Source organism: Amblyomma mixtum, chromosome 7 (genome assembly GCF_055824585.1).
Source record: "Amblyomma mixtum isolate Tamu chromosome 7, ASM5582458v1, whole genome shotgun sequence".
In the NCBI taxonomy this organism is placed as follows: Eukaryota; Metazoa; Arthropoda; class Arachnida; order Ixodida; family Ixodidae; genus Amblyomma; species Amblyomma mixtum.
Window position 1 is genome coordinate 17,349,964 of NC_143018.1, and position 72,089 is coordinate 17,422,052.

Genomic DNA, 72,089 nt, shown 5'->3' on the forward strand with positions numbered 1-72,089 from the left:
ACGCCGTATAAGCGGGGGGCGACTTCGGGTCGCTGCTCTATATCCGCTGGAAATAAAGTTCCACCACCACCACCACCACCAAGTAACCTAGAGAACGGTTAGCATTACTGGTCACACAGATAATCTGGCGATCCGAAGAAAGGTTAGAAAACATACAGAAGCCTACGCAGTTATACGATGTTAATATAGTGGCCCGTGTACTGTGCGATGTCAGTGGACGTTAAAGAACCCCAGGTTGGCGAAATTTCCGGAGCCCTTCTCTACGGCGTCCCTCATAGCCTGAGCCGCTTTGGAGCATTTAACGCCCACAATCCAAATCTTTCACTCCCACCTACCTCCCTTCCCTCACGGCGTAGTTGGGGTGTCCACCTAGAAATGAGACAATAGTGTAAAATTTCCTTTCCTCCAAAGCCACTTATTTAGATGTATATATGAAAGGCACAGTGACTAAAATCGCATGTTTCCAGTTCATCAGCAACAGATGTAAGAATTGACCGACTTTAGGCAATTCTTGCTAGAAGATGAAATGCAATGGTGAAATCCCGACCATCCACGCCACATTTTCATCATCGCGGCCAGGTTGGTGGTTTGTTGGTTTATTGGGGTTTAACGTCCCAAAGCAACTCAGACTATGAGGGACGCTGTAGTGAAGGGGTCGAGAAATTTCGACCACCTGGGGTCTTTAACGTGCGCTGACATCGCACAGTACACGGGCCTCTAGAATTTCGCCTCCATCGAAATTCGGCCACCGCGGTTTCGATCCCAGCCGCGCCTTCCGGGCTGCTGATCCGAAAGACGCGGGTTCAACAGAAGGGTTGTTGCTCACGATATGAATCCATGACACCGATACTATACACCTGCTAGACGATAAGGCGGCAACCAAACACGTGCGAAACGAAAGAAAAAAAGCTCTGCAGGATTTAAGCAATATATATTTCACGTCTCTTTTTAGGGCCGCCAGATATTCAGTCTCTATCAATGCGACTGGCATGACCGATCAACTAAAGGAAATTCTCGATTGGAAAGCGTTAACCACGTATCTCGCGGCGTCAAGAAGATAATTCGCTCTGAAACAAGCCCGTAATGGCAGGACAGCCTCTTGACCACTTACGCGCACTTTATAACGACTTTTAGCGCTTTTAATCTTGGTGACAGCAACAGTACATGTTTTTTTTCGAACATTCATTCATTTGAGTGTCATAGAATGACAAAAGTATTCCAAAATCTAACGGAAATAGTCACCCGTCGACGCACTATGTCCGCTCACGCCGCGAATACAGATTACCATATCGCTGCTTCAAAAAATAGCCTTATGACGCCGCCACCCTCGCAGGAATAACCGGGCCTTGTTTCTTACAGAAGCAGGTGTCTCTGCAGGATGTGGACGGTGCGGCTAAACGGTGTTCCAGAGCATGTCACCCACAGGGCTGTACTCATCAACGGCAAGGTCTACTCGTTCGTCAGTTACCACGGGGCATGCAACTTGCTCCACGTCTTCATCTTCGACCCCGCGTCGCACCGGTGGGATATGGTTCAGACGCAGCTTCCCTACGGCGGGCTGATTAACATTTCCTTCCAGACAGTTGTAGCGTACGGCCACTGCGCGTATCTGTGGGGCGGCCCGCCCAGCTGGCAATCCCCGACTGTCCTTTACCGCTTCGACACAAGAACCATGACATGCAGCCGCCCTGAGGTGGCCGGTGAGGTGCCGTCATCGATTTACGGCAGCACAGCTTGTGTTGTGGGTCACCGCAAGTATATCTTAAGCGACTGGGATCCTTCACCGTATATGCGGGTCCTTGACTTGGATACCCTAGAGTGGCATCGTGTCCCCACCAGCGGAGAGGCTCCGGTTCTACCTGCCTGCCACACTGCGTCTGCCATCGGGACCCGCATGTATGTGTTCGGCGGCAGCCCAGCAGACCCTTCCCTCATCCTATACTATTTTGAAACGACCACCTCTTCATGGGTATGCCCACAGGTACAAGGAGTTCCCCCTGTGTGTCGGCGAGGTCCTTCAGCTTTCGTGTATAACGAAGAACTGTACATTTTCGGAGGGTACAGCGAATTGCTGCAGACCTATTTGGTAGATATACACAAGTACGACCCCGTGACGTCGCGTTGGACCGAAGTGAAGCCATGTGGCTCACCACCATCTCCCAGGTACTGGCATGGCTGCTCAGTGATGGGTGAAAGAGTGTTTATCTTCGGCGGCTTTGGGCCGGCACCCAACCAGGATGAGGGGCAAGTTGCTGAGGAGCGAAGGGCGCTGACCGATCTCCACGTGTTGCACTTGGCACCGACACTGAAGAACCTGTGCTTACTTGCAGTGATTGATGCGCGGCTGGATCTAAGCCCCTTACCACCATTCATTAGAGAAATGGTCTACGCTATCACTTCTCACCCATCGCAGTCGATGACAGATGCTGCATCTCAAGCAAACTGAGTGCCTTTGGCCAAGCCAGCTTGGCGATACGGTGATAATGCAACTTCGGCGCCGCTACTTGACGCATTAATAAACTCTTCTTTTATACGCAAAGAACGCCTTCCTTCTGTGCTCGATTTTCTCGCAAGCAAGAAAGTCGCTAGTATTTTGTTTCTGTTCATGTCGCCTAGGGCCGCCATTTTTTCTTAAATAACAAAGGTAACAAATTTTCTGAACTAAGAATTATTCACTGAAATCGATTCAACTCAAGCCTGGTGGTTTCTTCACGTCACTTCGGAATGAGGCTCGTGGTGATTTTGTTTTCCGCGCAGCCCCTGCTGGTCATACTTTTAAAAGCAGGTGGTAGATAGAGATATGTGGCGGTAGGCGTCGATTTCAGCTCTTATCCGGAAACAACTTGCGTCTTTTGCGATGACTTCAGAAAGCCAAACAGTTATCACTTATTTCCGCATGTCTGCCCTCACTTTGACGCTGCTTTAAAGGTTCACTGATTTTATAGCCTGCTAGTTTTGGTCTTGTTTTCGCTATATACATTCTAGTTTCAATCTGGAAGCATCCGATCGGTGTCTATGTTGTGAACGTGAGCCGAGAAAATTCGTCAAAGCTTGTATAAGTGACTGTATCAGGCTCAGATCATATCAAAGGCAATCTACAGCATGCTGGACTGTATTTGAAGCTTCCCGACAGCTTATTTACACTGATGCGAGAGCGCTCTTTTGAACTGCGCATGCCAGATACATTCTCGACAAGCCATCCCACGATGGCTGGTGTCAATTGCTCGGAAGATGTGTCCGTGACACCAACTTGAATAGACAAAGCAACTTTGTGCCATGGCGCTCTTTAGCTACAGATTATCTAGCGCCGTAAAAATTCATCAGAGTCGACAGGGGGTGTGCCACTGACTGAGCTGCACCTCGACGACGAGCCCCTTATCTTCTTCGTTCACTACGTTGTCGCCTACGGCTACTGCGTCTACATGTGGGGTAGCTTTTCGGACATAAAGTCGCGGATTGGCGGTTTGTACTGGTTCGGTACCCGCGCTATGATATCGAGCCGCTCGGAAATATGCGGCCAAGTTGCGATACTGAGCATCTTCTCTGCTTGCGTGCTGGCCGGGTCAACAGATGTACAACTTTGGTTTTTTAGACCCGGAATCCTCACACCGTATATATTATCTTGAGCATGAGAGTGGAGAGGAACCGCCTAGCCGCTGCTTCCACACGGCGTCCGCAGTCGGAACCCGCCTGTATGCTTGTGGTGGCCAGGCGTTGAACATAGAGGTCAACGACCGGTAAGATAATTCCTTGTATTATCTGGAAACAACAACATTGATATGGGTGCGCCGAAAAGTGGAAGATGCGCGCCCCAATGGCCGCAAACTTCACTTTGCCTTCGTGTACAACGAACAGCCGTATATCTTCGGTGGCCGCACCAGTCAGCTGGGCGCTTACTTTTCAGACATGCATAAGTATGACATAGAGAAGTCGTGTTGGATCGAAGTGACAATACATGGGTTACGCCCGTCTGCTAAGCGCTCGGCCGTTTGCAGCGTGATGGTAGAAAGGGGTGTTTGTTTTTGGTGACTTGCGGTATGCCCCAGACCTTGAGGAAAGAGAGCCCATCGATGTTTCTAAAGAGGAAAAGGCGATAACTGACCTGCACGTGTTGCACTCAGCATCTACGCTGCAGAACTTGCGTCTTGTAGCTGCCATCGGCGCAGGTCTCGACGTAGGTGGATTACCGGTAGCTATTAGAAACGAGATCAACGCTATCTCTTCTGGCTCATCACAGACAGCGGACTCGTGCTGCACTTCAAACGAATGGTGTGCCTTCAACGGAGCCACAGATGGTGGTGAGGTGGCCACAATAGTGATATCAGTGCCTCTACTTAGGTACGTAATAATGTCTTTTTTTTTTTCTTAAAAACACCTTAGAAAGTGAGCTTCCGCGCCGGGCAGGTATTGGCCCCCTATCACCTAGGAGCGCCGTGCTCTGCTTTTAGCGCTCCGCCCTCGGTAGCCTGTATAACCGAAATCGTGGTCCGCAGCTTTTGTGCCTATACAGTGAGACCATCGAAAGCTTTGCAGATCACAGATGTGTCATTCGCGTGCAGTTGTTGGCGGGTCGGTGCGGCGCCGAGGGAAACCAACTGTATGACAAACTCGCCACCGCGCTCACTAGCTGTCTCATAACGACACCTTGTACGAGGTTGGGGACCAATGTGCGGTGATTCGCGATCAGCTCTTAACTGCCAGATCCTCGCTTCGCACAGTGAGAGCGCGGTTTCATCGCCAGCGCACGCATTTTGAGTTGGAGCCCGCATCTTTCAGGTGTGACCTGTGGAAAGGCAGCTGCCCCAAGGACTTCTATACGAGCTACGCGGGCCTCGATTATGGTTAGGTTGTGGGATTGAAGCCATTGTTCCTTCGCTGTGCCGCTTTTGTGCAGCCGCGTCACTGGGTGCTGGAGACCTATACAGCGCTGGAACTCATTGCGTTAATGCTGACGACGCTTGTGTGGCTGTGAGGCTGCGTGCACGCCTGCGATTGAACAATTGTGAGCATGTGTGCATCGAGCGGACTCTGTGCTCTGTGCATCGAGCGGACACGCCTGAAGTCCCGTTTGTGCTTCTCCAGGTAGCCTCGCAGCATTAGGACGCTCAGCTTGTGCTATCTATGGAGGGGGGCAGCCGAGCCCCCGACCCCAGTCTATTGGTGGTGAGTGTGCCTCGTGTGCGACACCCCGTGAGAAGACACGGCGCACGCGCCTTCTATATACATTATGAACACCCATGACTATAAAATGCAGGGAAAAAATGTGGCAGAGTACTAACGTGTCTGAACCGAGTATTCGTGCGAAATCATTTGTTTAGCCTGGTTGACTCGTGCTTTTGTTTTGCTGGGTGGTCGGCACGCCTGGTTACAATAAACTTAGGTTAAGTGATTGTCGACGTGAAGCTGATGTATCTGCTCGCGCCGCAGGTGAAAATTGAAGACGACATTGTGCAATGCACAGCGCGAGATTGTGTTGGACTTTAACACGAGGTGTGATCGCCTACGATGATAGCATATTGTGACCTCGTGCAGCGGCCAGTGAAGCTGATCTGTTCGCGCTACCGAGGGTTCGAAACCCGGTAGCGGCAATATTTATTTTATTTCTGCAGGGGCTGATCTATGCTAGGTTTTGCTAAGGTCACTTTCAAGGCCAAGCTTAACACATACTCGGTGAGCTAGTTATACCTCGTTAAGCAATGCTTTCACAACGCTGACGCGAAGAAAATATGAGACAACGCATTTTTGCGGTAATATTGTAGTCATGTCAAATGAGCTAGCCCATCTTCATGCGCTGATGAAACGTATGACCTCAGGTCACATTTTCTCGGGAGTGGTGATGATACAAGTTTTAACCCGATTAATTCCTGCCGCGAAATCTTGCAGGTTTGATGTGATTGCATAGTAACCTTTTTTTCTCTCAAAAATTCTGTACTCGTCGCCGCCGCTGTGTTTGCTGCTGCTTAAACGTTCTTACTGCTTAACTCAGTCAAGCGCTACATTTGTGCTTTGCTTCCTGCAATGTCGAATTTCGACCTGTATTTGCTTTGTAATTAGATATTTCCTGAAATAGGACCATTTGGTCGTTGTCGATACGCCAATACGTCAATATTAAATGTTTGTTCAAGAGAACGGTGGGTTTCAAAGGAGAAACCTATTGAAGAACACCAATCGCGTATTTAATGAATTTCCTAGTGTTATCAGAGGCGGAACGATAGGCTAACGCAATCAGTGTCCCGTCGCATATGACCGCTGATACATAGTGGTAGCAAGCATAATGATGAGTAAAATCCTTGCTAGCCACCAGGGGAATGCCTGTGCTATCAGTTTCAAAATACTTCTCAGATATCAAAGATCCTGTGAATATCCCAACTAAAGCTACAGGGTGTGAATGAAGACATTTAGTTTGAAGGACCTGGTTTTGGAGTCTTGTCTTACAACCCGGGTACGTTTGCGTTCACGTTATACCACTTTCATTCCTGAAATATGCTTGCCAATGACCAGGGGACTTTGATAGTTCGTAGAATTATCTCGAATATGACTTTTTTTCAGTTCATGATCATGGATACCGAATGAGTAAGATTATCTCACGTTCAGAATCGCTTGGGACTGGGCCATTTGGAATACATTATTCATCTGTTGTTCCACTCAGAAGTACGAAACTCGGGCGAGAATAAGGGGAAACTGACTGTTAGTGAAACGAGCACCTAATGATAGGTCTCCTGTAGGTAGCTGACTCTCTTCTCACTCTCAAAGGGAAGTTCATCGGCTTCAAGTACGGTGGTACCGTAGACGTTAATCGCTACTCAATCTGAGTAGGTCGAAAAGCCGAGAGGACAGCGATCACGCAGCTCTCGGAGTTGCAGTATCTGATGACTTCTCCGACGCAGCGGAGGTGACAACGAAGGTGAAGGTAAGGTCTCCTAAAATGGAGGATCGGCATGAGCAGGAGACAACCTTTGTGCATGGTCCGCTTTAGAAACTCTCAGCTTGATCTGAGTGGGGCGCTGAACAATTGTTTTCGTGCGCAGAAAGATTGTCAAGCGACCCGTGGCATTGAAAACGCTTTTGGTAGAGTCAGGTTATTGAAAACAACCATGAGATGGCGAAAATATTTGCTTTGAAATACAAGCGTTCGACCACACTGTACCTCGCATTTCCGTCCGTAGAGCGGAACAGGTCTTGCACAAACATTTTTTTTTTACGGGAACAACTGCCCTGAGGACCAAGCAGCCCTTGCGCAGGGAAAAACTTCCTCAGATGCATCCGGTACACCATGAGGGTAGGCGAAAGGACAGAGCGAAAGCTCTGCAGAAAAAATTAGCCAATAGACAGGACGTGGTTTACACGGACGCGGCGGAATATGAAGGCAGGACGGGTTTCGTAGCCCTAGCGACCAGCGAGGGCGGAGACCGAGTCTCGTGCAGCAGCACCCAACAGAGAGATGCAACAGCGGCTGAGGAGGTAGCCATTGCGCTGGCTTTAACTCAACGGAATGTCAGGGTGATTATAACAGATTCCAAATCGGCTATCCGCAACTACAAAGCAGGCAGGGTATCTGTCGAAGCAGTCAAAATTCTGACTGCCGGCCCGACACCGGCAGAACTAATTAACCTTGTTTGGACTCCGGCCCACGAGGGCCTCCGGGGAAACGAGACAGCGCACACATTGGCCCGAGGACTTACACACCGGGACCCCAATGCGGTCTCGTCGAGCAGAGAGCCCCTTCAGAGGGACGAGGAGCTGAACACGTACCAAGATATTCTTAGCCATTACAGATTAGGAAGACAGACACTACCTGGAGGATGCAAGGGCCTCAGCAAAAAGCAAGAGGTCATATGGAGAAAGTTACAGGCGGGAGTTTTTCCGAACCCACTCGCACTAAGCAGATGGCATCCGGCGATCCAAGACCCGAGGTGTAAACAGTGTAATGAAATAGCAGACATGATTCACATGGTGTGGACAAGCCCTAGCCACAACGAACCAGACAGGAATATAGAGTCCTCGGAGGCTTTCATGGCCAGCCAAAAAGAAGAACAAAAAGAAGTCATCCGTCTGGCCCTGGACACCGCTGAATCCCAAGGGATCCCAGCCTGCTGAAAGGGGAGGAAGATGACGGCGGTCAAGACTCGTCTTTTTCGCCCTCTGATTCCTTGACGGGTGCAAATAAAGTTATTTCATCATCATCAGCGTCTGACACTCGCTCTGATCCACTGGCTCACAGCAGGAGAATCAGCAGCAGTAAAAACTGGAGGTGCTTTTTTATATGCGGATGATCCTGCTGTGTGCCAGTGGATCAAAGCGTGAGTTCTGCGCTCTGTGGACAGAACTGCAGGCGTCAGTGTGTAAGCACAAAGGGAGTTTTCCCACCGGAAGGGCTGCTTTCCTCACATATGAGGAAAGGCCGTTGCGCTTGTCTACTGGCATTCGAACTGCGTTTGGCCGAAGGGCACCACCTTTAGCAAGGAGCGAGTGCGTTCGAAACTGGGCTCGGCCTGCGGGGGCCGCAGCGGGGTTTACACGAGCATCTCCCAAACGTACAAGAATCTCCGCAGTCCGGCCGCCCCCGGAGCCAAGTGGGCAGCCCCGCGGATATAGGTGCCGGGCTTTCAGCGCGGTACCGCACGAGGTGCCTTGCAAGGCGGCACTGTTCGGAGCCGCAGGATCGCGGCCGCCGTCGTCGCAATTTTACGCCTCGTTCCGACGACTGGCACCGCTACGCTGATAAGCACAGAAGATGCGGTGAATAAATGTTACTATCGTACGCAACAAAGTTGGTACAGGCACGTGATTTACACATAGCTACGCACTTTTGATTTTGAAGTGCTGAAATACGTTCTAAGGATTCCAAGTTAGCAAAGCTTTTTGCAGACCCAGTTTTGCGTCTGCCGTGCAGCTCGCCTGGATGAGGCAGTGCACATTTCATATCATCTCGCACTACAAGAGAGGGAATTTCTAATATTAGATAGCCTTGTGTGAGATGAACCGTGCGAATAATGTGGCTGTGAATAATGTGTGCGAACATGCGGCTGTTGGAAAAGGAGATCAACGCGCTAGGAAAGCCGAACTCAAATGCGCCACACGACAAGATCGCTTGCATCCCGAGGTCCAAAATGCTTGCGCCCCCAAAATCTGGTCAGAATGACGTAGACGCGAGCCCTCAGCTCTGCGGGCGAGCCATTCTGTCGCTGCAATTCCCGTTACTAGTGGTGACTGTTCCGCCAGTTTTAGTCCAGGATTGCGATTTCGGCGTGATTAAGGATTCTTACTTGACAGGAAAAAACTTCGAGAAACTTATCTTCACCTTAAGAGTATGTAACGATAAACGGTCCCTACGGTCTCTAGGGTGTCTCCTGGCGCACCGCTTTGCAGACATCGACACACTTGGTGAAATCATAAACTGTTTTATTGCACATCATCGTCCATATTATTCAGGTACGATAATTAGTAACTCTAATTAGCTATGTGGTTCTTTCATGTAATTTGCCTGCTGTGCGGTGGGAGGTACTCGTACAAGGCCTCTATTTATCGCACTTATCGCAGGTTGCTCAGTGGCGGTTTCGATTCCGACAGACCACATTTGCTTTTTAATATAAGCAAAATAGCTTTCCTAGTCCACTACCTTGTCGATCAATCAGGATTTTCCAGCGTCAACGATGCTAACGCTGGGCTTCCGGCCGAACGGGACCTTTAATGCGGTGGCGCAAAAAAAAAAAATAAAATTGGAGGGGACACTTAAGCTCCGCCTTAGGAGTACGACGCGATAGCATGATGGGTTAATTCCTACGTATGGAGAAGGCCGCTCTCTATTTCACACTAATAGATTCCTGGGAGTCCTCATAAGCCTCCTGTCGCACTAGAAGAGTGGTTAAGCGATGGGCCTTGTGGAACCCAGGTTGCTCTTCCCGAGCTACCAATCATTTGTTTAACTGCCACAGTGTGCAGTTTGATCACTATCTGGTGGGTAGGTTGGGATGACGCAACAAGGACACGTGACCTAGTTGGCCCATCCGCCTCCTAGGCTGCTCTCTGGGAACCACCTGGCAGAGCCATGCCCGTGATTTCTCGTTCACAACGCCGACGAGGACACCGGGGCCTTCAACGCTGTCGCGTTAAAACAGCGACATCAAGTCGATAGAAGGCAGTCAGACACAGTGTTAACGTCCTCCTTTCTGCTGCTCAATAACTAAGGAAATCATGCCCGGTAGTTCAAAAAAGAGAGGCGAGCGGTGTTTGCAAATGAAGGGTCTATTCCATTGTCAATACACGCAGTACCGGAAGGGTGAAACCAACGTAATTTATCAGGCTCCGTTACTGCGCATGAGTTCAAAAGATTATTATTGCCACGACGACGTTTTAAACCCGCGCCGGAGCAAACAGGTCAGCTTCGCTGCCCACTGCACGAGGGCGCGATGCTATCGCCGCAACCGATCACGTCTCGTGTTAAACTGTAACAAACTTTCGCGCTGTGCGTTGCAAATCGCCTCTTCAACAACTTCCACCCGCGGCGCTCCGCTCGTAACGCGTTTCCCAACACCGGTAGATACCCGCCGCGGTGGCTCAGAGGTTAGAGTCCTCGGATACTCAGCAGGAGTAACCGGGTTCAAACCGAGGCGCGGCGGCCTGCACTTCGATGAAGAGAAAACAGAAAAGGAGCCCATGTGCTGTGCGATGTAAATGCACGTTAAAGGCCCTCGGGTGGTCGAAATTAGTCCGGAGCCCCCCACTACGGCTCTTCGTTCTCTGTTTCTTCTTTCACTCCCGCCTTCCTCCCTTCGCTCACGGTGCGGTTGGGGCTTCCACCGAGATATGTGAGTCAGATACGGCACCACTTCCTTTACTCAAAACCACGTATTTAGAGGTATATATAGAAGGCACAGTGACCAAATCACAATTTTCTTTCACCAGAAACAGCTGCAGGTAGTCAGCCCCCTTAGGCACTTCTCTCCAGAGCAGGAAATCCAAATGTGAAATACCAACGATTCACACCACATTTTCACCATCGCGGCAAGGTTGAACAAAGTGGTTGTTGCTCGCGATGTGAATAGACCAGAGCTGCATGACACCTATATCAAGCACCTGCTAGACGATATGGCGGCAACAAGACGTGCGCGAAACGAAAGAAAAAAGTACCGCGGTATTTAAGGAATATATATTTCACGTTTTTTTTAAGGCCGCCAGATATTCAATCCCTATCAAGGGCCCTCCTGACCACTTATGCGCACTTTATAACGGCTTTTAGCGATTTTAATCTTGGTAGCTGCAAGAGTACATGTCCTTTTTCGAACATTCATTCGTGTGAGTCTCATAAAATGACAAACATATTGAAAAATCTAACGGAAATAGTCACCCTTCGACGCACTACGTCCGCTCACGCCGAAATACCGATCACACTATCGCTGCTTCAGAAAAAAGCCGCATGATGCCGCCACCAACGCTGGAATGACCGGCCCTTGATTCTTATTGTAGCAGGTGCCTCTGCAGGACGTGGACGATGCGGCTAAGCGGCGTTCCAGAGCATGTCACCCGCACGGCTGTACGCATTAACGGCAAGGTTTACTCGTTCGACAGTTGCCACACGGCATGGAACTTGGTCCACGTGTTCATCTTCGACCCCGCATCGCAGCGGTAGGATGTGGTGCTGACGCTACTTCCTGACGCCGGGCCGATTACCATTTCCTTCCCCACAGTTGTAGCGTACGGCCACTGCGCGTATCTGTGGGGCGGCCCGCCGTGCTGGCCATTTCCAAGTGTTCTTTATCGCTTCGACCCAAACACGATGACATGCAACCGTCTGGTGGTGTCCGGTGAGGTACCCTCATCGATGTACGGCAGCACAGCTTGTGTTGTGGGTCACCGCAAATATATCTTCAGTGACTGGGATCCTTCGCCATATATGCGGGTCCTTGACTTGGATACCCTAGTGTGGCATCGTATCCCCACCAGCGGAGATGCTCCGGTTCTACGTCCCTGCCACTCTGCGTCTGCCATCGGGACCCACATGTATGTGTTTGGCGGCAGCCCAGCAGACCGTTCCCTCACCCTATACTATTTTGAAACGAGCACCTCTTCTTGGTTGCGCCCAGAGGTTCAAGGCGTTCCCCCTGTGTATCGGCGAGGACAATCAGCCTTCGCGTTCAACGAAGAGCTGTACATTTTCGGAGGGTACAGCGATGTGCTGAAGACCTTCTTAGCAGATACGAGGGGGTACCCAAAAGAAACCGGACTTATTTTTGTTTGAACTTATTTGTTCACATTTTCAGCACAGACCTTTATTATCCTTCAAAGTACTCTCCACTTACAATAATATGTTTGTCGAATCTTTCATTCCATTTTTCAAAACATTTTTTAAATTTATCTTTTGTGATGCTTGACAGTCCCTCCGTCGTTTTTTTCTTCACCTCAGCAACATCAGCGAAACGCTTTCCATTTACCTGTCTTTTCATTTTACCAAACAAAGAAAGTAGCACGTGACAAGGTCGGGTGAGTATGAGGGTTGAGAAACAGAGGACATGCCATTTTTGGTCCGAATTTGTCGTAGAGACAGGGCTGTGTGAGCAGGGGCATTGCCATGATGGAAAAACCAGTCACCCGACCGCCACAAATCAGGCCGCTTCCACCGAACACTGTTGCCCAATCTTTTCAAAACATCCAAGCAGAAAGCCTGGTTAACTGTCTGACCCTGCGGAAAAAATTCTGAATGGACGACTCCACTCACTTCGAAAAAACAAATCAGCATTGTTTCGAGGTTTGGTTTCACCTGACGAGCTTTCTTGAGGCGAGATGAATTTGAAGTTTTCCATTGGCATGACTGTTGCTTTGATTCAGGATTTAATTCAGGAACACTTGAGTTGTCCCCATAGCATCGTCCTTGAACGTCTTTCTGAATATTTAATGAGTTTCCGTTCCACTGTTTCCGAGAAAAAATCAAAATTTCACCAGCGCATGCTGTTCACGAACATCAGCCATTGCAAAAACGACACTCACACTAAACAGTCGTCACTCTAAAACTCTGCCTAAACTAGTCTGACCTCCTTCAGCGACGGCACTCGGCTTACTGACTCAGAAATGTTCGTTCTATGCGCTCCTAGCGACAAAACGCGGTACCACAGAAGCTGTGCCGATTCAAAAAATTAGTCCGGTTTCTTTTGGGTACCCCCTCGTATGCACAAGTACGCCCCCGTGACGTCGCGTTGGAACGAAGTGAAGCCATGTGGCTCACCACCGTCTGCCAGGTCCTGGCATGGCTGCTCAGTGATGGGTGAAAGAGTGTTTATCTTCGGTGGCTTTGGGCCGGCACCCAACCAGGATGAGAGGCAGGTTCCTGAGGAGCGAAGGGCGCTGACGGATCTCCAAGTGTTGCACTTGGCACCGACACTGCAGAACCTGTGCTTACTTGCAGTGATTGATGCACGGCTGGATATACACCCCTTACCACCTTTCATTAGAGAAATGGTCCACGCTATCACTTCTCACCCATCGTAGTCGATGGCAGATGCCTCATCTCAAGCAAATTGAGTGCATTCGGCGAAGCCAGCTTGGTGGTAAGGTGATGATGCAACTTCGGCGCAGCTGCTTGACACAGAAATAAGCACTTCTTTTATACGCAAAGAACGGCTTCCTTCAGTGCTACTTGACGCAGTAATAAACTCTTCTTATATACGCACACGATGCCTTCCTTCTGTGCTCGCTTTTCGCGCAAGCAAGAAAGTCGCTAGTGTTTTGTTTATATTCATGTCGCTCGGGCCCGCCACGTTTTCGTAATAATAAAGGGAACAAATTTTCTGAACGAAGAGTTATTCACTGAAATCGATTCACCTCCAGCCCGGTGGTTTCTTCAAGCAAGTCGCATTAACACCACTTCGGTATGAAGCCCGTGTTAAATTCTAGTTAGCCGCGTAGCCACTGCTGGTCATCCTTTTCAAAGCAGATGGTGGATAGAGATATGTGTCGTTAGGCGTCGATACCCGCTCTTTCAATCAGACAGCGAAATCTTGATGCGAAAGGCAGAGACTCGCGTGTGCTGCGTGTTATCTGTGACATTTATTTCGTTCAGCTAGTCCAGCCAAGTGCACGAGTACATTTATGGCAACAGTCTTTTGACTTGGCAGAACATTCTTGCGGGCTATTAGATTCATTTTGGAGATAAATAGAGAGAATGCTGCGTCCTTGCTGTCGCATTCTTTTCGCAACCTCCTGTCCTCTTCCTTTTGAGCAGTTCCTAGCCTTCCTCTCTACAACATGAAAAAAAAATAAGAAAGAAACAAAAGGACGGAAAGGCAGGGAGGTTAACCAGGCGATGCCTAGTTGGCTACCCTACACTTGGGGAGGGGAACAAAGAGAAAAAAAGGAAAAAGAGCAGCAATGCAATGAGTTTTCTAAGTGTCCAGTGACCACTATGTCAGGGGGACAGAAGGCGCGCACTGAAAACTTAAAGATTATAGACGGGAATACAACCCCGAGTCCCTTAAAAATCTCAGGAGCGCTTTCACCGCTTTCCTTTGTGAGGAAGGTTGTGTCCAAGGCTCCAGAACCTTGGACTCTGTTAAAGGACACGAGTCCAAGCGGTAGAGAGTAGCAATTAGGAAACCGCGCTCTCGCTTAAAACGACGGCGGTCACAGAGGAGGTGTCCGATCGTTTCATCACAACCGCACTGGTCACACGCTGGAGAGTCTGCCATTGCGATGAGATGGGAATAGGCGTTTGTGAACGCCACTCCCAGCCACAGGCGGCACAAGAGCGTAGTTCTCAGTCGCGGCGGTTGAATTTCTTTGGAGGAGAAATTCTAGAGGCCCGTGTACTGTGCGATGTCAGTACACGTTAAAGAACCCCAGGTGGTCGAAATTTCCGGAGCCCTCCACTACGGCGTCTCTCATAGCCTTAGTCGGTTTGGGACGTTAAACCCCATAAACCAACCAAACCAACCGTAGTATCACCGCGGGGGAGGCCGAATGGTATATGATGTTGAAGCAAGAGGTTGAAGTGGTGCGAGCGGGGTGTCCAACCTCCAGGGGCAGACCACGACGTTACAGTCAGGTTTCGGACGAGGAGTTGAAGGTGCCTTGCTGCGTCAGCTCTTGTCAATGGGTACCAGGCCATAGCGGCATTGTTGGTAACGCCTTAGCTGACAATGCTGCTCGATCGGCTTAGAATACAACCAACACTGTCCGCATACCACTGGCAACAAAAACCTGGATAAAGTAAGGTGAGTTCCCCTGCATTCCTGCCTGCACAACCACGCCATTACCAAAAGACAGCGCCCCTCCAGGTTGCCGCGCCACTCTTATTTAAATTCGTAAAGAGCTCAGTGATTCCGCACCAAAGTTCTGAAAGCACAGAAGCCGTTTTTATTCAGCTTAAGACAGAGCTCATAGTAGGCGTAGTAATCGCCTGCCAAACTCGTGTACGAGCCATTTCATGTCCCATATCAAAATTATTTTGGTGCCTGTTATGTCTTGAAGGACCTACTAGTAATAGGCGGTCACTTCATTAATGATCTGAAAGGCAAGACGGTCACGGTTATATAATTTTGTTCGAATCCTTCCTTATCAAAAACGTCATTATCAATGCACCTGTTGGATTAGCTTATCAGTCAGTAACAATGACATTTTGTCTAGCCTTGATATGAACGCCTGCGCCCATGCTGGTAAGATGAACACTACTGACTATTGTTGAACTTTTCTGTTCTTACTACAAACAAGAGGGCTCATAAGTAGATGGGTAGATTCTCACAACTTTTCCAGTATTACATATCGGTCATACTAAGCAAATGCTGGATATTTACTTGAAAATATGGACTGTGCAAGATTGTATGATGACGTCGTTGATGCAGAATTTTCAGTTTCGTCCGCACTATTACGCAAGTAATTAGGAGGTGAAAGCTAGGGTATTCATGGCACAACAATCAGCGTGTCATTTATTCACCGCCTGCCCGTGCAGCCGTTGAACCAGCGTAGCCAATCGCTCTGGTACCACGTGAACTTGAGTCACGGTTTCTTTTTGCCGTCTGCGGGCGCGGCTCCGGCATAGGCGGAAGCAGCGCGGGTAAATCTGTTTGTCGTCTGCTTGAGCTTTGAAAGCTATTATAGTAGATGAAGTGATGTAACATTACAGCCCCGATCAAAAGCTGGCAGCTGAGACCTGATTTCTTGGCAGTTTTCATGGTAATGCACCACTATATAGTAGGCGAATAAAAAACAGTAAAGTAAGTTCAAAACGAGGGCAGCACAGGAACCAATTTGGCATGGCATTATTTGCGTTCATATACGTCCTTTAAAGAGTTTTTTTTTGTATGACTGTAAATTGTGGCGTTTATCGTCCCGGAGAGACTCACTGGCTCTGAGAGACGCCGTAACAGTGGCTACGGATGCATTTAGACACCCTGGGATTAATTACGGGCGCAGACATCGCTCAGAAAACAGGCGATTTTTTACTTCACCTACATCGATGTACGGTCAATGCGTCCTCGATGGAACCCGTGACCAGTCAACAGCAGAACGCCAAACCCAATCGGCCACAACGGAGTGCCACTTCTCAGGCGTTCCTCGAGTTTCTTTACCTGGTCTTCTCCAATAAGGCTCCTCACCGCAGCCACCATTAGCGTGAAAAAACGATTGTATTGTCTCAAGATGTATTAATATCTTCTTGTGGAATAGTTGGTAATTCATCGAGAAACAGTAAGCAGCCCTAAAAAAGAGCGACGAAGAAATAGAAGATAGGAGCAGTGCTGACAATGATGTCTGGTTTATTGCAGCGAACTGACCGGAATCTGTACAAGGTAAGAACATCACTTGACAAAACGCGGGAACGCAAAATCCGACCGCGCATCCACCAACAGTATGAAAAATGACGTGGTCAAAGGAAACCACGTGATACGCACGCGCACTTGCCAGAATATCAGACACACAGGAAGCCGAGGCCGAACCGCCGCAGTCGGGATATATTTGCTCAAGAAAGATATCAAAAGCAGAGTCAAACGCTCGTAGCAAAAGCTGTGTCAGGACTAAAACGTAACCTTAAAAACACACTAAAACACAAGAGCAAAACCATCATCAAGAGGAAAAAAGATGCAGTCACATTGGTTAGAATGATAAAATAAACGGGCCCAATTTATAAAAGCATACACAAAAGGCTATTTCCTTCTATGATAGCGTAATTGAAGGCGAGCTGATGCACTGGTAACCGGCCTTGGAAGCGAGAACGCCTTCAAAGCCTCGAAATACTCGGAATACAAAAGAGAAATATCATAAAGGCGGAGAGAACAACTCTAGAAAGCCACTGGGCACACCAACACTCTGATGAAGAGACAGAACAGAAGCGATATTTTACAGTGAAATGAAAACTCGTGACGAAGTCCTCAAGCCGTAATGATAGGCCATAATTACGATTTATGTGTACATAAAACAGAATAAAAAGACGCTAGCAGGTGAAACAACTCGCGCGCTCTCTGTCTGGAGTAGTTCTTGCAGAATACTTTGCCTCTATTTGCTTTTCTTCCAGCATGTAGCGACGGCTGAAAATGTTTAGGGGCAGGACTGTTGATACATTCGTCGCCAGCTGACCCTCGCACGTGGCATATTCGTAAGTTACGCACAAGCACATGCACAAGCACGCGTAAATAACTCTATAATCCCGACGTAACACAAATATTTGTAAACATATACGGTTACACGTTGTTCAAGACATCGATTGTGGATATAGTGCTAACGAGGTCATAGGTGTTAAGTGTCCACCACGAAGACATCGAAGCTGATCTCGCTCTCACTGGTAAAGCCATTCGATTCGAGGTGTCACCAACTGTGGAAGAATTCTTGCTGCCATCCCTCAGCAAGCAGCTCTCGAACGTCTACCTCTTCCAAGAAACAAACACTCTTATTTCGGTCTTTATTCCAGATTTTCACGCCCTCCACTTGTGACGCCAAACGAGACATATCGAGGGTACCTTCAAAGCTAAAACGGAGGACTAACAATTCATCACACGCCCCCACAGCGACTCTGAGGTAAACGTCTTTCCAGTGCCACTTGTTCACTGTGAGGAGCGTTTTAAACTCAGGTGTCTGGGTGTAAAGGCCGCGAGCATTTTTAACTTTCAAGGAGTAAATGACGCGCCTATTCTCTCCACGACTTCTCTCAAAAGAGTAGACATGTAAGACTTCGTCGATATCGCTACAGCACGAATCAGGAACGTCTTCCCACCAAGCAACAGGCCGCTTCACATGCTGCACAGCTGTCTGGTACCCGTCTTCGAGGTAAGCGAGTGATTGGCTGGCCAACACTTCCAGTCTTCGCAGGATGTGCCTCTTCTCAAAGCTCCACTCCAAAGGTGCTTCGCCCTCTGCGCGCTCTTCTTCGTTAGATCCGACACTCAGTTCAGGGGTGAGGTCTTCGGGCTGCGACTGTACCTGTTCCCGTACTGCCACTGAAGGTCCTTCAGAAGGTTGTGTGCGCCCGTAGTTAAAACTACCATTCGTACTTCTGAGTGTTTCCACGATTTCCCGCATGAGGACAGCGTGGTTTGCCATGTCCTCTGAGAGTCGGTTAACCTGGCTCTCCATTGCGGGCAGCTGGTTCTGGAACGGTTCCATAAGGAACGCCTTGAATTCCTCCAGGGAGGCGATGACGTCATTTGTTCTCAAGACGCGGTCGCCTCTTGAGTGCAGATTGTCGGTTGTGGAAATAGCGCGGGCGGCGTCACTGCATCCGTTCACGTAGTGCGTCGCTAAGGCCACATGCACAACACTGTTTCCACAGCGCGGGCACTCGACTGCATGGAAGGCGCATTCGTCCTCGTAGTGTCGGAGCACACTTGGCAGGGAACCCACGTACTGGCAGCCATGGACGTCGTTCCAGCAATAAACCTGGAGGTGAAACAAAGGCAGTGAGAAACAAAAGCACGCCTCAAAACTACTACAAACAAAAATGCGGTTGCTAGACGAGACCACCAAAAACGTAAGAAAAAATTGGGTAGTGGTTTGACGTAGTCAAACCGAGTTGGCATGCGAAAACGCATGTTCAATCTTGAATTGGACGTCACAACTACTGAGCCTTTACAAAAATAAATTTATTTATTTCTTATCTTCTTTATTATTTCGTAACGCTTGTTATAAGCTAGTGCTTTAAGTGGAGGGAAGAAGAGTTCTGCGATTTTTATTTAGCCTTGTCACTTGCAGATTACTTGTTACTGGCTGTGCTGAGACAGCGTTGTGACATAAACGAATGACATACGCAAGTTTATTTATTTATTTATTTCATAATACTGAAGGCCAGTGCTTGGCCCAAGCAGGGGTGAACTTAGATTGTTACGTAACGAATAGAATAAAATTATTCAATATTAGCTGCACAAGGATACCAAAAGAATAAAACCAAAAGAATAAACTTATAGAATGTTGGGAGCGCACGGATACTAAAAGAAAAAAACTAAAAGAATAAAGTTATACAATATTAGCAGCACACGGGTACAAAACATACATATAAGCAATATTAGCAGGTAAGTAGACGATTTAACGCATCAGAAAAAATTTGCGAGGAAAAAACAGATTCCGGTAACGAATTCCAATCTTGCACTGTTCTAGGGAAACAGTCAGAACAGCGCAGCTTTATGTAGGTCAGGGAATGCGATATTCTGAATTGATTTGCTTCAAGTACACCTCCATAACTCCGGGCTTAGGAGCCAACGTACGAATTACCCCTTGCAGAGGGTTACGCTGCTGTGACTGCAGTTCATGTTTTTAATCATCGTAATTCTGGATTTGTCAACTTCCTCGGCATACACGCAGGTACCACCAAATCTGGCGACGTTGCCGATTCGCAGGCATATTTCTGAGGTTCAACCTCTGATTTTGTGGGAGCGGTAATGCGGCCTTTCGCTGCACTTCAATAAGTATCACTATTTCTGAGTTAATTACTGGGAAAGCAACCGCTAACACAAAGAAAAAACAAACCCTCATTAGTGTTGACCGCGCAGGGATAAAACCTATGCGCTGAAGGATGGCAGTAATTCATCCGCCAAAAATAATATTAACCAAAAAAAAGAACCAAAATCGGGCTCAAAATTAAGCACCGAAAATGACCTGACGATGTTTTAAAACTGTAGAAACAGAGAAGTCCTGCCCAAGTACCTTTCATTGTCTTTCTATGGCTCACTGTCGCGCACACATTAGATACCCGGAATTTGCACAAGAAACAAAATAGGTGAATGAATCGATCAATAGATGAATCCCACAGGACATTACGCGCACCACTATGCTGAACCAAGCGCAATTGCCACAAAGTGCATAGGAGTAGCAGTTGTTAAGCGAATAAAACTTGCGCGCAGACTTTCACAGTGGACCTGTTCGCCAACATTGCGGCCGCTATAACGTGGGTTCAAGCCACCAGTATGTCGCAAAAGCGCTGTTTAACGAAGCTCGAACCTCGAGCAGTGCCTAATTATCCGACGTGACAGGCGAAAAATTAAGAAAAGGCTTCGGAGGTACTCTACGCTACGGCTGCAGGCATCGTACACATTAGGGTAAAAGAATTTACGCCGCGCACAAACACACCTTCAGACTCATGCTCGTATGAATACATGCTTCGTAAATGAAACGTTTAATCATAAGGAAAGAAATTATTAGGCGCAGCAGACTCACCTTCAGGTTCTGGACTTCATTCGGCGGCAGAGGAATGTTCGGGCACACATTTTCGTCGAAGCGTTCCTGGTCCAGAGGACAGACACCGCCGACGCCATCTTGGACACTACCCTTCTTGCAGGTTTCGCAAAGAGAGTGGCAGCAAGGTAGTAGCACGGTGCTTTCGGGAATCAGACCGCACAAGGAGCACGCGTAAGGATGCAATGTTTGCTTGGTTGATCGGGTTAGCCGCCATTTGAAGCCGATGAAATCTCCGGCACTCACCCGCAGCAGCGTTCCTGTTTTAGCGTCCGACATGGTGCAGTGCATGGCAGAGTGAAGGGTTGGGTATCGGTAACTGCCCGCGTGGTCGCTGTCACTGTTGCAAGGTCTGACAGTGTAAAGCGTTGAATGCCAAAAAAGAAAAAAAAACACACCAGAATTTCACGAAGCAGTCAGACAGCGAAATCTTGATGCGAAAGACGGAACACTCGCGTGTGCTGCGTGTTATCAGTGACGTTGATTTCGCTCAGCTAATCCAGAATCACGGCTTTCTTCAGTAGAAGGAGTCAACGCCCAGTGGCAGGAAAGCGATAACCCTTCCGTTTTCATTGCAATATCTAATCTATAAATGAAAATTTAAACGACATTAGTGCACGTGTACATTCCATTTAGAAGAACATTCTTGCTGCTAGCTGATTCATTTTCGACGAAGAGAGAAACAGAAACAATGCTGCGCCCATGGTGTCGTATTCGTTTCTTTACCTCCTGTCCTCTTTCTTTCTGGCAGCTTCTAGCCTTCCTCTCTACAATATGATCTTACTGCTGTAATGGAGACCTGGATAAAGTAAGGTGAGTTCCCCTGCATACCTGGCTACACTACAGTACCATTACCAAAGGATAGCGCCCCTTAGGTTGCTGCGCCACTCTTATTGAAAGCAGCGTAAGTCATAAAGAGCTCAGTGATTCCGCACCAATATTCTGGAAGCAGGGAAGCCGTTTTTATTCAACTCAAGCAGAGCTCATAGCAGGCGTAGTAATCGCCCTCCAGACTTATGTGCGAATTAATGTCCCATGAAAGCTATTTTGGCGCCTCTTATGCACTTCATTATTGATCTGAAAGGCAAGACGGTCACGGTTAAATAATTTTGTTCGAATCCTTCTTTATCAAAAACATCATTATCAGTGCACCTGGTGGATTAGCTTATCAGTCAGGAAGAATGACGTTTTGTCTAGCCTTGATATGAACGCCTGCGTCGATGCTGGTAAGATGAACACTACAGACCGTTGTCGTAGTTTTCTGTTCTTACCACGATCAAGACGGCTCATAACTAGACGGCTAGATTCTGATAACTTTTCCAATATTATATATTGGGTGATATTTACTTGAAAATATGGACTGTGAAAGTTTGTATGATGAGGTCGTTGATACAGATTTTTCAGTTTCGTCCGCACTATTGTGGAAGTAATTACCAGGTGAAAGCTAGGGTATTCACGGCAAGACAATCATCATGCCATCTATTCACCGGCTGCCCGTGCAGCCGTTGATCCATCTTAGCTAATCACTCTGGTGTCACGCGACCATGAGCCACGGGTTCTTTTTGCCGTCTGCTTTCGCGGTGGCGGCGTAGGTGGAAGCAGCAGGAATGATCTGTTTGTCGTCTGCTTGGGCTTTGAAAGCTATTATCGTACATGAAGTGATGTAACCTTACAGCCTCGATCAAAAGCTGGCAGCTTTAATCTGATTTCAGGGCAGTTTTCATGGTCGTGCACCAATATATAGGTGAATAAATGACTAAAAAACAGTAAACAAGCAAGCAAGGGAAGGAGGGGCTCGTTATAAATATAGCAGAAGCCACCAGCCACAGAAACCAAGGGGCACAGGAGATTTTTTTTAATTGATATATTTATTTTGTGGTGTTGATCAATTTAGAATATTACTGAATAGGTTATCGCTTAAAGCTAATTGATAGAAAAGCAGAAGAAAAAACAACCACATGCCGCCGGTGGGATCCGAACCCACGACCTCCGAATTAAGCGTCCGGTGCTCTACCTCTGAGCTACGGCGACGGCTGTCAAACCTTCTGCTTTCGCGGGTATTTATGTTTACAAGTAACCTAACCTTGAGAGTGTTCATGAACGTGGGTGGCGCTGATGAACACTCTCAAGGTTAGGTTGCTTGTAAACATAACTACCCCCGAAAGCAGAAGGTCTGACAGCCGTCGCCGTAGCTCAGAGGTAGAGCACCGGACGCGTAATTCGGAGGTCGTGGGTTCAGATCCCACCGGCGGCATGTGATTGTTTTTTCTTCTGCTTTTCTAATCAATTAGCTTTAAGCGATAGTATATTCAGTAATATTCTAAATTGATCAACACCACAAAATAAATATATGAATTAAAAAAAAAATCTCCTGTACCCCTTGGTTTCAGTGGCTGTTGGCTGCTGCTAAAAAACAGTAAAGTAAGTTGAAAATGAGGGCAGCACAGGAGGCAATTTGGCATGGCAGGATTTGCCTTCATCGTCGTGCTTTTAAAGCGTGGTTTCTTTGTATGGTAGTAAATTGTGGCGTTTATCGTCCCGGAGAGACTCATTGGCTTTGAGAGTCGCCGTAGCAGTGGCTCCGGATACATTTAGACCCCCCTGGGATTAATTACGTGCGCAGACATCGCTCAGAAAACAGGCGCTTTTTTAGTTCACCTCCATCGATGTACGGTCGATGCGTGCTCGATGGAGCCCGTGACCAGTCAACAGCAGAGCGCCGAACCCCCTCAGCCACAACGGAGCGCTCTCAGGCGTTCCGCGAGTTTCTTTTCCTGGTCCTCGCGAATAAGGCTCCTCACCGCAGCCACCATTAGCGTGAAAGAACAATTGTATTATCTCAAGCTGTATTAATATCTTCTTGTGGGCTAGTTGTAACTCATCCAGAAAAATAAGCAGCCCTAAAAAAGAGCGACGAAGAAACAGAAGATATGAGCAGCACTGACAATGATGTCTGCTTTATTGCATGCAGCAAACAGACCGGAATCTGTACAAGGTAAGAACATCACTTGACGAAACGCGGGAACGCAAAATCCGACCGCGCATCCACCAACAGTATGGAAAATGACGTGGTCAAAGGAAACCACGTGATACGTACGCGCACATGCCAGTATATCAGAGACACAAGAAGCCGAGGCCGAACCGCCACAGTCGGGATGCATTTGCTCAAGAAAGATCATATCGAAAGCAGAGTCAAACGCTCGTAGCAAAAGCAGTGTCAGGACTAAAACGTAACCTTAAACACACACTAAAACACAAGAGCAAAAACCATCATCAAGAGGAAAAAAGATGCAGTCACATTGGTCAGAATAATTAAATAAACGGGCACAATTTATAAAAGCATACACAAAAGGCTATTTCCTTCTATGATAGCGTAATTCAAGGCGAGCTGATGCACCGGTAACCAGCCTTGGAAGCGAGAACGCCTTCAAAGCCTCGAAATACTCGAAATACAAAAGAGAAATATCATAAAGGCGGAGAGAACACAACACTAGAAAGCCTCTGGGCACACCAACACACTGATGAAGAGAAAGAACAGAAGCGATATTTTACAGTGAAATGAAAACTCGTGAATAAGTCCTCAAGCCGTAATGATAGACCATAATTACGATTTATTTGTACATTAAACAATAAAAAGACGCTAGCCGGTGAAATGACTTGCGCGCTCTCTGTCTCTAGTAGTTCTTGCAGAATACTTTGCCTTTATTTGCTTTTCTTCCAGCATGCAGCGATGGCTGAAGATATTTAGGGGCAGGACCCTTGATACATTCGTCACCCGCTGACCCTCGCACGTGACAAATTCGTAACATGCACAATCACGCGTAAATAACTCTATAATCCCGACGTAACACAAATATTTGTAAACATATACGGTTCCAAGTTGTTCAAGGTATCGATAGTGGATATAGTGCTAACGAGGTCATAGGTGTTAAGTGTCCACCACAAAGACATCGAAGATGATCTCGCTCTCACTGGTGAAGCCATTCGATTCGAGGTGTGACCAACTGCGGAAGAATTCTTGCTGCCATCCCTCAGCAAGCAGCTCTGAAACGTCTATCTCTTCCAAGAAACAAACACTCTTACTTCTTTCTTTATTCCAGATTTTCACGCCCTCCACATGTGACGCCAAACGAGAAATATCGAGGGCACCTTCAAAGCTAAAACGGAGGTCCAAGAATTCAACACACGCCCCCACAGCGACTCTGAGGTAAACGTCTTTCCAGTGCCACTTGTTCACTGTCAGGACCGTTTTAAACTCAGGAGTCTGGGTGTAAAGGCCGCGAGCATTTTTAACTTTCAAGGAGTAAAGGACGCGCCTATTCTCTCCACGACTTCTCTCAAAAGAGTAGACATGTAAGACTTCGTCAATATCGCTACAGCACGAATCAGGAACGTCTTCCCACCAAGCAACAGGCCGCTTCACATGCTGCAGAGCTGTCTGGTACCCGTCTTCGAGGTAAGCGAGTGATTGGCCGGTCAACACTTCCAGTCTTCGCAGGATGTGCCTCTTCTCCAAACTCCACTCCAAAGGTGCTTCGCCCTCTGCGCGCTCTTCTTCGTTAGATCCGACACTCAGTTGAGGGGTGAGGTCTTCGGGCTGCGACTGTACCTGTTCCCTCACTGCCACTGAAGGTCCTTCGGCAGGTTGTGTGCGCCCGTAGTTCAAACTACCATTCGTACTTCTGAGTGTTTCCACGATTTCCCGCATGAGGACAGCGTGGTTTGCCATGTCCTCTGAGAGTCGGTTAACCTGGCTCTCCATTGCGGGCAGCTGGTTCTGGAACGGTTCCCTAAGGAGCGCCTTGAATTCCTCCAGGGTGGCGATGACATCATTTGTTCGAAAGACGCGGTCGCCTCTTGAGTCCGGATTGTCGGTTGTGGAAACAGCGCGGTCGGCGTCGCTGCATCCGTTCACGTAGTGCGTCGCTAAGGCCACATGCGCAACACTGTTGCCACAGCGCGGGCACTCGACTGCATGGAAGGCGCATTCGTCCTCGTAGTGTCGGAGCACACTTGGCAGGGAACCCACGTACTGGCAGCCATGGACGTCGTTCCAGCAATAAACCTGGAGGTGAAACAAAGGCAGGGTGAAACAAAAGCACGCCTCAAAACTACTACTACAAAAAAAATGCGGTTACTAGACCAGACCACCAAAAACGTAAGAAAAAATTGGGTGGTGGTTGGACGTATGTTATACCGAGTTGGCGTGCGAAAACACAAGTTCAATCTTGAATTGGACGTAACAATTACTCAGCCTTTAAAAAATAAATTTATTTACTAATTATCTTTATTTTTTTGTAACGCTTGTTATAAGCTAGTGCTTTAAGTGCAGGGAAGAAGCGTTCTGCGATTTTTATTTAGCCTTGTCGCCGCCGCGACGGCTCAGTGGTTATGGTGCTCGGCTGCTGACCGAAAAGACGCGGGTTCAATCCCGGCGGCGGTGGTTGAATTTCTTTGGAGGAGAAATTCGAGAGACCCGTGTACTGTGCGATGTCAGTGCGCGTTAAAGAACCCCAGGTGGTCGAAATTTCCGGAGCCCTCCACTACGGCGTCTCTCATAGCCTTAGTCGCTTTGGGACGTTAAACCCCATAAACCAAACTATTTAGCCTTGGCACTTGCAGATTACTTGTTACTGGCTGTGCTGAGACAGCGTTGTGACATGGTGAGTGAGGGTTATAAATATGTCCATTTTCATCGAGTACACAGCTGGTAGTGTACACTTGAGTTGCCTTTTTCTTTCTTGTGTTGTCGTCGCGCTTCGCCGCAGTATTTTCAGACAAACAGTACTCTCCGTTTTCCTGCCATAAAAAGTAAGATGGGCTCTCCCTATCTTAAATATCTACTCTCAATTATTTGTAGTTTCACTCCTGCGCACGCTACGATAAGCGCCACTGATGCGATCATTTTTAGCAAACACTTCGCATTACACCGTGCCGCTTCCGCCTAATTGCATCTGCTTCCTCCGATGTCACAAATTGTTGATTTTTTTTTCACTTTATTTAGAAAATCTTTCGGCGACCATTTGGATTAATGAAAACAGCTCAAATATTTTTGAGGACAGCGCACGGCGATGACTGCTGCCGGCTGCCTAGCTTCCGCGTAAGCTCTGAAGACAGGGCTACATCGGCACTTCTCCAGTATTGTACGCGCATCCTGCGATGTAAGCAATCGTCGGTTCGAGGTTACTGTAGCCAGAACTACGCTGGATGGCCATTTGCATGCGCCAAGGCTTGTGAAATCGTTCTTCGCAATCGCCGAAATCGCACGCACATATTCTACGTACTCGCTATCGGGCCCTTCACAGTACGCCGGCAGTACGCCGCCGACTGATATTTAAGAATCTGGCAAAAGTTAATCGCCGATTACTGTTAAAGTGTGAAGATATGAAACGCAGCGGCTCGTTTCGCTTTTTGTAGCGTAAGCTACACTTCGCGGGATGGAAGGAGCTTCGCGTGCCCTCTGCGCCGACCATACCGCGCAGACGCGGCAGCCGCGTGACGTCACGAGAGGCTCAACGTCCCCCTCGCCGCCGCCCCTTACAAAAATGCTTCTTGAGACAGTGTTGAAGTTCTCATGCGCAGACTCAACACGCCATGTTGAATTTTTGTTGTGACCAGGATGGGCTAGTGTTAGTGAATTGTTGAGGCCGAGTTGAAACTCATTGGAAAAGTGGCCACTGTGCTAGAGTTGAGCATTCTCAATGAAATTTCTGCTTTGCGTTCATGTTGAATTCATGTTGGAATTACGGGAGTGAATCAACACGCCATTCTGAATCTTGGCTGGGGTAAAAAAGCAAAAAAATCCTGGGAATACATTCGTATTGCGCCAGATGGACCGACTACCAATGCAATTTTCGGCGGTATATTCATATTTATTGCTGCAATTTCTCGTTAACGTGAAGCCGTCATCCCCTGTGACGTAGTGCTCCACACATACGCACAAACACGTATGCATATCAATATATATATATATATATATATATATATATATATATATACATACATACACCTTAGCCCTACACATCCATCAGATAAAGAGCATGGGACAGTACTGCACATGAGGCTATAGAAAGAACTGACAGAGTTCATCTTACGATCTTAAGTGCAACCTCGGCTTCGAACTTATATAGTCCTACTCAGGGGTGTCCGGACCTGCGCAGGTTGTAGACTGCCGATCAGCAAAGTTATGCCAGTTACTACTATTCATATTTATTTATTTTATGTGTAGTAGAAGTAATGAAGTTCATATGCAACGGTCTATTATTTGACGACCTTGATTCATTTATAAACAACTTAAATAACGCATAAATAAGCGCCCTTTTTTATGAGAGCTCATACGAATCATCCAAAGTAGGTATGCCTGAATGAGCATATTGCACTTTTTTCTATGCAAGAAAATGACTTTGAGCGGTTTATGAGAGTTTTAACGGGTGCTGCGTGCGTTCTTAATATGTGTAATGTGATCAGGTTCTGTTTACAAGATGCATGTCGAAATTATTTCATTTAGTTAGGCTTAGAAACGGCTGTCTTGAGATGATTCAACTTAAGCTCAACAGAAATTGCTCAACAGTAAATCTCTTGACTACGCTCAACAAAAATTCCGTGTAGCAGGTGTTGAGTAGGCTCAACATACATTGAGTTCATGTGGGCTTCCAGTTGATTCAACAGGAGCTCAACAAGGCGTCAACTGAAGCTCAAAAGTCATTTTTGTAAGGGGCCGCCGTCGCCGCCGCCGGTGCGCGCGCTCCTCTCCGACGCTCCGCCGGTCGACGCTTTCCAGAAGCGTGACGTCATCGTATCAGCAGACGCGCTGGAGCTGCGTGCGCCCGCCACTGTTTACGACTGCCGCTGTGCCCGCTACTGCGCATGCGCGGTAAGGGCGCACCTTGAGTTTATAACGCGCGGGGCATATGGTTGATGCAATGGGCTCTTCATGGAAGTTGAAGAGTGTCGAGCCTCTGCCAGTCGGCGGAGAAGACTGGAAAACCTCAGTTCCTAAGACCCCGAGGTTGTCGCTTGGCAGTTAGCCGCTCACATTACGTATATCGTGGCATAGCACAGCTAAGCCACTGCCATTTTTTTTTCTACAGGCATAAGGTAGGCACCAGCGCAGTTTCTTAGGCCGTTGCCTCACCGGGAGTGATGCCTTCGCTCGGCCGCGGGCCTAGCGACGGCGGCAAGCGACGAGCAGCGCCTTCGGGCTGTGTTTTGCCCGTGTCGCTTGCCTCGCCGTTTGTTTCCATGCGCCGGCACCCGATGAAAGCACATCTTCGCTGGTGCTCGTACGTCTCGTGTGTAGCCTTGGCTAGCATGTGGTCGTGGTTTCCGGTTAAGTTTTAAAATATTTAACTGTACAGAATGTCATGCCAACTAGTCCCTCATCGCACGCTCTTTGGTCCGGTTACGGACACCTTTTACAGCGTTACGGGGTAGTTGGTCATGCTGACGTCGTCGTCGGACCAGTTTGACAGACCGGTGCGTCAGCGTCAGCATCTATCTGCGTACCGAACAGCCCACCGAGGGTAGATCGGCGTTGCATCTGCCTGGCGGGACCGGACCCTAGCTATCCCGACGGAAATCTAAGTTACTGTTGTCGATATTGCGACACGAGGCACTCATATGAGGGTTTGGTTTGGTTTGGTTTATTGGGGTTTAACGTCCCAAAGCGACTCAAGCTTTGAGGGACGCCGTAGTAAACGGCTCCGGAAATTTCGACCACCTGGGGTTCTTTAACGTGCCCTGACATCGCACAGCAACGACTGCTATTTCGATCGCACACACAAGTAGGACCTCGTTGCGCGCATTGCAAAAACGACAGCAGACGACACTGCTCTGTGTACGCCCTTGTGACGGCACGCGAGTATTCAGTATGGCGGTCACTGCCGGTGAGAGGAGTTTCCCGGTATCAATTTCGGTCGCTTTTATTTTGTTGGGGGGGGGGGGGATATATACAGCGTGTCCAGGACACTCAAATTTTTCAAATTGAAAACTTTTCTCAGCTTGTACGTAGAACTTACTGTAGCGCACTAATCGGTAGTGCTACATGGGGCTAGAAACCGCTTACAGTCAATTGAATCTCAGGCTCTTGTATTATTTACTGAAAAGTATAAAACTTTAGTCTGAAGAACAACCATGTCATGGCCCTTTTAGGGTTCAATAAACGACCATGATGAACTGAAGTTAACGCTAGTTATGAAGCAAGATAAAACCTTCCAATTTGAACATAGAGCTTACCGTTATAAGCACCAATCAGTAGTGCCGCATGTGGCTAGAAACAGATTACAGTCGAGTTCGGTATGCAGCACGTTGGATGTACACCTAGAAATGCAAATTTGCCTTTTAAAGGGGGGGAGGGGGAGGAGGGGGGATATAAATTGCGCACTACGCAGCATTATATTTTTTCGTTATTACTCAGAATAGCACAAAACGTTCTAGCACAAAAAGTGATAGCACAAAAAGTGATAGCACAAAAAGTGATAGCACAAAAAGTGATAGCACAAAAAGTGATAGCACAAAAAGTGATAGCACAAAAAGTGATAGCACAAAACGTGCAACTGTTTTATCTACCGGATGCAGGCAATCAAGTAAACAGTTTTTGTTTTTCAGTCAGAATTGATGCCTACTGTCTGTACACCGCGTGCGAACTGTGGACCGGAAATTGCAGTAAATTAATGAACCGATGCACATATGGACTGCACTAGACGTCACGTTTGCAATGATGCTGAAGCACGCTGAGCTTCAAACACTGAAGCCTGCAGCGATAAACGAACCAGGTAAGCGCGCTGCCTTTCACTGTAGTCCTATTCGCTAGATGGCGGCTCGAATAACGTGGGTGCAAAGCCACCCACTTGTAGGAACACTGCTACAACCCAAAGCTTGCAGGCAACCGACTTGCAATGAAAAAAACGAAAGCCGATGCTGAGACGGCGATAGAATATCGAGTGTAAAAACACGTAACATAGGCAGCCGGTTCGAATCCCTGCCACGAGCTAGTCTAACTTGTAAGTTTATGCTGCACGAAACACGAAATCGTATGCCACGACCCTGAACATTCTGCGGCAAACGGTTGAGCTGCAATGTTCATATGAAGATTCGTAAAGACGTGGAATTAGGGGGACATAAGTCACCGGTTCGAATCTTGCCGCAAGCTATGCTCTAAATTATCTAGTAAATTTACGCTGGACGAAAAGCTGAATTGTGTGACACCATTCGGAACATACAGCGACAAACTGTTGGCCCACAAATTTTACACGAATGTCGGGACTAAGTGGCCCGACTTTGGCGCCTGCCAGACACGGATATATATATACTGGATCGACACGACGAACTTTCTAGAGGCCCGTGTACTGTGCGATGTCAGTGCACGTTAAAGAACCCCAGCTGGTCGAAATTTCCAGAGCCCTCCACTACGGCGTCTATCATAGCCTAAGTCGCTTTGGGACGTTAAACCCCATAAACCGAACCAAACAATGAACTTTCAAGTTGCCGTGCTCGAGCCTTAAGCTGCCGCCTGTTATTTTATTCCATGATATAAGCACCTCGGCAACCATGGAAACCAGTAGATTATGACTTGCGTGATAACTTACAACGCATAACGCTGATACCCGGAACCAGAGAAGTAGAGCTTAACGCTCTAATACAATGTCGCTGTTATGCAGGCCGCCATCACGAATTCTATCCGTGGAATCAGCATAACTCGGAGGCTCGAAACACGACCAGAAGAGCTAACGCTCTGAAATTAATAAGATAGTGTTTCTTATGCATCTTGCGTTATGGTTACAAGCTTCGTGCATATAACAGTAAAAGAATGTGGGCATCCGCACGCCAACGCTTCTCTGCTGTCATGACAGCTTTGGTAAATGAACAGTTAAATTATAAGTAAACTGCCAATCAGGCACTGCGCACTTACTTGAAGACTGCCGATTTTCTTCTCGGGGAAAGGAATCTTCGTGCACTCTTCATAGTCGAAGGCTTCCCGGTCCAGAGGACAAAGGCCTCCGGCGTCAACTTGGCAGATGCCGGTCTTGCAGGCCATGCAAAGCGCGTGCGTGCAAGGCAGCAGCAGTGTGCTTCTGGAAACCACCCCACAGAGGGAACACGCGTAGCGATGAATGGTGTTCTCTACAAACCGGGTCTGCCTCCATTTGACACCGCCAACGCCCCCAGCGCTCAGCCGCAGCAGCCTTCCGTTTGCTGGGTCGGGCATAGTACACATCGAGCCGACCAGTTGGTGGCGCCGGTAGTGAAGGCCGCGACAGGCAAACGCGGTCGCTATCGCCGCAAAGAGAATCGAATTCGATGGCAGACGCGGTGTGCTCTCTGCAGGGTGCTGGCGAAGACTAAAGCGCTCACACAGCCCTGCGATTATTTCTTTCCCTTCAGGATGAATGGATGGATAAGGCTGAACCAATGGGGCGGCGACTAACTCCACCTAGCCATGACTCGCGAAATTTCGCTCTTTTCTTGGTTTTAGCCGCCAGTCAGGTAGCTTTCTCTTTCTTATTTCTACTCGCTTGAAATCCATTTTTCCTTCACTGTCCATAAATCCCAATGCTTTGCAGGGTGAAGCCCTTTACAGAAAATCCTCCGGATGATTTCCCGAGCCCTTCACTACGACGTCCCTCATTAATGGAGTCGCTTTGGAACGTTAAAGCCCCATAAACCCCGACACAATTTTTTAATGTTTATTTGAGATAAAAATGAACATTAACATTAAATCGGCCCTTCTTTCTCCAACGTCATGTTTGTGCTCCTTTTAGTCTAGTATAAATCTTTACATTCTGCATTCAAACGGACAGCACGGTTACCACCTGTAACGGGAACTGCCGCGACAAAATTCGCGGCAAGTATTGCTTAAGGCTCGTGTTTTTTCTAAGATAGCGGCGATACGCGCCCTTGAATCACGTGATATGAGCGACCTTGGTGCGCTGCGCGTTGGTACCATATTTTCGAATGCATTTTACAAGATACTTCACGGTTGCACCTATGGAAGCCTAGCTTTGATTTTCGCATTTTGTTCTGGCCTAAGTTTCGTTTATTGGTTACGTGGGTTAACGTCCCAAAGCAACTCATGCTATGAGGGACGCCGTAGTGTGAAGGCCTCCGGTCATTTCGGCCACCTGGGGTTCTTTAACATGTACTGACATCGCACAGCACATGGGCTTCTGCCCTAAGTTGCAGGTCGAGCTATTGGTCATAGCGGACTCTGCTCTCTTCCGTTCGAAATATCCTGCCCGCCTGAAATATTGCACGTGCACAGGGCCCGATAGCTGTTATATGCAAATCAATCAGACAAGACGTTCATTAGTCAAATGGCTAAATATTTCTCACGCGTCACGTCATCACACCGAACGATGCGCTCAATAGAGGTGGACAGGAATACGATAAGCGTCGCCTTCGCACGCGCATGCGCATGCACCGCCCGCAGTGCAGAGCGTTTCCCCTCGCCTGGCACTCTCCCGGAGACAGCCTTCCATCACGTCTTCCTCCTCTCTTTTTCCCGTGCAGATATGAACACAGCCGACCACACCGTGATTCCGGCAGACGGCGCCCAGCTGACTCTGTGAAACTAAGACCTGAAGAAAAACGAACAACGCCTACAAGGTTTGATTTCAGCGTGCGCCCGATAGCTGTGAAGAAAGGAGTCCCGGTTCATCTTTCGTAAGAACTGGTTGCCATCGAACGATGTGGACGGCGAGGCTCAACTGTATTCCAGGACTCCTCAACGAAACGTCGGTCACCATCGAAGGGAAGGTTTACTCGTTCGACTGTTGCGACATCTGCTACCCGGACAGTGATGAAATCTCAGGCTACCTCATCGACGTGTATACCTTCGACCCCGTCTCGTACCATTGGGATAGGATACAGACTCGGTCACTTCACGAAGATGAGCCGATTAACATTATGGGCCGCAACTTTGTAGCCTACGGCCACTGCGCCTACCTGTGGGGCGGATGGCACATCAGCCCAGTAAATAATGGTCTATGGCGCTTCGATACCCAAGCCATGACATGGAGCCGTTCGGACGTCAGCGGCGAAATGCCGGATTTGGACAGCAACCACTCCGCGTGTGTGCTGGGTCACCGGATGTACACATTTGGTGGCACGGACAGGGATTCATCGAACTCTGTACATTTTCTGGACCTCGAGACCCAAGAGTGGCATCGTGTCCCGACAAGCGGAGAGGCCCCCCTCGGGCGCTACTGGCACACGGCCACCGCCATTGGATCCCGCATGTACGTTTGGGGTGGCAGCCTACTAGGCTCGCGACCCGGCGACCGTTATGACAATTGCTTATACTATCTGGAAACGACCACTGCGACGTGGGTACGCCCACAAGTGCAAGGCGTGGCCCCGGAGGGACGCGAGTGCCACTCTGCGTTCGTGTACGATAGAGAGCTGTATATCTTCGGTGGCTACAACGGAATGCTGAACACATGCTTTGCAGATATGCACAAGTATGACGCTGAACAGTCGTGCTGGACTAAAGTGACGCCAGTTGGATCAGGCCCGTCTGCGAGGTACTCGGCCGGCTGCTGTGTGCTTGGAGAGAGGGTGTTGGTCTTCGCTGGATTCGGGCCTCCACCCAGCCGTGAGGACGAAGAGCATCTCGAGGACATTTCTGAGGAGGAAGAGGAGCTGACGGACCTGCACGTGTTGCACTTAGCACCGACGCTGCAGAACTTGTGTATGCTTGCAGTCATCGATGCAGGTCTGGATGTGGGCGAATTACCAGAACTGATTAGAAACGAGATGAACACCATCAAATCAGGACAATCTTAATCGCCGGGTTGGTGTTGCACGCCGACCTAACTGAGCACCTCGGACGGAGCCTCGATTCGCGGTGCGGTGGCTAATATGAAGACTTTAATGTCTCTATTTACGCCGGCAGTAAGTATATTTTTTTCCACCTGGGGAGGCGCACGTTGCAACCGCCCAGATGTGAACCTCCATTGCGTCGCTCGGGGCGACCTCAGCAGCCTAGAGAGCAGTGAACGTGGTTTCCAGCTATTGTGCGCGATCTGCGAGCGCATTGACCGCCTCGCGCAACACTGATGTTTTGTTCGCTCGAAGGGGGTGCCCGGTCACTGCTGTGTCGCGGACAACGAACGGGCCTGCGAATTCACCTCTGCGGCAGATCACCTGCCCCCAAGGGACCTCCACTTGGATTGCAGGAAGTGCGTGCACTAATCCCTCTAGATCCTCGGTCGGCTCCTGAACATGGACATCGCACACAAAGTGTTTTCGTCGTCGGAGCGCCCTCCCTGACGCGCCGCGATAGTGCGGTGAGTGCCGGTTTCCAAGAGCGCATTGGTTGTGTGTAGCCCAGAGAAGGGCAGTTCCGTTACGGACTTGAGACAAGCGGAACATCCCGTGCTTGCTTGAACTATGTATTAGCCCTTTTAGATTGACACGTACGATCTGCCGCTTTTTTTTTTCTTTGCGTGCATTGCGTAGCATTGATTGTGCATGTGTTCATGATTGACGCGGCTTCTGCCTAGGATAATCAGTTGCATTCACAGAGATTACGTTAACGCGATAGCGGTTCAGGCACCGCTGTCCAGAAAGTCGGCGTTGTGAGCGAAAAATTCGGTGGCGTAGGGTGGCCCAGGTGGCCGCCCGCCGGAGAAACATCCTAGGGGGGGTCACCCAGGTCACGTGAGCCAGTGGCGTGGCGTCGTCACAACCAGCCCACCAGCCGCTGCGGTGGCTCAGCGTTTATGGTACTCGGCTGCTGCCCCGGAAGACGAGGATTCGATCCCGGCGACGGCGGTCGCTTTTCGGTGGAGGTGAAATGCTAGAGGCTCGTGTACTGTACGATGTCAGTGTACGTTGAAGAACCCAAGGTGGTCGAACATGGCCTTTGCCCTGGAGTGGGCGTAGTCAGGATGGTGATTAGGATGATAACGATTCCAAGGTACATCGTGCACGCATTAAGCGGCGAGCACTTACGGTGCACAGACTGAACCTTCTTTATTGGGTGAATATTATGTGGGAATGACCGCACATGTATTGCGTGAATGATGCATGAAATGATGTACAGAAATGTCAGCGGCGCTGTTAGAGATAAACTTAACGCCCGTGGTGCGCCCACGCGTATTATTTGTATTTTACGGAATGCTGTAACATAGGCATGCAGATTAGTACGAGAAACATATCTTTTTTTATTTAAAGTGAATGTAACGGGAAGGATATGTGTGTCAATAAAACCATGAAAAATGTGTTCTTCGTTCTCCGTACATTCGCCCAGCACTGCGATTACCGTTGTTGACCAGCGGCGCAGCAAATTGAAATGTGCCGCAAACAGCAAAAAAAAAAAAAAAATAAACTGTGCGAAAACCGAAGCAAAGCGTGGAGAGCAGCCGCGCGCAGCAGGCAGACAAGGATACATCCGCCCACCATCTCCTAGCGGGCCCGATTTTGCACCAGTCTAGGGGCGTGAAGCAGATGGCATGCGTACACGCGAACACCCCCCACCCTCCCCTATACGTTTCGGTCGTCCGTTGTCATGGAGATAACTCGTACAGCATTCGCTGTGAACGTAACAGAAGGAAGAATTGGCGCTACCGTCTGTAATTCGTGGCCGCTGGGAGGTGCAGGAAGTTTCACCACCCTGGTACTGGTTCATCGCTTAAAAGCTGCACCACTGCGCCAGGGCTCCCAGTGATATGTTAATGTAGAGTAGACAATGACCCATTCCGCATATATAGGCTTTTATCCATTTCCCTTAAGGCGGTGCGTGTGTGCAACCTCCAGTTGTTTATTCCCAAACAGTTAATCTATCCCTTCTTTTCTGCGCAGCCCTCGATTTAAAGTGAGCGACAAACTGTCAGTTTCTCATGCAAGTTGTGCGTATATTACAAACCTGCCGACAGGTCCAATGCGAAACCCGTTTCCAGGAAACTTGGGAACTTTTATTCACGAAGAAAAGACAGCGCATGACTGCAAAAGCGGAATCGCTTGTTTCGTTGTCACTGCCCTATGTATAGAGTGCCGATCGAAACCGCGTACGCCTCCGCTGCCCAAGTGTGGGAGCACATTAGTTTATTTTCTGTTGCGGGGCGCCTCGGATCGCGTTGGCCTCATTTTTTTTTTCTGTTTGCCGGTTCTTACAGATTCGTTATTCTTTCTCCTGCTACCCGTTCTTGGCGAAAGGGGCGATCTCATTTTTTTAACACAGCGCTGGCGGACAAACGGACGAGAATGAAAACACACAGAAGACACACAATGCGCACTTGCAGGCAACAACAACAACAAGAACTTGCAGGCCTGGCAGGCTGCGCCGCCTGCATTGGGCCTTGTCGATGTAAAACACTCGTGCTGCCCGCTAGATTCTAGAAAGCTCGCTTCTCACAGCAAGTCACATCATAGTTACGTGGGCTGGCTGCGACAGGAAACAGCCCTCCCGCTATCCCGTCTGTAAGGCCTCCTCGCCACCCTAATCACGGTACGCGGATTGGCTCAGCTCCTTCGCATGCCCCTGAGTCTCGTTGCTACGCAAGAGCGCGGTAGAAACGGGCTCCTTGAGAGCGAAAGAAAGGACGTGACGCTATCTGTGGCCGCCGTGGACTGCAGAACGAACAGCTCATCGCGCGCGTATACATCGGCGGGGACGACGCGAGCGGGTGTCTTTCGTTTCGCGCGCGCGCGCGTTTGTGCGCGTGTGTGTGCGCGTGTGTGTGTGCGCGTGTGTGTGTGCGCGCGCGTGCGTGCGTGCGTGCGTGCGTGCGCGTGCGCGCGCGTGTGTGTGTGTGTGTGTGTGTGTGTGTGTGTGTGTGTGTGTGTGTGTGCGTGTGCGTGTGCGCGTGCGTGCGCGCGCGCGTGTGTGTGTGTGTGTGTGTGTACACACACACACACACACGCGCGATGTCGTGAAGAGTGCACGTAAGCTTCGAGATATACTCAAAAGCATTCGACCAGCAGTCGCACTCTGACGTCTTTCATTCGGCAAAACATATATGAATGATAGGTTTGAAAAATCTGGCATTATTGAATGCAAGTTCAAGTGGGCAAGAAATTGAGCAGTTCAGCTTTTGACATCAAGCTCATAAAGGCTTATCAAAGAGAGCTCCGAAGGTTGCCAGCGTAAGGATCATTTTTGGATATTTTTAGTCTTTGGCAACTCTCATGGCACACCCGGAAGAAGCTATAGCAACAATGTCTTTGAAACCTTTGGAATGGAAACCTCATATTCAAGAAAGATACTGGATGGACTCCTCATTGTCGTGCCAGGTACGCGTTCTTCCGGAGCATGATAACGCAACAGGCTTCCATTGAGAACAAAAGGAAGTACACTTTGCAGTTACATTTAATACCATCCTTTGGTGTGAGCCGACCATTCGCCGTGCCAGCCTAATCGGCCATGGAGATATAGGGCACAGACAAAGCCCCCTCTCAATATTAGTGTATCTTTTACTGTTATGCGCTCCTGCGAATAGGAGAGATTGAAATTATCTCCTGACATCTCTCGGGGAACTGCCGCGATTTTCGAAATTTTTCCCGGTACATCGGGGGGTGGGGGGCAACGGTTATGACCCTGTAAAGGACGACATCTACAAACGCAACCGCTCTGCTGAGTACAACTGATAAGAAGTTAAAATTGCTATATTCTCTTGTAAAAGTGTGTTTTACGAGCTCCACGGTAACCAGTACTGTAAAGGTTCCCTGATAATGAAACGGCAGCCTTTTCCAGTCTAAAGCATAATTTTTTTTGGCATTGATATGACCATTATCGGTTTTATATTCAAGATATTCAGTTTGCGGCATTTGGGAACGAAAATTTTTCCCGGAACATAACTAATTTCAATGTTTTCAGCCCTGAAATTGGCCGGTGAGCATTGGGCGCATTTACAAACATTTACAAATTTCCGGAAACCCACACACACTGGGAAGTAGTTGGATTTTCAATCCGCCCACCCCATTGGCCACAAACGTTCCGTCGAGTCCGCTCTATACAACCGTGCAGCCCGTTTTTGCTCCAGTCCCGGTCTGCGCTGTTCCGAGCAGAAAAAAGTCCGCGTTGACCTCGAGAAGAATGGCTATCCTCGACAACTGCTGCACAACGAGCAACGTCGCTCTCTGCAACTTGCCGCGCCCCGACTCACCGGACAACAGAAGCGTGCGAGCGTTCCTTACGCGCGGGGGACAAGTGATGCTCTGGCACGGATATTTTCAAAATACGACGTGCGCATTGCGAACGTGCCGTCCAGCAAGCTGAAACGACAGCTCTGTCACGTAAAAGACCGCCTGGAGCGCCCACGTTTCCTCGGAGTGGTGTACAAAATCCCCTGCAAAAACTGTGATGCATCATAGATTGGCGAATCAGGCGATTTCAAAAGAAGATTAAGAGAACACAAGAACGGCGTCAACAATTTTCGCACCTCATCCAACCCGCTGGCAGTGCATGCTCAAGAATGAACCACACCATTGAATGGGAGAACGCCCCAATCTTAGATACCATGAAACCCACATCGTCACGACTGGTTTTAGGATTTTTTTATATACAGACCACGGATCATATCACTAAGAGAACGAAGGGTAATCTCCCGGATAACTACGCGCACTCACTGCGCTGTCAAGTGCGCATATAAGAAGCGGCCCGTTCCGTCCGTCTCACTGTGAACAAGGGACCCGTAGGGGTCCCGAAACGTCATGTTTTAAAAACCATCTTTACCACTTTGTCAACATGACCGCGCCCACGTCGTCCCCGTCGCAGAGAAATTGTCAATGTTGTTGGGTTTTTAGGATTATTCATTGCCCATAAATGGAACGTGTGATATCCGCTTTGTCTCCCCTTGCCGGCAGCAGAATGAATGAGTGATAAACTTGCCCCATTTTGGATTCTGTGTAACCATTCCGCCTTTCCTAACCCTAACAAAACACCGCCGGCTGTGGATTGTCTTGATCTGGATTTTTTTGCCACGGTAGTCATAGCCTTGCCAAAAGTAGCCGTTTCGGCGGTCAGCTGGCCCACGAGCGATCGTGGCTGGCCCGTCGCAATGCTCGTAGCACGACTAATTTGGGGACGCCATGCAACCGGCTTTCTACGTGGTACGAATTGGATAAGCTTGGCCAATGCCTTGGCTAAGCGCGAAAAATATGACAAAATGTTTTCAAATTACAACATCCGGTGGCGCCATGGCGGCCTTGGCTATCGTAGCCTTCGGGCTGTTGTACGGTAAACTAAAAGTGCTCCTGCGAATTCCACAGTAACCTCCCGCTAAATGCTTGCGTATAACGTACGTAAACGCTCATACGCCATACTAAAAGTCTCTAATAAGGCTCCTCACCGCAGCCAGCATTAGCGTGAAAGAACGATTGTGTTATCTCAAGATGTATTAATATCTTCTTGCGGGCTAGTCGGTAATTTATCAAGAAAAATAAGCAGCACTAAAAAAGAGCGACGAAGAAACAGAAGATAGGAGCAGTGCTGACAATGATGTCTGGTGTAGTGTAGCAAACGGACCGGAATCTGTACAAGGCAAGAAAATCACTTGACGAAACGCGGGAACGCAAAATCCGACCACGCATCCACCAACAGTATGGAAAATGACGTGGTCAAAGGAAACCACGTGATACGTACGCGCACATGCCAAAATATCAGACACACAGGAAGCCCAGGCCGAACCGCCAGAGTCGGGATATATTTGCTCAAGAAACAGATCATATCAAAAGCAGAGTGAAACGCTCGTAGCAAAAGCAGTGTCCGAACTAAAACGTAACCTTAAAAACAAAACAGAAGACACATATCATAAAGGCGGAGAGAACACAACACTAGAAAGACACTGGGCACACCAATACACTGATGAAGAGACAGAACAGAATTGATATTTTACAGTGAAATGAAAACTCGTGAAGAAGTCCTCAAGCCGTGATGATAGACCATAATTACGATTTATTTGTACATAAAACAAAATAAAGAGACGCTAGCAGGTGAAACGACTCGCGCGCTCTCTATCTCTAGTAGTTCTTGCACAATACTTTGCATTTATTTGCTTTTCTTCCAGCATGTAGCGACGGCTGAAGATATTTAGGGGCACGACCCTTGATACATTCGTCACCAACTGACCCTCGCACGTGACAAATTCGTAAGTTAGGGAAACATGCACAAGCACGCGTAAATAACTCTATAATCCCGACGTAACATAAATATTTTTGAACATATACAGTTCCAAGTTGTTCAACACATCGACTGTGAATACAATGCTAACGAGGTCAAAGGTGTTAAGTGTCCACCACGAAGACATCGAAGATGATCTCGCTCTCACTGGTGAAGCCATTCGATTCGAGGTGTGACCAACTGCGGAAGAATTCTTGCTGCCATCCCTCAGCAAGCAGCTCTCGAACGTCCAAGCAGCTCATGGACGTCGTTCCAGCAATAAACCTGGAGGTGAAAGGAAGGCAGGGAGAAACAAAAGCACGCCTCAAAACTACTACAAAAAAATGCGGTTACTAGACGAGACCACCAGAAACGTAAGAAAAAATTGGGTAGTGGTTTGACGTAGTTAAACCGAGTTGGCGTGCGAAAACACAAGTTCAATCTTGAATTGGACGTCACAATTACTCAGCGTTTAAAAAATAAATTTATTTACTTTTTATCTTCTTTATTTTTATGTAACGCTTGCTATAAGCTAGTGCTTTAAGTGCAGGGAAGAAGCGTTCTGCGATTTTTATTTAGCCTTGTCGCCGCCGGGGTGCCTCAGTGGTTATGGTGCTCGGCTGCTGACCGAAAAGACGCGGGTTCGATGCCGGCCGCGGCGGTTGAATTTCTTTGGAGGAGAAATGCTAGACACCCGTGTACTGTGCGATGTCAGTGCGCGTTAAAGAACCCCAGGTGGTCGAAATTTCCGGAGCCCTCCACTACGGCGTCTCTCATAGCCTTAGTCGCTTTGGGACGTTAAACCCCATAAACCAAACTATTTAGCCTTGGCACTTGCAGATTACTTGTTACTGGCTGTGCTGAGACAGCGTTGTGACATGGTGAGTGAGGGTTATAAATATGTCCATTTTCATCGAGTACACAGCTGGTAGTGTACACTTGAGTGGCCTTTTTCTTTCTTGTGTTGTCGTCGCGTTGCGCCGCAGTATTTTCATACAAACAGTACTCTCCGTTTCCCTGCCATAAAAAGTAAGATGGGCTCTCCCTATCTTAAATATCTACTCTTAATTATGTGTAGTTTCACTCCTGCGCACGCTACGATAACCGCCACTGATGCGATCATTTTTAGCAAACACTTCGCATTACACCGTGCCGCTTCCGCCTAATTGCATCTGCTTCCTCCGATGTCACCAATTCTTGATTTTTTTCACTTTATTTAGAAAATCTTTCGGCGACCATTTGAATTAATGAAAACAGCTCAATTATTTTTGAGGACAGCGCACGGCGACGACTGCTCCCGGCTGCCTAGCTTCCGCGTAAGCTCTGAAGACAGGGCTACATCGGCACTTCTCCAGTATTGTACGCGCATCCTGCGATGTAAGCAATCGTCGGTTCGAGGTTACTGTAGCCAGAACTACGCTCGACGGCCATTTGCATGCGCCAAGGCTTGTGAAATCGTTCATCGCAATCGCCGAAATCGCACGCACATATTCTACGTACTCGCTATCGGGCCCTTCACAGTACGCCGGCAGTACGCCGCCGACTGATATTTAAGAATCTGGCAAAAGTTAATCGCCGATTACTGTTAAAGTGTGAAGATATGAAACGCAGCGGCTCGTTTCGCTTTTTGTAGCGTGAGCTACACTACGCGGGATGGAAGGAGCTTCGCGTGCCCTCTGCGCCGACCATACCGCGCAGACGCGGCAGCCGCGTGACGTCACGATAGGCGCAACGTCCCCCTCGCCGCCGCCGCCGCCGGTACGCGCGCTCCTCTCCGACGCTCCGCCGGTCGACGCTTTCCAGAAGCGTGACGTCACCGTATCAGCAGACGCGCTGGAGCCGCGTGCGCCCGCCACTGTGTTTACGACTGCCTCTGTGCCCGCTACTGCGCATGCGCGGTAAGGGCGCACCTTGAGTTTATAACGCGCGGGGCATATGGTTGATGCAATGGGCTCTTCATGGAGTGTGGAGCCGCTACCAGTCGGCGGAGAAGACTGGAAAAACTCAGTTCCTCAGACCCCGAGGTTGTTGCTTGGCAGTTAGCCGCTCACATTACGTATATCGTAGCATAGCACAGCTAAGCCACTTCCATTTTTTTTTCTACAGGCATAAGGTAGGCACCAGCGCAGTTTCTTAGGCCGTTGCCTCACCGGGAGTGATGCCTTCGCTCGGCCGCGGGCCTAGCGACGGCGGCAAGCGACGAGCAGCGCCTTCGCGCTGTGTTTTGCCCGTGTCGCTTGCCTCGCCGTTTGTTTCCATGCGCCGGCACCCGATGAAAGCACATCTTCGCTGGTGCTCGTACATCTCGTGTACAACCTTGGCTAGCATGTGGTCGTGGTTTCCGATTAAGTTTTAATATATTTAACTTTACCGAATGTCATGCCAACTAGTCCCTCATCGCATGCTCTTTGGTCCCGTTACGCACACCTTTTACAACGCTACGGGGTATATTGGTCATGCTGACGTCGTCGTCGGTCCAGTGTGACAGACCGGTGCGTCAGCATCTATCTGCGTACCGAACAGCCCACCGAGGGTAGATCGGCGTCGCATCTGCCTGGCGGGACCGGACCCTAGCTATCCCGACGGAAATCTACGTTACTGTTGTCGATATTGCGACACGAGTCACTCATATGAGGGTTTGGTTTGGTTTGGTTTATTGGGTTTTAACGTCCTAAAGCGACTCAAGCTTTGAGAGACGCCGTAGTAAACGGCTCCGGAAATTTCGACCATCTGGGGTTCTTTAACGTGCCCAGACATCGCACAGCAACGACTGCTATTTCGATCGCACACGCAAGTAGGACCTCGTTGCGCGCATTGTAGAAACGACAGCAGACGACACTGCTCTGTGTACGCCCTTGTGACGGCACGCGAGTATTCAGTATGGCGGTCACTGCCGGTGAGAGGAGTTTCCCGGTATCAATTTCGGGCGCTTGTTTTTCGGGGGGGGGGGGGGGGGGGGGGTATATACAGCGTGTCCAGGACACTCAAATTTTGCAAATTGAAAACCTTTCTCAGCTTGTACGTAGAGCTTACTGTAGCGCACTAGTCAGTAGTGCTACATGGGGCTAGAAACCGCTTACAGTCAATTGAATCACAGGCTCTTGTATTATTTAATGAAAAGTATAAAACTTTAGTCTGAAGAACAACCATGTCATGGCCCTTTTAGGGTTCAATAAACGACCATGATGAACTGAAGTTAACGCTAGTTATGAAGCAAGATACAACCTTCCAATTTGAACGTAGAGCTTACCGTTATAAGCACCAATCAGTAGTGCCGCATGTGGCTAGAAACAGATTACAGTCGAGTTCGGTATGCAGCACGTTGGATGTACACCTAGAAATGCAAATTTGCCTTTTAAAGGGGGGGGAGGGGGATATAAATTGCGCACTACGCAGCATTATATTTTTTCGTTATTACTCAGGATAGCACAAAAAGTTCTAGCACAAAAAGTGATAGCACAAAACGTGCAACTGTTTTATCTACCGGTTGCAGGCAATCAAGTAAACATTTTTTGTTTTTCAGTCAGAATTGATGCCGACTGTCTGTAAACCGCGTGCGAACTGTGGACCGAAAATTGCAGTAAATTAATGAACCGATGCACATACGGACTGCACTAGACATCACGTTTGCAATGATTCTGAAGCACGCTGAGCGTCAAACACTGAAGCCTGCAGCGATAAACGAACCAGGTAAGCGCGCTGCCTTTCACTGTAGTCCTATTCGCTAGATGGCGGCTCGAATAACCTGGGTGCAAAGCCACCCACTTGTAGGAACACTGCTACAACCCAAAGCTTGCAGGCAACCGACTTGCAATGAAAAAAAAAAAAAGCCGATGCTGAGACGGCGATAGAATATCGAGTGCAAAAACACGTAAAATAGGCAGCTGGTTCGAATCCCTGCCACGAGCTAGTCTAACTTGTAAGTTTATGCTGCACGAAACACGAAATCGTATGCCACGACCCTGAACATTCTGCGGCAAACGGTGGAGCTGCAATGTTCATATGAAGATTCGTAAAGACGTGGAATTGGGGGTACATAAGTCACCGGTTCGAATCTTGCCGCGAGCTATGCTCTAAATTACCTTGTAAATTTACGGTGGACGAAAAGCTGAATTGTGTGACACCATTCGGAACATTCTGTGACAAACTGTTGGCCTACAAATTTTACACGAATGTCGGGACTAAGTGGCCCGACTTTGGCGCCTGCCAGACACGGATATATATACGGGATCGACACGACGAACTTTCTAGAGGCATGTGTACTGTGCGATGTCAGTGCACGTTAAAGAACCCCAGGTGGTCGAAATTTCCGGAGCCCTCCACTACGGCGTCTATCATAGCCTAAGTCGCTTTGGGACGTTAAACCCCAATAAACCGAACCAAACAATGAACTTTCAAGTTGCCGTGCTCGAACCTTAAGCTGCCGCCTGTTATTTTATTCCATGATGTAAGCACCTCGGCAACGATGGCAACCACTGGATTATGACTTGCGTGATAACTTACAACGCATAACGCTGATACCCGGAACCAGAGAAGTAGAGCTTAACGCTCTAATACAATGTCGCTGTTATGTAGGCCGCCATCATGAATTCTATCAGTGGAATCAGCATAACTCGGTGGCTCGAAACACGACCAGAAGAGCTAACGCTCTGGAATTAATAAGATAGTGCTTCTTATGCATCTCGCGTTATTGTTTTAAGCTCCGTGCGTATTACAGTAAAAGAATGTAGGCGTCCGCACGGCAACGCTTCTCTGCTGTCACGACAGCTTTGGTAAATGAAGTTACATTATAAGTAAACTGCCAATCAGGCACTGCGCACTTACTTGAAGACTGCCGATTTTCTTCTCGGGGAAAGGAATCTTCGTGCACTCTTCATCGTCGAAGGCTTCCCGGTCCAGAGGACAAAGGCCTCCGGCGTCACCTTGGCAGATGCCGGTCTTGCAGGCCATGCAAAGCGCGTGCGTGCAAGGCAGCAGCAGTGTGCTTCTGGAAACCACCCCACAGAGGGAACACGCGTAGCGATGAATGGTGTCCTCTACAAACCGGGTCTGCCTCCATTTGACACCGCCAACGCCTCCAGCGCTCAGCCGCAGCAGCCTTCCGTTTGCTGGGTCGGGCATAGTACACATCGAGCCGACCAGTTGGTGGCGCCGGTAGTGAAGGCCGCGACAGGCAAACGCGGTCGCTATCGCCGCAAAGAGAATCGAATTCGATGGCAGACGCGGTGTGCTCTCTGCTGGGTGCTGGCGAAGACTAAAGCGCTCCCACAGCCCTGCGATTATTTCTTTCCCTTCAGGATGAATGGATGGATAAGGCTGAACCAATGGGGCGGCGACTAACTCCACCTAGCCATGACTCGCGAAATTTCGCTCTTGTCATGGTTTTAGCCACCAGTCAGGTAGCTTTCTCTTTGTTATTTCTACTCGCTTGAAATCCATTTTTCCTTCACTGTCCTTAAATCCAAATGCTTTGTTGGTGAAGCCCTTTACAGAAAAGCCTCGGGATGACTTCCCGAGCCCTTCACTATGACTATCCTCATTGCTGGAGTCGCCTTGGAACGTTAAAGCGCCATAAACCCCGAAACAATTTTTTAATGTTTTTTTGAGATAAAAATGAACATTAACATTAAATCCGCCGTTCTTTATCCAACGTCGTGTTTGTGCTCCTTTTAGTCTAGTATAAATCTTTACATTCTGCTTTCAAACGGACAGCACGGTTACCACCTGTAACGGGAACTGCCGCGACAAAATTCGCGGCAAGTATTGCTTAAGGCTCGTGTTTTTTCTAAGATAGCGGCGATACGCGCCCTTGAATCACGTGATATGAGCGACCTTGGTGCGCTGCGCGTTGGTACCATATTTTCGAATGCATTTTACAAGCTACTTCACGGTTGCACCTATGGAAGCCTAGCTTTGATTTTCGCATTTTGTTCTGGCCTAAGTTTGGTTTATTGGTTTATTGGGGTTTAACGTCCCAAAGCAACTCAGGCTATGAGGGACGCCGCAGTGTGAAGGCCTCCGGTCATTTCGACCACCTGGGGTTCTTTAACGTGTACTGACATCGCACAACACATGGGCTTCTGGCGTAAGTTGCAGGTCGAGCTATTGGTCGTAGCAGACTCTGCTCTCTTCCGTTTGACATATCCTGCCCGCCTGAAATATTGCACGTGCACAGGGCCCGATAGCTGTTACATGCAAATCAATGAGACAAGACGTTCATTAGTCAAACGGCTAAATATTTCTCACGCTTCACGTCATCACACCGAACGATGCGCTCAATAGAGGTGGACAGGAATACGATAAGCGTCGCCTTCGCACGCGCATGCGCATGCACCGCCCGCAGTGCAGAGCGTTTCCCCTCGCCTGGCACTCTCCCGGAGACAGCCTTCCATCACGTCTTCCTCCTCTCTTTTTCCCGTGCAGATATGAACACAGCCGACCACACCGTGATTCCGGCAGACGGCGCCCAGCTGACTCTGTGAAACTAAGACCTGAAGAAAAACGAACAACGCCTACAAGGTTTGATTTCAGCGTGCGCCCGATAGCTGTGAAGAAAGGAGGCCCGGTTCATCTTTCGTAAGAACTGGTTGCCATCGAACGATGTGGACGGCGAGGCTCAACTGTATTCCAGGACTCCTCAACGAAACGTCGGTCACCATCGAAGGGAAGGTTTACTCGTTCGACTGTTGCGACATCTGCTACCCGGACAGTGATGAAATCTCAGGCTACCTCATCGACGTGTACACCTTCGACCCTGTCTCGTACCGGTGGGATAGGATACAGACTCGGTCACTTCCCGAAGATGAGCCGATTAACATTATGGGCCGCAACTTTGTAGCCTACGGCCACTGCGCCTACCTGTGGGGCGGATGGCACATCAGCCCAGTAATTAATGGTCTATGGCGCTTCGATACCCAAGCCATGACATGGAGCCGTTCGGACGTCAGCGGCGAAATGCCGGATTTGGACAGCAACCACTCCGCGTGTGTGCTGGGTCACCGGATGTACACATTTGGTGGCACGGACAGGGATTCATCGAACTCTGTGCATTTTCTGGACCTCGAGACATGTCGTCACACATGTCGTCCAATGTTCAAAAAACTTTTGTAAACTTAATATATACTCTCTTTACATAATTTAAGTCCATAAAACACCACGAAAAGCCTCTAAATTTATTTTTGTCTCGTTCCAGACGTTTTTGCTAGGTTTCTGCTACGTTTCGGGCCGTTGCAGACGGTAGCAGTGCAACTGGAGGTTCCATTAGGCTTGCGCGCTCCAGAATCGAGAGCGTATATAAAAAATTGGGCTGAATTGCAGCTTAAACTTTTTTGTCGATGCAAGGTAAGTCATAGCAAAAAGCAAAACCACCAGTAGTTGCCGGTAAACATGCCGACCGGAATCGCAAGAGCTGCTGAATCGGCTGAAGCGGTCGGCTGTGGCTTGAAAGGACACCGCCATGTTTCCACGCTAAGGGCGCAAAAGCCGTAACTGCCGCAACGCTAAATTCTGAAAATTGCGTGCGTACGCTAACGCTATTTCCCCGTTAGCGTTCTGCGCATGCGCACTCTGGACCCGCTATTCCGCTATGCACGCAATATTACGCAAAGCCCGCAATACTAAAACTCTCTATTGTCTGGTCTATTGGAGCAAACAGACCGGAATCTATGCAAGGTGAGAATATCCCTTGACCAAACGCAGAAACGCAAAACTCGGCCGCGCATCCACCAGCAGCATGAAAAATGCCCTGGTCGAAGAAAAGCACGTGATACGCACGCGCACACGCCAGAATATCAGACACACAGGAAGCCGAGGCCGAACCGCCACAGTCGGGATGTATTTGCTCAAGAAACAGATCATATCAAAAGCAGAGTCAAACGCTCGTAGCAAAAGCAGTGTAAGAACTAAAATGTAACCTTAAAAACAAAACAGAAGACAAATATCATAAAGACGGAGAGAACACAGCACTAGGAAGCCACTGGGCACACCAACACACTGATGAAGAGAAAGAACGGAAGCAATATTCTACAGTGGAAGGAAAAATCGTGAAGAAGTCCTCAAGCCGTAATGAGAGACCTTAATTAGGATTAATTTGTACATGAAACAGAATAACGCATGGATGCACTATATATGTCTCGGTTACCAACTCGTGAATCCACCCTTAAACTTCCCAACACTAGCAGGCGAAACGACTCGCGCGCTCTCTGTCTCTAGTGGTTCTTGCAGAATACTTTGCCTTTATTTGCTTTTCTTCCAGCATGTAGCGACGGCTGAAGAGACATAGGGGCAGGACCCTTGATACATTCGTCACCAGCTGACCATCGCACGTGACAAATTCGTAAGTTACGGAAAAACGCACAAGCACGCGTAAATACTCTATGACCATGACGTAACACAATTATTTGTAAATATACACGGATCCAAGGTGTTCAAGACATCGATTGTGGAAACAATGCTAACGAGGTCACAGGTGTTAAGTGTCCGCCACGAAGACATCGAAGCTGATCTCGCTCTCACTGGTGAAGCCATTCCATTCGAGGTGTGACCAACTGCGGAAGAATTCTTGCTGCCATCCCTCAGGAAGCAGCTCTCGAATGTCTACCTCTTCCAAGAAACAAACACTCTTATTTCTTTCTTTATTCCAGATTTTCACGCCATCGACACGCGACGCCAAACGAGACGTATCGAGGGTACCTTCAAAGCTAAAACGGAGGTCCAAGAATTCAACACACGCCCCCACAGCGACTATGAGGTAAACGTCTTTCCAGTGCCACTTGTTCACTGTCAGGACCGTTTTAAACTCTGGAGTCTGGGTGTAAAGGCCGCGAGCATTTTTAACTTTCAAGGAGTAAAGGACGCGCCTATTCTCTTCACGACTTCTCTCAAAAGAGTAGACATGTAAGTCTTCGTCGATATCGCTACTGCAAGAATCAGGAACGTCTTCCCACCAAGCAACAGGCCCCTTCACATGCTGACAACTGTCTGGTACCCGTCTTCGAGGTAAGCGAGTGATTGGCTGGCCAACACTTCCAGTCTTCGCAGGATGGGCCTCTTCTTCAAGCTCCACTCCTAAGGTGTTCCGCCCTCTTCTTCGTTAGCTCCCACACTCAGTTGAGGGGTGAGGTCTTCAGGCTGCGACTGTACCTGTTCCCTCACTGCCACTGAAGGTCCTTCGGAAGGTTGTGTGCGCCCGTAGTTCAAACTACCATTCGTACTTCTGAGTGTTTCCACGATTTTCCGCATGAGGACAGCGTGGTTTGCCATGCCCTCTGAGAGTCGGTTGACCTGGCTCTCCATTGCGGGCAGCTGGTTCTGGAACGGTTCCATAAGTAGCGCCTTGAATTCCTCCAGGGTGGCGATGACGTCATTTGTTCTAAAGACGCGGTCGCCTCTGGAGTCCGGATTGTCGGTTGTGTAAACAGCGCGGGCGGCGTCACTGCATCCGTTCACGTAGTGCGCTGCTAAGGCCCCGTGCGGAACACTGATGCAGTCGAGTGTTCCGCACTCGACTGCATGGAAGGTGCATTCATGGTAGTGTCGGAGCACACTTGACAGGGAACCCACGTACTGGCAGCCATGTACGTCGTTCCAGCAATAAACCTGGAGGTGAAACGAAGGCAGGGTGAAACAAAAGCACGCTTCAAAACTACTACAAAAAAATGTGGTTACTAGACGAGACCACCAAAAAGTAAGAAAAAATTGGGTAGTGGTTGGACGTAGTTAAACCGAGTTGGCGTGCGAAAACACAAGTTCAATCTTGAATTGGACGTCACAATTACTCAGCCTTTAAAAAATAAATTTATTTACTTCTTACTTTCTTTATTTTTTTGTAACGCTTGTTATAAGCTAGTGCTTTAAGTGCAGGGAAGAAGCGTTCTGCGATCTTTATTTAGCATTGTCGCCGCCGCGGTGGCTCAGTGGTTCTGGTGCTCGGCTGCTGACCCAAAAGACGCGGGTTCGATCCCGGCCGCGGCGGTTGAATTTCTTTGGAGGAGAAATTCTGGAGACCCGTGTACTGTGCGCGCTAAAGAACCCCAGGTGGTCGAAATTTCCGGAGCCCCCCACTACGGCGTCTCTCATAGTCTTAGTCGCTTTGGGACGCTAAACCCCATAAACCAAACTATTTAGCCTTGTCACTTGCAGATCACTTGTTACTGGCTGTGCTGAGACAGCGTTGCGACATGGTGAGTGAGGGTTATAAATATGTCCCTTTTCTTCGAGTACACAGCTGGTAGTGTACACTTGAGTTGCATTTTTCTTTCTTGTGTTGTCGTCGCTTTGCGCCGCAGTATTTTCAGACAAACAGTGCTCTCCGTTTCCATGGCATAAAAAGCAAGATGGGCTCCCCCTATCTTAAATATCTACTCTTGTTTGTAGTTTCACTCCTGTGCACGCTACGATAAGACTGCAATAAGCGCCAACGATGCGATCATTTCTATAGAAACACTTCGCATTACACCGTGCCGCTTCCCCCTAATTGCATCTGCTTCCTCCGATGTCAGCAATTCTTGATTTTAAATCACTTTATTCAGAAAAGCTTTCGGCGACCATTTGAATTAATGAAAACAGCTCAATTATTTTTGGCCACAGCGCACGGCGACGACTGCTGCCGGCTGCCTTGCTTCCGCGTAAGCTCTGAAGACAGGGCTACATTGGCACTTCTCCAGTATTGTACGCGCATCCTGCGATGTAAGGAATCGTCGGTTCGATGTTACTGTAGCCAGAACTACGCTCGACGGCCGTTTGCATGCGCTAAGGCTTGTGAATTCGTTCTTCGCAATGGCCGAAATCGCACGCACATATTCTACGGACTCGCTATTAGCCCCTTCACTAAAGGGGCCTGCAGTCCGCCGCCGACCGATATTTAAGAATCTGGCAAAAGTTCATCGCTGATTACTGTTAAAGTGTCAAGATATGAAACGCAGCGGCTCGTTTCGCTTTTTGTAGCGTAAGCTACACTACGCGGGATGGAAGGAGATTCGCGTGCCCTCTGCGCCGACCATACTGCGCAGACGCGGCAACCGTGTGACGTCACGAGAGGCGCAACGTCCCTCTTGCGGCCGCCGCCGCCGGCGAGCACGCTCCTCTCCGACGCTCCGCCGGTCGACGCTTTTCGGAAGCGTGACGTCACCGTATCGGCAGACGCGCTGGAGCTAAAGCCCCTTCATAATATAAAGTACCGCAAACCTTAGAACTTTGCCGCCGCCGCGCGACCTCCTCGCTTCCTCCTCGCCTCTGCGCTGCCGGGCCGCGGGCGTTGGCTGGAAGCCAGGTTTCGCTTGACGTCGATTGGTCTCCCTGGCTTTGCCCATGGAAACGCGGGCGTTTGGTGTTTTTGCTTAGTATTTAGTTTTCTGGGCGCGCCATTTTTCGTCGAGCTGCGTTTCGCTCCACGCCGATTGGTCTCCTTCCTGTGCCCATGGAAACGTGCGCCGGTTGTGATTTTGCTTGCCATTTTGTTTTCCGTGCGCGTCATTTTTCGTTCTGCCTGGTTTCGCTTCATGCCGATTCCTGCCGTTGTCCACGGAAGCGCTCGCCGGTTGTGACTGTGCTTGCAATTTTGTTATCCGTTCGCGGCATTCTTCTTGTCTGGACGCAGCGGACGGAGCACGCTTCCTTTTCTGCAAAGCCCCTTGGCAACAGTTTTTTGTGCTGAGCGCTCGCAGTATGCCGGGTTGCTGTGCACTTAACTGCAGAAATAGACGTGAGGATGGTTTCGCCGTATTCATGATCCCTCAAGGAACGCAGGATGGCTTGCGGAGGAAGCAGCGGCTTAATAATATTGCAAGAAAAGACTTCGTTCCGACCAGAAAGCTCAAGGCGCCCGCCCTCAAAACGCGCGCCAGCTTTCGATGCTGCGGATTGGCTACGGGCGCATGGACGAAAAAGCGTGCCGTGTGCAGTGCTGGGAGCCGGCGGGCGAGGAGAAACGAGGAGGAAAGCGCCGCGCGGAGGAGAGTGTCGCTATTTTCTTTTATCAAGGGGCTTTAGCTGGAGCCGCGTTCGCCCGCCGCTGTGTTATAGTTGTGTTTACGACTGCCGCGCTGCGCGCTACTGCGCATGCGCGGTAAGGGCGCACCTTGCGTTTATAACGCGCGGGACATACGGTTGATGCAATGCGCTCTTTATGGAAGTTGAAGAGTGTCGAGCCGCTGCCAGTCGGCGGGGAAGACTGGAAAACCTCAGTTCCTCACCCCGAGGTTGTCGCTTGGCAGTTAGCCGCTCACGTTAAGTGTATCGTGCCACAGCAGAGCTAAGCCACTGCCATTTTTTTTTTCTACAGGGGTAAGGTAGGCACCAGCGCAGTTTTTTGGGCTGTCGCCTCACCGGGAGTGATGATTCGCTCGGCCGCACAAGCCCGAGCGATGGCGGCAAGCGACGAGCGGCACCTTCGCGCTGTGTTTTGCCCTTGTCGCTTGCCTCGCCGCTAGGTTCTATGCGCAGACACCCAATGAAAACACACCTTCGCTGGTGCACGTGCAGTCTTTATCAAAAGTTTAGAGCCCAGGGGGTTTGCTTCTAAGCCTCGCAGTGGGACTCCTGCAATATTCGTGATAGTCCTACCCATTGGAGGAGGCAGGACCGGAAATCTTCTTACCTTCAGGAAATTTGGAGCGCTGGAGATGCATTACGAACCACACAGTGTGCTCCAGAAGCAAACCCCCTTGGCTCCAAACTTTTGACAAAGGCTGTACGTCTCGTATGTAACCTTGGCTAGCATATGGTCGAGGTTTCCGATGAAGTTTTAAAATATTTAACTTTACAGATGTCATACCAAATAGTCCCTCATCGCAAGCTCTTGGTTCCCATTGCACGTACTTTTTACAACGTTACGGGGTCGTTGGTCGTGCTGACGTGGTCGCCATCGTCTAGTGTGTCAGACCGGTGCGTCAGCGACAGCATCTGCATACCGGCCAGCCCATCGACGGTTGATCGGCAACGCATCTGCCTGGTGTGACCAGATTCTATCTATCCCAAAGGAAACCTGTGTTACTGTTGTCGATATTGCGGCGTCAGCCACTCATATCAGGGACGACTGCTATTTCGATCGCACACGAAAGTAAGACCTCGTTGCGCGCATTGCAGGAACGACAGCAGACGACAGTGCTCTGTGTACGCCCTTGTAGCGGTCACTGCCGGTGGGAGGAATTTCCCGGTATCAATTTCGATCGTTTTTTTTTTTGGTACATAAAGCGCGTCCAGGCCACTCAAATTTTGGAATTTGAAAACCCTCCAGCTTGCAGGTAGAGCTTACTGTTGCGCTCTCATCGGTAGTGCCACATGGGGCCAGAAACAGGTTACAGTCAATTTAATCACAGGCTCTTGTATTCTTTACTGAAGTATAAAAATTTAGTCTGAAGAACAACCATGTAATGGCTCCTTTAGTGATTAATAAATGACGATGATGAAAGAAAAGTTTGACGCTAGTTATGGAACAGCTTACAACCTTCCAATTTAAACGTAGAGCTTACCGTTACGCATCAATCCGTAGTGCCGCATCTAGCTAGAAGCAGATTACAGTCAAGTCCGGTATATAGCGCTTTCGCTGTACACCTATAAATGCAAATTTGCGTTTTTGGGGGTGATATAAAGTGCGCACAATGCGGAATTATATTTTTTCAATATTACTCACGATAGCACAAACACCCAGCCATGTTTTATTTACCGGGTGCAGTCAATCAAGTAAACATTTTTCTTTTTTTCAGCCAGAATTGATGCGTACGGTCTATACACCGGGAGCGGAGTGTAGACAGAAAATTACAGTAAATTAATGAACCGATGCATAGAAGGACTGCACTAGATGTCACGTGTGCAGTGATGCTGAAACACGACGAGCTTCAGAAATGAACATTGAAGCCTGCAGCGATCAGCGAACCAGGTAAGCGCGCGGCCTTTAACTTTCGTCCTATTCGCATAGATGCCGGCCCGAATAACGTCGCTGCAAAGTCACCCGCTTGTAGGAACACTGCTGCAACCCAAAGCTAGCGCTTTTATCTGCATCTAACAGACCTGCAACAACAAAAAGAAAAGTGAGCCGAAGCTGAGGCAGCGATCGAATATCGAGCGTTAACACACATAACATAGGTAGTCGGTTCGAATCCCTGCCACGAGCTAGACTAACTTAACTAGTAAATTTATGCCGCATGAAACGAGAAATCGTATGCCACCACCCTGAACACTCTGGGGATAAAGGTTGAGCCGCAGTGTTCATATGAAGATTCGTAAAGACGTGGAATTGGGGGTACGTATTGTGCCGGTTCGAATCCCTGCCGCGAGCTAGGCTCTAACTTAATTAGTAACGCTATGCCGCACAAAGCGCCCAATCGTATGACGTCATCCGGAACAATCTGCGGCAAACGGTTGGCCCACAAATTTTGCTCGAATGTCGGGGCTTAGGGGACAAAATTTGACGCCTGCCATACAGGGATATTACATTGCTGAAAGGTAAAAGCGCAAACACAGGACAGAGGAGCGTAGAAGACAGGCGCTGACTTACAACTGAAGTTAATTCGAAAGGTGCACACACAGATTAAATAGTCTCGAGGCAAGCTGTCAGTTGAGTCAACGTCAGGGGCGGTGTAAAGGGCCGGATCAAAGCGATAAAATCTTAAAAGCATAAAGGCTCTAAAATTAGAGGGAGGACTTTTAGCAGCGTTTAACCAGCTAGCCTGCAACAGCACCCTCGCGAGGGATATATATATATATATATATATATATATACCGGATCTACATAATTAACTTTCCAGTTGTGGTGTTCGGGCATTAAAGGGCAGCTGCATAGGTTTTAGAAATCGACAAGCTTAGAAAGATCGAATCTGTGAAACTTCCATGTAAAGTACGCGAAGTCCTTTTCGCCTAGCATTTGAAGCGGTAACGTAATCACCAATTAAAATTGCGATGGCCTTCAAGCTTCTCCGCAGCGCACAACACTAAGTGGGGGAAGTACGATGACGTCATCGAAGGTATCGGTACATTACCAACGCATAAACGCCTGCCTTGAAGGAAAAAAACTAGGGGTGTGCGAATATTCGAAATTTTCGAATATAGTTCGAATATTATATTTTTAGTATTCATATTCGATTCGAAATCCAAGCATTCGTGTTGTTTCGAATATTCGACCCAACGCGAACATTCGTTCCCAGCCGAATATTTTATTTCGAGCACCGGCGTTCATTTAGGTCCGCAAGTCCTACCGACAGAGACATAACAATATGCCGGCGCCCAGAGCAATGCGTAACGTTGGGCCATGCAGTAGCTGACTACGCTGGTGAGCTTCTTTGTGGCTATACCTGCGACGGTGGTATAATCAGAGCTGTGCACGAAATACCTCGCAATGCGTGCCAGTCCAGTGCCAAGCGAGAGGGCATTTTTGTGGCTGGAGAAGTCGCTTCAGCTAGAAGGGAACTAGCTAGTTCTGCCTGACCATGTGGAGCAGCCGGTTTTCCTTCACGACAACCTTTTATGTTCATTCCAGCAACGCGCTTTTGTGCTTATGGCAAGCTAGCCTTAATCAATGCTATGTACTAGCCATCTTCTCTGATATTTCCACTCTTCTAAGAACAATGTTTGAGACTTTGATACTTTTTGTGCAGCCACACACATCTTTTGTGTTCATTTCATCACTGATAGTTGAACTGTGATGTTCTTGGGTGCTCAAATAATGTTTTGTAGTGGTTAAATGCGTCTGTCCTTGATTATTCGATATTCGATTCGATATTCGGAACCCAGTATTCGTATTCGATTCGTATTCTAAAATTTTGATATTCGCACACCCCTAAAAAAAACCAATGCCACCGAAGGCAAAGCCCGCCGAACGTTGTTTGGCAGCGTCCAACGAGGCACGGCAGGGCGTGGCTGACGGCAGCGGTAATTTAAAATCATACCTTCCGTGACGTCACGCTGAACTTCCCCGCGCTCCTCCGGTGCTTTGAGGAGAAGTGCAAAATTCAATCGTCGATTACGTCACTATTTTAAATGCTAGCGCAAAAACACTTATAATGCTTCACCTACAGCCAATATAGATTTGAATCCTTGAGTATCGCTGAATTCTCAAAAAGTGGCGCAGTTGCCCTTAAGCTGCCGCCTGTTATTTTATTCTATGATGTATCCGCCTCGGTGACCATGGCAACCACTGGGTTACGATTTGCGTTATAACGCGTAACGCTGAGACCCGAAAGAAGAGAAGTAGAGCTTAACGCTCTAATACAATGTCGTTGCTATGGAGGCCGCCATTTTGGATTCTATCCATGGAATCAGCCTAACTGGGAGGCTCGAGGAGCGACCAGTGGCACTAAACCTATAATATTAAGTTTGGTTTGGTTTATTGGGGTTTATCGTCCCAAAGCAACTCAGGCTATGAGGGACGCCGCAGCGAAGGGCTCCGGAAATTTCATCCACCTGGGGTTCTTTAACGTGCACTGACATCGCACAGTACACGGGCCTCTGGAATTTCGCCTTAATCGAAATTCAGCCGCCGTTACCGAGATCGAACCCGCGTCTTTCGGGCCAGCAGTCGAACGCCATAACCACTCAGCCAACGAGGCGGGGTGTAAAAAAAATCAATAAGATAATGCGGGTTCGATCCCGGCCGCGGCGGCGGAATGTTTTTGGAGGAGAAATTCTAGACGCCTGTGTACTGTGCGATATCGGTGGACGTTAAAGAACCCCAGGTGGTCGAAATTTCCGGAGCCCTCCACTACGGCGTCTCTCATAGCCTTAGTCGCTTTGTGACGTTAAATCCCATAAACCAAACCATAAACCAAGCTTCTCAGGTATAATGTGTTACGGCTTCAAGCTCCGTGCATAAAATGGTAAACGAATATAGGCGTGCGAGCGCCAACACTTTTCCGCTTCAAGACAGCTTTGGTAAATGAACAATTAAATTATAAGTAAACTGCTAATCAGGCACTGCACGCTTACTTGAAGACTCTCGACATTCTTCTCGGGGAAAGGAGTCTTCGTGCACTCTTCACCGTCGAAGGCTTCCCGGTCCAGAGGACAAAGGCCTCCGGCGTCACCTTGGCAGATGCCGGTCTTGCAGGCCATGCAAAGCGCGTGCGTGCAAGGCAGCAGCAGTGTGCTTCCAGAAACCACCCCGCACAGGGAACACGCGTAGCGATGAATGGTGTCCTCTACAAACCGGGTCTGCCTCCATTTGACACCGCCAACGCCTCCAGCGCTTAGCCGCAGCAGCCTTCCATTTGCTGGGTCGGGCATAGTACACATCCAGACGAGCCGTTGGCGGCGCCTGTATTGAAGGCCGCGATAGGGAACCCTGGTCACTCTCGTCGAAAAGAAATACGAATCGATGGCAGACGCGGTGAGCTATCTGCTAGGTGCTGGCGAAGACTAAAGCGCTCCCACTCGAACCGAAAGCCCTGCGATTATTTCCTTTCCTTCAGGATGGATGGATGGATAAGGCTGAACCCTTTAAAAGGGGCGATGACTCACACCACCTAGCCGCGACTCGTGAAATTTGATTTTGCCTTGATTTTAGCCACAGTCAGATAACTTTCGCTTGCGTTTTTCTACTCGCTTAAAATCCATTTTTCCTTCACTGTCCTTAAGCCCAATGCTTTGAATAAATAAGGTGCCCCGCTGCTTTCAACTGCAGGCTGAAGCCCTTTACAGAAAAGCCTCAGAAGCCCCGGAAGATTTCCCGAGCCCTTTATTTACTACGACGTCGCTCATAGCCCGAGTCACTTTGGGACGTTAAACCCAAAAAACCCAAAACCAATTTTTAGTGCTTATTTGGGATAGAAAGAAACATTTACAATCAATTGACACCCCTTGTTCCAACTTCTTGTTTGTGCTCATTTTGCTCTAGCATAAATATTTACCACCACGTTGAACTTGTAGTTCTGCATTAAAACTGACAGAACGGTTACCACGTGTAACCGAAGCTGCAGCGACGAAATTCCAGGCGCGCATGGCTTAAGGCTCGCGTTTTTTCTTAGATAGCGGAGGTGCGTGCCCTTGAATCATGTGATATGCGCGATCTTGGAGGGCTGTGCGTTTGCAGCCAGATTTTCAAATGCATTTTGCACACTACTTCACGGCTGCAGAAATGGAAGCCTAGCTCTGGTGTTTGTATTTTCTTCTGGCCTTAGTCGCATAGCCAGCTATCGGTCGTTGCGGACTCTGCCCTCTTCCGTTCGAAATATCCTGCCCGCCTGAAGTATTGCATGTGCACAGGGCCCGAATAGCGGTTACATGCAAATCAATCAGACAAGATGTTCATTAGTCAAGTGGCTAAATATTTCTCACGCGTCACGACATCACACCGAACGATGCGCTCAACAGAGGTGAAGAGGAATACGATAAGCGTCGCCTTCGCACGCGCATGCGCATGCACCGCCCGCAGTGCAGAGCGTTTCCCCTCGCCTGGCACTCTCCCGGAGACAGCCTTCCGTCGCGTCTTCCTCCTCTCTTTTTCCCGTGCAGATATGAACACAGCCGACCACACCGTGATTCCGGCAGACGGCGCACGAGCAGCTCACTCTGTGAAACGAAGACCTGAAGAAAAACGAACAACGCCTACTAGTTTTCATTTCAGCGTGCGCCCGATAGCTGTAAAGAAAAGAGGCCCGATTCAACTTTCGTAAGAACTGGTTGCCATTGCAAAATGTGGACGCTGAGGTTAAATGGCATTCAAGGACGCCTTAATCACAAGGCTGTCACCATCGGACGGAAAATTTACTCTTTCGACTCTTACACCGCCTGGTTCTCAGGCGCTGATGAAATCTCAGGGTGCCCCATAGACGTGTACACCTTTGACCCGGCATCGACAGGGTGCGATTTTATGATGGCTCAGTCGCTACCCGGTGATGGGCCGATTTGCGTTCACGGCCATAGCGTTGTAGCCTGCGGCCAGTGCGCCTACCTGTGGGGCGGATGGCACATCAGTCCAGGGGTTAACGGTCTATGCCGCTTCGATAGCCAAGCCATGACATGGAGCCGTCCGGATGTCAGCGGCGAAATCCCGGCAGCGTACATCGACCACTCGGCGTGCGTGCTTGGTCACCGGATGTACATATTTGGTGGCAGGGACAGGGATTCATCGAACTTTGTACATTTTCTGGACCTCGAGACCCTGGAGTGGCATCGTGTCCCGACCAGCGGAGAGGCCCCCCTCGGGCGCTACTGCCACACGGCCACCGCCATAGGAACCCGCATGTACGTTTGGGGTGGCAACCTAGAAGGCTCCCGACCCGACGACCCTTATGACAATTCCTTGTACTATCTGGAAACGACCACTGCGACATGGGTGCGCCCGCAAGTGCAAGGCGTGGCCCCGGAGGGGCGCGAGTGTCACTCTGCGTTCGTGTACGAGAGAGAGCTGTATATCTTCGGTGGCTACAACGAAGTGCTGAACACCTACTTTGGAGATATGCACAAGTATGACGCTGTACAGTCGTGCTGGGCTAAAGTGTCGCCAGTTGGATCAGGCCCGTCTGCGAGGCGCTCGCCCGGCTGCTGTGTGCTTGGAGAGGGGGTGTTGGTCTTCGGTGGCTTCGGGCCTCCACCCAGCCTTGAGGAGGAAGACGATCTCGAGGACATCTCTGAGGCGGAAGAGGAGCTGACGGATCTGCACGTGTTGCACTTAGCACCGACGCTGCAGAACTTGTGTATGCTTGCTGTCATCGATGCAGGTCTGGATATGGGTGAATTACCAGAACTGATCATAAAAGAGATCAACACCATCAAATCAAGACAATCTTAATCGCCGGGTTCGTGTTGCACGTTATCGTGATGGAGCGCCTTGGACAGAGCCGCATGTGGCGGTGTGTCGGCTAACTTCAGTGTCCGTAAGCGTCGCGAGCTGCTGCAGGCATACAGGCGGTTAGAGCTTATCCCGTACTACCCTACGGCGTTTCTTTCGGCGTGTAGCAGTGCGCCCACCAGGGGCGCAACAACAGTGGGCCTTTGCATGCATCGAGAAGACTGGCTTGAAGTTGTTTTGTCGTCGCCCGGTAGCCGCGCCGTGTCAGACGCTCTGCATGTGCTTTCCTATGGAAGGAAATCTGCCCCGCTGTTAGTGCGCAGTGTTAAAAGTGGCAACACATGACACTCCGCTTTTTGAGTGTGCAGTATGTAAGAACGTGTACATATGTGAGATTAGCTCAACGGTGGTGGTGATACGAGCGGCAGCGCGTGTAATCCCGGCGTCCAAGTCTTGCAGGTTGACACGATTTCCGAGTCAGCTTTTATTTTTAAAACTCTGTGCACATCATCGTTCTTGTGCTTGCTGCTGCTGCATATTTCTAACCGCTTTTCTTCCTAAGTTGCTGTGTTTGTGAATACATTTCTTCTATGTAATATTCCGATGTGTTTTTACTTTGTAACGAGGTGCTTCTAAAGAATACTGTTTTTCACAAGCTGCGAATGCGATTATTGATCTTATCTTAGCCCCGGAATTGCCATGACTCAGTCACTTTTTAACGCTTTAGATGGGAAGAGAAAAAAATTAGTCAGTGGCTTAGCTCTGTTTAAGCCTGGATACACAAGCGAAAACCTTCAGTTGTGCTTGGTTTGACGGCCGCCCACACACTGCCTGTACGGAGGCGGGGGAGGAGACGGGAATCGGCGCGTTTAAAACTGCCCGCAGGAATGTGGAGAGGAGGGTTGCCGGCTGCGACGCGGGCAACACGGGGCTGCAACGAAAGGTCAAACGGCAGGGAGGAGAGGAGCGCGCGCAGTAGTAGCGGTGGTGAGAAGGCGGCGCACATGCGCAGTTGTGCGCAGCTGCGTCGAACGCTGCGCGTGACGTCACTCGGTCGTGGCTTACGGCATGCGCGAAACTCTACTACGACCCTCGTAGGGAAGCTTTTCGCTTCAAAAATTGGAATCGCCAAACATATCATGTTATAAGCTACGAGGGGCGAAAAATTTTTCCGAGTTTGCGCAAGACAAAGAAGCCGAGCTTAAAAGTGTTCTGCCAGAAGTAGGAGCAAGCTTATCGGGATAGCCGAAATTAACGAGATAGTTATTCTGTCTTTCAATGACAGGGTCGTCAAGGTAGAATAGCCTGTTCAATACCTTCTCGATCAGTGTGATATTTATTTATTAAAGGTAAAACAATAGTCAAGTGGCACTGCAGCATTCAAAGAGAGGGCTGAGAGAAGGTTGAAGCCGCACCGTTGTGAAAGTTGCGAAGATAAGACGGTAGGTAAAACATGAGGGCACACTTAAGAGCACCGCCTTAATAGTATGACGCGTTAACGGTATTGGGTGCCTTCAGCCTTTTGCGGTCCCCTGCGTAACACGCATCGAACATGGTAATTCTCTACTTTACGTTCACAGATCGCGGGGATTCGCCACTGCTGCGACAGGCGCCTCTTTCAAACACAGCAACCGATGGGGCTTGTAAGACCCTGGCCAGAGGTGATAAGCTCGGGCTAGTTTCGGTTTCATCTACTGCAGCGCACCTGGCGACTGAAGGTGAACTGACGCTTAACATTGAGTGATTTCTGAGCACACGCGTACGGCGTTATAAGACTGCGACTGTAGCGGCATTGTCTGAGGAATCGTGATACGAAGCTGCTCTTGTTAGCTGGTAGTGGTTTAAATCCCACTCGGGGATGAGGCTTTTTCTGATTGAAACCGCATTCATGACGACGGCACGATGCTACAGTTGGCGTTCTTGCAGGCGCTATGAATGGAAGTGGCGCTGGCGTCTGTATTTGCTGAACAATTGTGTGTATGGAAGTCGCCTACCCCTGCCCTGATTGCTCTCCCCGAGCGACTTCTCGCAACCAATCAATAATTTTACTGCCACCTGCCCGGGCAGGTGTGCATGATGTCGCATGACGTTGGCTCTAGCTTTGTTTTTTGTTTTATCTTCACTGAGAACTGTGTAACTACCAGTATTGCTTTCGTTTTTTTTCTTTGGCGTTTGTTTTGTTTTATATGTTTTATATTGCATTATCTTATGTTGTTAGCCACCACTGTATGCCGCCAAGTGTTAAGGCCGGGACCCGTGGCGTAGTCAAGCTGTCAGAAGAGAGCTTTTACGATGGGCACCCTTCCATCATGCACTGCATGGTGGCAGAATAAACATTATTATTATAAGTCACGTGACCTAGGTTACATGTGGGACACCTGCTTCATCGCTCAACTCCGAGGCCGAATTTTCTGCAGAAAGGGAATCTCAACGCTAACGCTTTATACAGCCTTGGCGAGCTTTATTGGCGTAAAACCTTGAAATTCATGAATGGCCTCATAATGACGATGATCTTTTCGGAAGGTCAACTACCTAACATCCCAATCCGTACTTACTAGGCTTTTCTTGGCAGACATAGAAAACCTTCGTAAGCTAACAAGAGTTCGGGATTGGGCTATATGTGGAATTTAATTTGTGTCATATCTGCACTGTTCGTATGGAGTATTTGATGGAATAAGGCCTCAGTAGGCAGACTGCGCTGCAGAAATGCAGAACGCACCATGCGGAGCATGTAGTCAATAACATAACATAAATGGACGGGATAATTTTTGTTGCGGGGAACGCTTTCCCATTACAACACAGGTAAGCCTCTTTCTCAAACGTGTCGTGGTACTATGTGAAGCCGGCCGCTACTGAAAGTATTTGTACTAGAGGTAAGTACCTGCCTCAGCCACCCTTGCTGCCCACAAAAATTAAGAAGCGGGAGCTGCCTGGACAGCATCGCCGTCTTCATTTTCCTGTGGTTGCAGCGCAGTGTACCTTTCCTGCCAAAACTGAGGTCGTCGCCATTTGCTTTAGTGCGCACTGTAAATGAACTCTGATTTGTTAATAAACTTTCGGGCTCATCAAATCTTCAATTAAATGCACGCATTCGGTAAAAAAAAAGTTATATGTATGCGTGTGATTCGAAGCTGCTTTCAGGCACGAATCACTGTTGTACCAAAAGCTGCAGTACGCCAGCAGAAGCGCATTTCTGGGTGCCTGCCAAAGGTCACTACTGCGCGTGCGCCGTTACCATGGCAAACATCTCACTGCGCATGCGCAGAGTCATGCTGTGCAGCTGGGATATAAGCAAGAAGCGATGCGCCGGCTCCTCATACGCGCACCATGAACAAATGCGGTGATGAACGAGTGATAACAGCACAACAAGTCATAGGGAGGTCGCTATTACAAAAAGCAGGCTTGATAACACTTGCGAGTGTGAATGACAGCACAGGTTGAAAGATTATGAATAAGGATAAGAAGCAACGCTAAGATCATAACAAACATAAAACAGATTAAGGAAGCAAGCGGACATTCCAAAGGGCATCTAAACGAAACCGTCCACAAAAGCTAGTTCGTTTCTTGTGAGGAGAACAGAAGGCGTGCTAACGCAGTTGTCTTTTCTTTGATGAATATAAACAGCCTCAATTACTTCTCTTTCTTTCTTTTGCCCTGGCTAGAAACCTGGTCTCATTAAATTTCGGACAACAATATTTACACCTCCTACAATGTACAATGTAGGTTGCTTCCCGTCTTGCTTTTTAGGGTCACATTGTGCTGTCGAGCACGCTCATTGAAACACTGTCCTGTTTGCCCCACATACACTCTGCCACACGTCAAAGGGATCTCGTATAGCACATTAGTGGTTCATTTTGTGAACACTGTTTGATGTTTGACAGTACAGGCGTTTTTGACCCGCTTTCCTGATACCATCGGTCATTAACTTGCCTGTGCAGGGGCTGAAAAATTCAGCTGCACTCCGTGCCTGGAAGCCACTTTTTTTCAAATTGTGCGAAAACCCATGCAGGTAAGGTATGACCTGCACTGGTTTGTTTCCAATGTCACGCTTGTAGCCCGGTTTCTTCATTTTTTTGAAGGAGGCTTTCAGACACGGTGGTGACCAGTTGCGATGGGTAACCTGCTGACATAACTCTTCCGATCTGATAATGTAAGCTTTCACTTATCTTGTGTGGACAACATTTTTCAAGGGCCGACCTAATGCAAAGAGAACCTATTCCTCGTTTCACTAATTTGGACTGGACGCTATCGTAGCCTAACAGAGACTTCTTTGAGCGAGGCGTTCAATCTCTGTGTTGAACGCCTGGCCACCCCAAACATGCATTCGTGTTCCGACTGCGGACGCCGTGTGAAAGCAGCGCTATGCCACGTAAGGTTCTCAAGGTCAAGATGATATACACGGTGTAAGGATTCCGGGTCCAAGAAATCAAAGATGTACATCCATTGACACAGCACACAAGCAGAGAAGATGCTCAGTGTCGGCATTTGGCCGCACATTTCCGGGCGGCTCCATGTCATAGCGAGGGTATACAACCGGCATGAGCCGCCAATCCGTGACCTTATGTCCGAGTCCTTCACATGTAGACGCACTGGCCGTAGGCGGCAATGCTGCGGTCGATGCAGCTAATGGGCCCGCCTTGGGAGTGCAACTCGGTCAGCAGCACACCCCACATGCACGTTGCGGGGTGAGAAATGCATACGCCGAATCGGCTGCCTAAGATTTCATCGCTGTCATCGCGGCAGTTGTAGAAGGGGTCGAACGAGTAGACCTTCCCTTTGGTGGAGACAGTCATGTCGATTTACGAGTTCTGGAACCCGGTCCAGCCGCACAGTCCACATCATGCAGTGGTAACCAATCTTCTCAGAAATGAAAGCGGGCGTTAGTTTTTCCTCCCTGCTGTCGGGCAAGCAATAGGTAAGAAGAGGTTTGGTAAGCGTTTTTCTTTCTTTTTTCCGCAAGCCTGTGTTGATTTCAGTGAGAAAGCTTCTAACGCACCCTTTGCTGTTGTGACGATATAGCGTCGTTCCTGGGCTTACGCGACGGAGAGAAAGGAAAAGCGAGTAAGAAGGGTTGCGGGGAAAGGGGGACACGAGAACGGCAGGGAGGGCGCTAGGCACTGGGTGGCGCAGGCGTGTTTGAATTCGAGACACATTTTTCTTCGCTACAGACTAGTACATCGTTCGATGTGATATCCTGAAGCGCTAGGAATAATTAGCCTCTTGACTGCAAACGCCTTGTGGAATTGCTTCATAAGCCACAGAACTGTAGGCCCTGCGTACACACAAGATTTAAGGTGTTCGTAAGATTGCGAACGAAAGCGCAAAGTCTGCGAAGACCTATATAGACGTGCAGCTGATATCGCAAAGAAATGCGAACATCCCCATTAGACAGCCGTAGATGCAGCCAGGAGGCAGGTAAGGGTTTGGGACGCTTGACATCAGGAGGCCAAAGCCCGCGAACATGCGGCCGTTGGAAACAGATAACAACGCGCTAGGCAAGGCGACATCAAACGCGCTACACGACAAGATCGCTCACATCCTGAGGAACAAAAATGCTTGCGCCCCCAACATCTGGGCAGAATGACGTAGACGCGAGTCCTCACCTCTGCCGGCAAGCCATTTTTACGCTGCAATTTCCGTTACTGGTGGTAACTGCTTCATTAGTTTTAATGCAGGATGTCGATTTCGACGTGATTAAAGATTCTTACTTGACAAGAAAAAAGTGGGAAGCTTCAGTTCCCTGTAAGAGTACGAAGTGATTGCGATAAAGGGTCCGTACGGTCGCTAGGGGGTCCCCTGCGCACCGTTTTGCAGACGTCGACACACTTGTTGAAACCATAAACTGCTTTATTGCACATCATCGTCGACATTATTTAGTGACGATAGTTAGTGACCCTCATTAGCTGTGTGGTCCTCTAATGTGATTTGCCTGCTGTGGGGTAGGTGGTACTCGTACAAGGCCTCTATATATCCCACTTACCGAACGTTCCTCAGTGGCGGTTTGGATTTCGACTGACCACAGTTTCTTTTAATTTTAGCAAAATTGCTTTCCTACTCCACTACCTTCTCGACCAATCAGGATTTTCCATTGTGTCAACGATCCTGACGATGGGTTTGCGGCCGAACGGGACCTTTAATGCGGCCGCGTAAGAGGAAATAAAATTAGAGGGGGCACTTAAGCTCCCCCGTAAGAGTACGACGCTATATCATGATGGGTTAATTCCCGTATATGCAGGCCATTCACTATTTTACACTGATAAATCCTTGGGAGTGTTCATAGCCCTGCTCTCGCACTGGTGCAGTGGTTAAGCGATGGGCCTTGTGGTATCCAGGTTGCTGTTTCCGAGCTGCCAATTATTTATTTAACTGCCACAGTGTGCAGTTTGGTCACTATCTGGTGGGTAGGTTGGGATGACGCAACAAGGACACGTGACCTAGTTGGCCCATCCACCTCCGAGGTTTCTCTCGGGGAACCACCTGCCAGAGCCATGCCCGTGATTTCTCGCTCACAACGCCGACGAGCACACCGGGGCCTTCAACGCTGTCCCGTTAAAACAGCGCCATCAAACCGATAGAAGGCAGTGATACACAGTGTTAACGTTCTTCTTTCTGCTGCTCAATAACGAAAGAAATTATTCCCGGTAGTTCAAAACACAGAGGCGAGCGGTGTTTGCAAATAAAGCGTCTATTCCACTGCCAATTCACACAGTACGGGAAGCGTAAAACCAACGTAATTTATCAGACACCGTTATTGGGTTTGAGTTCAAAAGATTAATATTGTCATGACGGCGTTTCAAACCCGCGGTGGAGCAAACAGGTCAGCTTCGCCGGCCACTGCACGAGGGCGCGATGCTATCGCCGCAACCGACGATCGCGTCTCGTGTCTGCAACACACTTTCGCACCGTCCGTTGCAAATCGCCTCTTCAACAACTGCCACCCGCGGCGCTCCGCTCGTAACACGTTTCCCACAACCGGTAGATACCCGCCGCGGTGGCTCAGAGGTTAGCGTGCTCGGCTACTCAGCAGGAGTAACCAGGTTCGAACCCAGCCGCGCCGGCCTGCGCTTCGATGAGGGGAAAACACAAATGGAGCCCGTGTGCTGTGCGATGTAAATGCACCTTAAAGGTACTCGGGTGGCCGAAATTAATCCGGAGCCCTCAACTACGGCCCCTCCTTCTCTCTTTCTTCTTTCACTCCCGCCTTCCTCCCTTCCCTCACGGTGCGGTTGGGGCTTCCACCGAGATATGTGAGACAGATACTGTGCCACTTCTTTTCCTCAAATCCACGTATATAGAGGTATATATCGAAGGCACAGTGACCAAATCACAAGTTTATATTTCACCACAAACAGCTGCAGGTACTCAGGCCCCTTAGGCATTTCTTACCAGAACAGGAAATGAAAAGGCCAAATGCTAACGATTCACACCACATTTTCACCATCGCGGCAATGTTGAACAAAGTGGTTGTTGCTCGCGATATGAATAGACCAGAGCTGCATGACACCTATACCAAGCGCCTGCTAGACGATAAGGCGGCAACAAAACATGCCCGAAACGAAAGAAAAAAATAGCGCAGTATTTAAGCATTAAGCAATATATATTTCACGTTTTTTTAAGGCCGCCAGATACTCAATCCCTATCAATGCGACTGGCATGACCGATCAACTAAACAAAATTCTCGATTGGAAAGCGTTAAGCACATATCATGTGGCGTCAAAAAAGCAATTCGCTCTGAAACAAACGCGTAATGGCAGAAGAGCCCTCCTGACCACTTATGCGCACTTTATAGCGGATTTCAGCGCTTTTAATCTTGGTAACTGCAATAGTAGATGTCCTTTTTCGAACATTCATTCGTGTGAGTGTCCTAAAATGACAGACATATTCAAAAATCCAACGGAAATAGTCACCCGTCGACGCACTAAGTCTGCATGCGCCACGATTACAGATCACCATATCGCTTCTTCAGAAAAAAGCCGCATGACGCCGCCACCATCCCTGGAATAACAGGGCCTTGTTTCTTACAGAAGCAGGTGCCTCTGCAGGATGTGGACGGCGCGGCGAAACGGCGTTGCAGAGCAGGTCACCCGCACGGCTGTACGCATCAACGGCAAGGTCTACTCGTTCGATAGTTGCCACACGGCATGAAACTTGGTCCACGTGTTCATCTTCGACCCCGAAACGCACCGGTGATGTGGTGCAGACGCTACTTCCCGACGCCGGGCCGATTACCATTTCCCTCCCCACAGTTGTAGCGTACGGCCACTGCGCGTATCTGTGGGGCGGCCCGCCCAACTGGCCATTTCCAAGTGTTATTTACCGCTTCGACCCAAACACGATGACATGCAGCCGTCTGGGGGTGTCCGGTGAGGTGCCCTCATCGATGTACGGGAGCAGAGCTTGTGTTGTGGGTCACCGCAAGTATATCTTCAGTGACTGGTATCCTTCGCCAGATATGCGGGTCCTTGACTTGGATACCCTAGAGTGGCATCGTGTCCCCACCAGCGGAGAGGCTCCGGTTCTACATGGCTGCCAATCTGTGTCTGCCATCGGGACCCGCATGTATGTGTTCGGCGGCAGCCCAGAAGACCGTTCCCTCATCCTATACTATTTTCAAACGACCACCTCTTCTTGGGAGCGCCCAGAGGTTCATGGCGTTCCCCCTGTGAATCGGCGAGGACATTCAGCCTTCGTGTTCAGCGAAGAGCTGTACATTTTCGGAGGGTACAGCGATGTGCTGGAGACCTACTTAGCAGATGTGCACAAGTACGACCCCGTGACGTCGTGCTGGACCGAAGTGAAGCCATGTGGCTCACCACCATCTCCCAGGTTCTTGCATGGCTGCTCAGTGATGGGTGAAAGAGTGTTTATCTTCGGTGGCTTTGGACCGGCATCCGACCAGGATGAGGAGCAGGTAGTTGAGGAGCGAAGGGCCCTGACCGATCTCCACGTGTTGCACTTGGCACCGACACTGAAGAACCTGTGCCTACTTGCAGTAATTGATGCACGGCTGGATCTAAGCCCCTTACCACCCCTCATTAGAGAAATGGTCGACGCTATCACTTCTCACCCATCGTAGTCGATGGCAGATGCTGTGTGTCAACGAAATGGAGTGCCTTCGGCGTAAGCCAGCTGGGGGGTGTGGCAATAATACAACTTCGGCACCGCTACTTGACACAGCAATAAACTCTTCTTTTATACGCAATGAACGCCTTCCTTCAGTGCTCGATTTTCTCGGAAGTAAGAAAGTCGCTAGCGTTTTGCTTATTTCATGAAACTCTGAGGCGGCACTTTTTTTCAAATATTACCAAGAACAAATTTTCCGAAAGAACTATTCTCTGAAATTGATTCCATTCCAGCCTGGTGGTTGATTCAAGAGAATCGCATCAACGTCACTTCGGCCTAAAGCTCGCGATGAAGTCTAGGTTGCCGCGTAGCCCTGGTGGTCATCCTTTTCAAAGCTGTAGGCAGACTGAGGTGCTGGATGTGGCGGTAGGCGTCGATTTTAGATCTTCTACGGAAACAATTTGCGTGTTTTGTGACTACTTCAGAAAGCCGAAATGTTATCATTTATTTGCGCCATGTCTGCCTTCAGCATGTATGGCCTCAGCACTCGACCAGTATCTATGTCTTGAACATGAGCGGATAGAATTCGTCAAAGCTTGGTAACTGATCGTATCAGGTGGAGATGGTATTGAAGGCAATTGACTACACGCTGGAGTATTTGAAGCTTCTCGACAGCTTATTTATGCGGATGTGAGAGTGCTCCGGTGCACCGCGCACGTCACATACTCTCGATGAGGCATCCAACGACGGCTGGGGTGAAATGTTCGGGAAATGTGTTTGTGACACCAACTTGAATACACAAAGCAAATTTGTGCCATGCCACTCCTTAGCCGCAGATAACCTTGCACCGTAAAAATTCATCACAGTCAACAGTAAACGCGAAGGTGAGAGTATAAAATGTTATATTTGTGAATAAAATGTGAATTTTTTTAGACGAGCATTGATGTACGATTTTTGCTACATTCATTTGACAGAAGTGATATTCTCTTAACACCGGACAATGACGAAAAGGAAGAAGTGCGATAGGCAGATGGCTACGAAGCTCTCACGGTTTTTAAGCGCAATCCTTTAATGCCTCACCGTTGGCAACAGAAGGTTGCCAGCAGAGGTGTCACGCTTTTCGGTTGGTCGAAATGGTTATGACGTCACAGTGCGCCGATTCTAAGTAATGAGGTCACCCACGGATGCCTGACGCCACTTTTTGAAGCGCGCGACAACTAATAAAATAGTTGTCGTCGGCTCCGAAAGAGGGCGTAAGGCGTCCGTGGCTGACCACATTACATACCTCATTACTGCGAACAGAGCCATGGATACAACTGAACTCATCGAAGCAGAGAGACAGTCGTGCTAGAGAAGCAGTCAAAGTAGGCAGTCAAAGTGTGTAGTTGTAATGTGTAGTCAAATAAAGCACTAGTACACAGCAAATAGTCTTGCAACGCCAAACAGTGCGCCAGGAAAGGCTTTCGCCTTCCAGCACTTTGGAGAGCCAAAGTACCCCTGAATTTTCTCACCTTGTTTATAAGATTTTTGCTTGAGCTCTCTCAAATTGGCTACAGCTTTCAATGCCTACTTTGAATGAACCGCTCCAAACATGTGGCTTAATTTACATGCAGTGAGTACCGTGCTGAAATATTGCAGTGGGGCTCACGAACAATTACACAAGCGCAAATCGACCTGGCAAAGGCATTTGGTCGCGTGTGTTATCCGTTTCTTTATTATCTTCTAAACCACGTCTATCTTGGTTAAAGTCTTCCGACTGGGATGCGCCTTTGCCACAAAAACTGTGCTTCGTGTTTTATTGAGAATCGCCCTCTCCCACAAACAGTCCGCATACGGTGCTCTCTGAAACAAGCTTGCCCGTTGTCCCTGGTCTTGTTTGCAGAAGAACTGAGGATTAGGCGAGGTGGTGGTGATCCATCGTAAAAAAACTAGCGCCTAAGAACACGGACCGAGGACAAGGCGAAACAGACTGACGGCGCTGAACTTACAACTGAATTTTATTCACACGTAGGCAGCCAATTTATTCATTTACACAAACATGTGCAAAGGTGTCTTGTCAAATCAAGATACACTGTTGCCACTCACAAGCGTAAAACTAGAGGAAACAAAGAAACAGCAATCATCCATTCAAGGCACGTGTGCCATTACCTCGCCCTCCCTAACCAGAATGAAATGAGCTTGCTTCACTCTGGGTAGGGAGGGTGAGGTAATGGCACACATAAGAGAAGTTTATTTGGACTCTCGATCAAAAAGTGACATTTGTCCATCTACAAAAACAAAGATACATTCCGTCAACTGATGTCGCCCTATGCACACACACTCACAATGAACGTAAGTGTCCAAAAATAAAAAGTGTCCAAGAAAGTTCTAGTGGGTCCATACGCGGAGGAAGCACGCCGGGTTGAAACCCGCGCACAAAAAACCGCGCACAAAAACCCGCGCACGAACAACGCGCACGAACAACGCGCACGAACAACGCACACGAACAACGCGCACGAACAATTAACGCGCACCACACACGCGCGCCACACTTATTATCGCAGCGGAAAGTGCCTTGCACACGTG

General features: G+C 48.9%; 1 protein-coding gene across 1 annotated transcript; it reads right to left on the reverse strand.

Moving 5' to 3' along the window:
• Positions 1-24,571: 24,571 nt before the first annotated feature.
• LOC149335120 (uncharacterized) lies at positions 24,572-31,953 on the reverse strand. Its single transcript, XM_089553883.1, has 3 exons — positions 31,553-31,953; positions 25,047-25,708; positions 24,572-24,647 (listed from the first exon to the last, which is right to left on the reverse strand). Exons 1-3 carry the CDS (start codon positions 31,856-31,858, stop codon positions 24,572-24,574), a joined length of 1,044 nt encoding a protein of 347 aa, XP_089410009.1. The 5' UTR covers positions 31,859-31,953.
• Positions 31,954-72,089: the final 40,136 nt, after the last annotated feature.

Coding starts and splice junctions, on each gene's coding strand:
- LOC149335120 (XM_089553883.1), bottom strand. CDS start 31,858: ATGTGTACTATGCCCGACCCAGCAAACGGAAGGCTGCTGCGGCTGAGC. Junction 25,709..31,552: donor AGAAAATCGGCAGTCTTCAA/GTAAGTGCGCAG, acceptor TTTCACCTCCAG/GTTTATTGCTGGAACGACGT. Junction 24,648..25,046: donor GTGAAGCGGCCTGTTGCTTG/GTGGGAAGACGT, acceptor ATTCTTCCGCAG/TTGGTCACACCTCGAATCGA.